General features: G+C 43.7%; 1 protein-coding gene across 4 annotated transcripts; it reads right to left on the reverse strand.

Annotated features, from left to right (window-relative positions):
• Positions 1 to 29862: 29862 nt before the first annotated feature.
• TGM1 (transglutaminase 1) lies at positions 29863 to 52952 on the reverse strand. 4 transcript variants are annotated; one of them, XM_044273218.1, is made up of 15 exons: positions 52913 to 52952; positions 49597 to 49834; positions 49277 to 49465; positions 47963 to 48181; positions 47708 to 47826; positions 44188 to 44295; positions 43890 to 44064; positions 42580 to 42718; positions 42165 to 42268; positions 41954 to 42042; positions 33933 to 34086; positions 33390 to 33674; positions 32784 to 32944; positions 31841 to 31977; positions 29863 to 31173 (listed from the first exon to the last, which is right to left on the reverse strand). In XM_044273218.1, exons 2-15 carry the CDS (start codon positions 49823 to 49825, stop codon positions 31035 to 31037), a joined length of 2247 nt encoding a protein of 748 aa, XP_044129153.1. In that variant the 5' UTR covers positions 49826 to 49834; positions 52913 to 52952; the 3' UTR covers positions 29863 to 31034. The 4 variants fall into 4 exon arrangements, with proteins under 4 accessions (XP_044129153.1, XP_044129136.1, XP_044129160.1 ...); XM_044273201.1 differs by lacking the exon at positions 52913 to 52952 and adding an exon at positions 50192 to 50316; XM_044273225.1 differs by lacking the exon at positions 52913 to 52952 and adding an exon at positions 50264 to 50283.
• Between the last annotated feature and the right edge of the window lie 19137 nt (positions 52953 to 72089).

Below are 72089 nucleotides of genomic sequence, written 5' to 3' on the forward strand. Positions count from 1 at the left end.
CACCAAATCAGAAACAATATGTCCTACCACAATCCGGGGGGTTCCAGTGCACATCGATGAATCCAGGAGGGAAAGCAAAAAAACATCCATCCCTGGGCTAGATGATGATGTGGTATTGAAGGACAAGGTGGGCAAAAACTGTCCCTGATATTGCCCTACAGGGGGGTGCTATTCTGGCCCTGATAGAATAACCACAGACCACCCGCCCTAATAAGAGCGACCCCGTCCGGAACCTTACCCTATATAAAAATGGTCCTAGTAAGCCCCTAGCCCCTAGGCCCCTGACTTCCAGGTGATCACTATATGGATCTATGTGTTTTTGACTCATTATAAAAGTATATTATAAGTATATCGCACCCCTCTGTGTATCACACCTATCGATAGCACACCTATACCAGTCCTTAAAAGGACTTTTGTGGCCCTATTAGCTAGCGTTTGGTGTCGCTAACAGCCTGTCCATGCTCCACACAGCAACCTCTCCCTAGACTGGCAAAACACTGAATGTAAAATGGCGGCCAGATCAGGTTTATTTATAAGGTAGGGGGTAGGTCCATGTGCGGAAACGTCTCAATTGGCTGTCCTGTACCACCTGATGGATGTGTCATGGGTTAAAGTTCTTCACAATGAAAAAGAATATGGCGGACGCGAATTTCTCCATATGTTCGCATGTTCGGTGAATCGCGAACACGCAAAGTTCGCTGCGAAACAACCGCCGGGCGAACCGCAGCGCCATCTCTATTTGGATTTTCCGAGTCCAGATGGCCATGTTTTCTTGTAATAACTTTATTTTTATCCGTACAAATACAAAAGGAAAAATTTTTTTTTTTTTACTATATAACACAAAATAACCATTACGATTTTTCTTGGACTAATTTGTCATTGTCAAGGCCCAATACACATAACCAGGGACATAAATTAAGATTAATATCATAAATCTTTAATTATAATTATTACATTATGCCAATAGATGTAGTTTGGGGCATCTCGAAAATATGTGAATCCAATCAGCATTGTGCAATCTACATGTTAAACATACATGATCCAATAAATAACTGCTGCCTCCTTCATGCCAATGCTGCGACCTGCCAACCATCACATTCTGTTCGGCTGCTGCTGCCTCCATCATACCACTGCTATCTGTTTACCATCACTTTCTGAAAGGCTGCTGCTGCCACCTCCATCATGCCACTAATGCGACCTGCCAACCATTACGTTCTGTACGGCTGATGCTGCCTCCATCATGCCAATGCTGCAACCTGCCAACCATTGTGTTCTGTACAGCTGCTGCTGCCACCTCCATCATGCCACAGCTATCAGTCTGGTTACCATCACCTTCTGAAAGGCTGCTGCTGCCATCTCCAACATGCCACTAATGCGACCTACCAACCATCACATTCTTTATCCCTGCTGCCAGGGGCGGATTAGCCATAGACCTTACAGGGAAATTTCCAGGAGCCGCCCAAGCTCCCATTTCTGCCTCTTGGGGGGTACATAATAAGCTCTCAGTGGTAATTAGTGCTGTAAGGCCTCATGCACACGACCGTTGTGTGCATCCGTGGCCGTTGTGCCGTTTTTCGTTTTTTTTTTCGCGGACCCATTGACTTTCAATGGGTCCGTGGAAAAATCGGAAAATGCACCGTTTTGCAGCCGAGACCATGATCCGTGTATCCTGTCCGTCAAAAAAATATGACCTGTCCTATTTTTTTGACGGACAACGGTTCACGGACCCATTCAAGTCAATGGGTCTGTGAAAGAACACGGATGCACACAAGATTGTCATCCGTGTCCGTGATCCGTGGCCGTAGGTTACTTTCATACAGACGGATCCGAAGATCCGTCTGCATAAAAGCTTTTTCAGATCTAAGTTTTCACTTCGTGAAAACTCATATCCGACAGTATATTCTAACACAGAGGCGTTCCCATGGTGATGGGGACGCTTCTAGTTAGAATATACTACAAACTGTGTACAAGACTGCCCCCTGCTGCCTGGCAGCACCCGATCTCTTACAGGGGGCCGTGATCAGCACAATTAACCCCTTCAGGTGCGGCACCTGAAGGGGTTAATTGTACTATCATATCCCCCTGTAAGAGATCAGGGCTGCCAGGCAGCAGGGGGCAGACCCCCCCCTCCCCAGTTTGAATATCAATGGTGGCCAGTGTGCGGCCCCCCCCCCTCCCTCCCTCTATTGTAATAATTTGTTGGTGGCACAGTGTGTGCCCCCCCGCCCCCCCTTCCTCCCTCTATTGTAATAATTCATTGGAGGCACAGTGTGCGCCCCCCATTGGCCCCCCTCCCTCTATAGCATTAACAACATTGGTGGCAGTGTGCGGCCTCCCATCTCCCCCCCCCCGATCATTGGTGGCAGCGGAGTTCCGATCGGAGTCCCAGTTTAATCGCTGGGGCTCCGATCGGTAACCATGGCAACCAGGACGCTACTGCAGTCCTGGTTGCCATGGTTACTTAGCAATAGTACAATAGTAGAAGATTCATACTTACCTGGCTGCTGGCTGCTGCGATGTTCGTGTCCGGCCGGGAGCTCCATCTACTGGTAAGTTGCAGGTCTGTCCGGCCGGACACAGACATCGCAGCAGCCAGCAGGTAAGTATGAATCTTCTACTATTGTACTATTGCTAAGTAACCATGGCAACCAGGGCTGCAGTAGCTTCCTGGTTGCCATGGTTACCAATCGGAGCCCCAGCGATTAAACTGGGACTCCGATCGGAACTCCGCTGCCACCAATGATCGGGGGGGAGGGGGGGGGCGCACACTGCCACCAATGTTGTTAATGCTATAGAGGGAGGGGGGGCCGATGGGGGGCGCACACTGTGCCACCAACAAATTATTACAATAGAGGGAGGAAGGGGGGGGCGCACACTGTGCCACCAACGAATTATTACAATAGAGGGAGAAAGGGGGGGGCGCACACTGTGCCACCAACGAATTATTACAATAGAGGGAGAAAGGGGGGGGGGGGCGCACACTGTGCCACCAACAAATTATTACAATAGAGGGAGGAAGGGGACGGGGGACGGGGGGCCGCACACTGTGCCACCAACAAATTATTACAATAGAGGGAGGAAGGGGGGGCGGGGGGCCGCACACTGTGCCACCAACCTATTATTACAATAGAGGGGGGGGGCCGCACTGGCCACCAATGATATTCAAACTGGGGAGGGGGGGGGTCTGCCCCCTGCTGCCTGGCAGCCCTGATCTCTTACAGGGGGATATGATAGTACAATTAACCCCTTCAGGTGCGGCACCTGAGTGGTTAATTGTGCTGATCACGGCCCCCTGTAAGAGATCGGGTGCTGCCAGGCAGCAGGGGGCAGTCTTGTACACAGTTTGTAGTATATTCTAACTAGAAGCGTCCCCATCACCATGGGAACGCCTCTGTGTTAGAATATACTGTCGGAAATGAGTTTTCACGATCTAACTCATATCCGACAGTATATTCTAACATAGAGGCGTTCCCACGGTGATGGGGACGCTTCAAGTTAAAATATACCATCGGATTGGAGAAAACTCCGATCCGATGGTATAAAAGGGACTCCAGACTTTACATTGAAAGTCAATGGGGACGGATCCGTTTGAAATGGCACCATATTGTGTCAACGTCAAACGGATCCGTCCCCATTGACTTGCATTGTAATTCAGGACGGATCCGTTTGGCTCTGCACGGCCAGGCGGACACCAAAACGACATTTTTTTCATGTCCGTGGATCCTCCAAAAATCAAGGAAGACCCACGGACGAAAAAACGATCACGGATCACGGACCTACGGACCCCGTTTTTGCGGACCGTGAAAAAATACTGTCGTGTGCATGAGGCCTAAGAATCAGATACTCATGTACCTGATCAGTGACATTCTCTCCTGAATGTAACTATTTCCCGCATCTCATCTCCTCACCCTGCTCCATATCTTAATCAGACAACTGCAGGAGGAGGACAGAAAATGGCCACTATTGATTGCCAACACAGAGGGACAGGTTTTGGGGCAATATATTGTTCTGCACTGTGGTATATGGTATTCTGTGCTATGGTATTTCTGACCCCCCTACATTTGTTGCCTCGTCTCCTGTGAATTTAGACCCTCCTACAACATGGGGCCAATTTAAGTATTTATTCCAAGGCCACTGTAGGCTTCCAATCATGCCCCCCTGCCTGCTGCTGCAACCTCCATCATGCCACTGCTGCAACCTGCCTACCATCACATTCTGTACGGCGGCTGTTACTGCCTCCTTCATGCAACTAATGCAACCTGCCAACCATCAGTGATGGTCAGTTCCCAGTGTTCGCCAGCGAACACATGCGGGCTGCCATCTTTAGTAAGGTAGACTCACCCGTCCGGCGAAGCACAGGTGAGCCCTTACCTGTGCCGGGAGCCTGTCTGAAATCAAATGCAGTCACCGGGAGCAGGCAGTTCCGAGAACAGCCGCCGGGGGCCTTCATCGAGCTGTTCTCGGAACTGCCTGCTCCCGGTGACTGCATTTGATTTCAGACCGGCACAGGCACAATTAAGGGCTCACCTGTACATCGCCGGATGGGTGAGTCTACCTTACTAAAGATGGCAGCCCGCATGTGTTCGCTGGCGAACACTGGGAACTGACCATCACTGTCAACCATCACGTAACTTACAGCTGCTGCTGCTGCCTCCATCATGCCACTACTGTAGCTGCCAATTAAAAGGGATAATTATTTTATGCTTGTTCACAGCAAGCCACTTTTTCTTCGGACAATCGACACTTGTGCGTGTGGTACGGGCAGGCATTCCAACCCTGTCAAGGCATAATTTTTGAACATTTGGTCCCCCAAGCTATTTGTTTAGCTATTATTAGTTTTTTTAAAGCCAATAACACCATATGTGTTTAACCCCTTCAGGACCCTGCCATTTTTCACCTTAACCACTTAAGGACCACAGGTTTATACCCCCCTAGTGACCAGGCTCTTTTTTACAAATCGGCACTCCACAACTTTAACGGTTTATTGCTCGGTCATGCAACTTGGCACCCAAATTAATTTTACCTCCTTTTCTTCTCACTAATAGAGCTTTCATTTGGTGGTATTTCATTTCTGCTGACATTTTTCCTTTTTTTTTATTAATCGAAATTGACCGAAATTTTTGCAAAAAAATGACATTTTTCACTTTCTTTTGTAATTTTTTTTAAATAAAACTACATTTCTATATAAATTTTTCTCTAAATTTATTGTTCTACATGTCTTTCATAAAAAAATGCAATAAGTGTATATTTATTGGTTTGCGCAAAAGTTATAGCATTTACTGTAAGAAAAAAATAAATAAATCATTTTCCGCTAACTTGTGCCAAAAAAAATATATTCTAGGAACTCGCCATGCCCCTCACAAACTCACTATGCCCATCAGCGAATACCTTAGGGTGTCTACCTTCCGAAATGGGGTCATTTGTGGGGTGTTTCTACTGTCTGGGCATTGTAGAACCTCAGGAAACATGACAGGTGCTCAGAAAGTCAGAGCTGCTTAAAAATGCAGAAATTCACTTTTTTTTGGGCACAAGTTAGTGGAAATTGATTTTTTGTTGTTTTTTCTCACAAAGTCTCATATTCTACTAACTTGGGACAAAAAGTTCAATCTTTCATGGACTCAATATGCCCCTCAGCGAATACCTTGGGGTGTCTTCTTTTCAAAATGGGGTCATTTGTGGGGTGTTTGTACTGCCCTGGCATTTGAGGGTCTCCGCAATCATTACATGTATGGCCAGCATTAGGAGTTTCTGCTATTCTCCTTATATTGAGCATACGGGTAATGAGATTTTTTTTTCCGTTCAGCCTCCGGGCTGAAAGAAAAAATGAACGGCACGGATTTCTTCATTCGCATCGATCAATGTGGATGAAAAAATCTCTGCCAAAAAATGTGCAAAAAAAAAAAGGAGGGGAAGGCGTCTGCCAGGACATAGGAGCTCCGCCCAACATCCAAACCCACTCAGCTCGTATGCCCTGGCAAACCCGATTTCTCCATTCACATCAATCGATGTGGATGAATAAATCATTGCTGGAATTTTTTATTTTTTTTATTTTTATACAAAGTGTTTGAACACCGCCCCTCAGCTCATAAGCCTCGGCAAACATATCTTTTTTACTGCAGAGGAGAAATCTCGTCTTGCAGCGCCGCATACACCGACTTTTGTGTAATCTGACAGCAGCGCAATGCTTCTGTCAGAATGCACATCAGTGCTGCAGCTGCTTGATCGCTTGGTCCACCTAGAAGGTAAAAAAACTAAACAAAACAAATTTTTTTTTTTATTAACATTAACTTTATATAACATTTGAACAGAACATTAACTTTTATAAACTTTATTGAACTTTTGAAACAGAACATTAACTTTTTTGCTTACCTGTGATTATTTTTATTTTTTTTACCTTTAGAGGACAAACCTCTCCTTCCCCATGGGACAATGTGCAAAGCGCCCAGAGATGTGGCGAAGTACATTATGCACTTTGTCCCAGGTGAAAGGAGAGGTTTGTGGCAGCTCTGTGTGAAAGGGCCCTAAGACCCCTGTGTGCCTGTCCTGTGTCACGCAATCCCTATACTAATAGTGTACCTGTGTGTGGAACTTGCGGAAACACTCCCCTATGCATAGGGCAGGCTGGTCAGGACAGTCAGGACAAAAAAAGGTGGTGTCACGCCTTATTCCACCCCTGCTACAGACACAACATCTTTTTCTTGGGGTACCAGGATAGACACTGGGGAAGTGTCTGCCATGTAGCCGGCTCACTACATCAGGGACTTGGGGCACGGACCCTCCTGGATACAGGATTTCCAAAATGATCTCTTCCTGGAATTTTAGGAAGGATCCTGTTCTCCCAGCCTTACTGTAGAGAACAAAACTATTATATACAGCCAATTGAATTAAATATACAGACACCTTCTTATACCAGCGTCTTTTGCGGCGGGAAACTAAATAGGGAGCCAACATCTGGTCATTGAAGTCCACCCCTCCCGTGTGAACGTTATAGTCGTGGACAGAGAGGGGTTTCACAATGACTCCAGTTGCCCTTTCAATTTGGACAGTCGTGTCTGTGTGAATGGTGGACAGAAGGTAAACGTCCCTCTTGTCCCTCCACTTCACCGCAAGCAGTTCTTGGTCACACAAGGCAGCCCTCTCCCCCCGTGCAAGTCGGGTACTAACGAGCCGTTGGGGGAAGCCCCGGCGACTAGGTCGCGCGTTGCCCCAGCATTGAATTCCGACTAGATGTAAGTGCCGAAAGAGGGCCACGCTTGAGTAAAAACTGTCCACGTATAAGTGGTACCCCTTGTGGAGTAAGGGTGACACCAAGTCCCAGACAATCTTGCCACTGCTCCCCAGGTAGTCAGGACATCCGACCGGCTCCAGTTTTGAGTCTTTTTCCTCATAGACCCTAAAACGATATGTATAGCCTGTGGCCCTTTCACAGAGCTTATACAGTTTGACCCTATACCGGGCGCGCTTGCTGGGGATGTACTGTTTGATGCCAAGGCACCCGGTAAAATGTACTAGGGACTCGTCTATGCAGATGTTTTGATTAGGGGTATACGCATCTGCAAATCTGGATGACAAATGGTCTATGAGGGGCCGAATTTTGTGGAGCCGGTCATAAGCAGGGTGGCCTCTTGGATGACAGATGTTATTGTCAGCGAAATGCATAAAGCACATGATGACCTCAAAACGTGCCCTGGACATTTCAGCAGAGAACATGGGCATGTAATGTATTGGGTCTTTAGACCAATATGACCGCAATGCATTTTTTTTAGTTAGACCCATGCTGAGGATAAGGCCCCAAAAAATGTTAAACTCAGAAACTGTGACTGGTTTCCACCGGTAAGGCTGGGCATAGAAGCTTTCCGGATTGGCGGTAATAAACTGTGTGGTGTAGCGGCTGGTTTCTGCCACAACTAGGTCATAGAGATCTGCGGTGAAGAACAGCTCAAAAAACTGAAGGGCCGATCCTAAATGAGCTGTCTCCACGCGAACTCCAGACTGGGCGGTGAAAGGGGGCAATACGGGTGCGGCGGAAGCAGGGGAGTGCCAATTAAGATTTGCCAGCACCTCTGGGAGACTAAGGGTTCTACAGGCCTGTGAACGCGGTGGCTGCGACAGGGGAGTTATTGCATGTGCCACCGTACCAGCTTGAACTGCCCTTCTGGTGCTCGCCACTTCACCAGGGAATACGGCAGTGCTGGTAGAAGGTCCAGGATGTGCTGCGCTGCTGGTGTATGCCTCACCATAAACAAGATCAGCGCTAGCACCACTCTGCTGCAAATGAGGCTCATCATGCGGGGTATGCAGAACCCTGACATGGGATCGGGTACGCCTGACCGTAGCAGGGACCTCTACCTCGTCATCTTTGCTAGCGGTTAGAGTGCCACTGCTGTCTACAGGTTCATATTCTGAACCACTGGATTCAGCGGGTGAGGCGTCCCCATCGCTTTCATCCATCATGGCCAGAATCCTGTAGGCCTCTTCAGCGGAATACCTCTTGTTTGACATTTTGGGCTCACTAAATTTAGGGGGTATTCCTCTGAGACTACCCAGGAAAAAGAGCAAACCTACCTAGTAAAAAGGAGTGCTTGCGAAGTAAAGCTGCGATCGCTAATAAAGATCCAAAAAGCTCAAAAGTGATCTTTATAGCGGCGCAGCAATTTTACGGTGTTTTTTGCAGTGATCAGAAAAAAAAAATGCTGTCACTGCAGTGGGGCGGACTGAACGCAAGTGTGCACACAAGATCAGGCCTGATCGGGCGAACACTGCGTTTTTTGTAGCGCCTAAGGTGACCCTAATGTACTTATATAGATCTGATTACGATCAGTCTTGATCACTTACAGATATTATATAGTACTAGTGCTGATTAGCGACAGCGATGACGCTAATCAGCGACTAATCAGTGACTGCGGTGCGGTGGGCTGGGCGCTAACTACCTAGCAAGTAGCTAACTACCTGGTGGTGATGAGGGACCCTTACAAGGGGGTGATCAATGACAGGGGGGTGATCAGGGAGTCTAATATGGGTGATCAGGTGCTAAATAAGGGGTTCATAAGTGACAGAGTAATGTGTAATGTGTATGTGCGGTGATTGGTGCTACTTACAGAGCTGCCTGTGTCCTCTGGTGGTCAATCCAAGCAAAAGGGACCACCAGAGGAGCAGGTAGTAGGTATATCAGACGCTATTTTCAAAATAGCATCTGACATACCTCTTTGATTTAAAAAATCCACAGCCTGCCAGCCAATGATCGCGGCCGGCAGGCTGCAGATGAACTTGTGAACTGCACGATCCTGTGAACGCGTGCTCCTGTGAGCGCGCGATCACAGGAAATCTCGGCTCACGCGAGATGACGCCGATCGGCGTTAGTGTGACCTGGGAGTGCTGCCACAATCACGCCTTTCGGCGTTAGCGAGACCAGAGGAGGTTAAGGACCAGGCCATTTTTTGCAAATCTGACATGTGTCACTTTATGTGGTGATAACTTTAAAACGCTTTTACTTATCCAAGCTATTTTGAGAATATTTTCTTGTCACATTTTGTATTTCGTGACAATGGTAAATTTGAGTCAAAATATTTCATTTTTATTTATAAGAAAAATACAAAATTTACCCAAAAATTCTAAAAATTCACAATTTTCTAAATTTCAATTTCTCTGCTTTTAAAACAGATATTGATACCTCCTAAAATAGTTATTACTTTACATTTCCCATATGTCTACCTTATGTTTGGATCATTTAATAAATTACATTTTTTGGGGACGTTAGAATACTTAGAAGTTTAGAAGCAAATCTTAAAAGTTTTAAGAAAATTTCCAAAACCCAATTTTTAAGGACCAGTTCCGGTCTGAAGTCACTTTGTGGGGCTTACATAATAGAAACCACCCATAAATGGCCCAATTTTAGAAACTACACCCTCAAGGTATTCAAAACTGATTTTACAAACTTTGTTAACCCTTTAGGTGTTCCACAAGAATTAAAGGAAAATAAATGAAGTTTCAGAATTTCACTTTTTTGGCAGATTTTCCATTTTAATCCATTTTTTCCAGTAACAAAGCAATGTTTAACAGCCAATCAAAACTTCATATTAATTGCCCTGATTCTGTAGTTTACAGAAACTGCTGTATGGGCACACGGCCGGGTGCAGAAGAAAAGGAACGCCATATGGTTTTTGAAGGGCAGATTTCACTGGGATAATTTTAAGTTGCCATGTCACATTTGAAGACCCCCTGATGCACCCCTAGAGTAGAAACTCCAAAAAAGTGACCCCCATTTTGAAAACTACTGGATAAGGTCGCAGTTTTGTTGGTATTTTAGGGTGATTTTTGGTTGCTTTATATTACATTTTTTGTGAGGTAAGGTAACAAAAAATTATTTTTGTTTTTATTTTTGTTTGTTACAGTGTTCACCTGACAGGTAAGATCATGTGTTATTTTTATAGAGCAGGTTGTTGTGAACGTAACAATACCAAATTTGTTTTTGTTGTTTGTTTCATTTTTGCATAATAAAGCATTTTTGAAAAAAAAATTTTTTTAGTGTCTCCATATTCTGAAAGCCATAGTTTTATTTTTTGGGCGTCTTATGTAGGGGCTTATTTTTTTCTGTATGAAATGATGGTTTGATTGGTACTATTTTAGGATGCATATGTCTTTTTGATTGCTTAGTATTACACTTTTTGTGATGTAAGGTGACAAAAAATGGCTTTAGACAAAAAATTAGGGGTTAACTGTATATCAGTTCACCACAAAAGTGGCATATAAATGAAAAAAAATCATCTAACAGGGTGAGGGCAACCTAGCTATGGATGGCAGTATCAAATATAATGCTGGCAAAAGCATACACAACAGTGGGCAACATGAGCATATATAATAACAAACCTGGCTGGAGGAACGGCCCAACGTCCGTTTCACAGTCGCGCTTTATAAAAAGCGTGGCGAACTGATATACATGTGTGTAGGGCCACACTTGTTAAACTTTTTGTTCTGGCGTACTGCATACACAGCAGTGTTATTTGCAATTATACTGATAACTGCATTATCCTTGGGTCTGGAGGTGTTTTTTCCTCACTTTTCGTGCATTCCTCGATTTAAATATATATATTTTTTTTTATCATGTATGTCATTTTATCTGTTATAATAAAGATGGATTGAGTTGTCATTTGCGTGTTGGTTTAATTTACATAGGAGTTGAAAGTACAATATTCCTATGCTAAAAAACCTAGAGCAAGGAGAGAGACATTTGTTAAACATATTGACGGTGGTACAGGTGGAGATATCAGTCCTTAGCAAGATGTTGTCTTCTGGGCGATCTACGGTGCTTAGGTGCTTGATCTAGCCATCCCTCACGATATGGCAAAGGGGGAATTGTAAGTGGCTGCGGCCAGTCTGGTAAGTCTACCGCTGGGAGGCCAAAGGTGTCGTGGAGGCCCGGCAAGTCAGACAGCGCTTTGAACGTAGCGGATTTCCCATCTTTTCTGGCAAACAATTGGAAGGGATATCCCCATCTGTAAATGATATCATTATCCCTCAGTAGGATGAGAGGTTTTAAAGCTTTCTGTAGAAGTAAGGTCCGTCTTGCAAGATCTGGTAGAATCTGGACATCAAGGACATCAGATGTGGTAGAGTCCATATTTCTTGCTGCTTTGAGAATAGCTTCTTTTCTCTTTGTAGAAATGGATCCTACAAATGCCATCTCGTGGACGGGAGGGATCACTCGGCTTAGGCCCTAGCGCTCAATGTATTCTGTCAATTTCGATCGGCTGAGCTGGACCTCTGTTCAATAGTTTACTGAAGAAATCTAGCACCCGGTGGTCAAGGTCTTGTGGGGGAATGGATTCGGGTAGCCCTCTAATGCGGAGGTTGTTCCAACGATTCCTATTTTCGATGTCATCGAGGTGGTTCATGATATCCTGGATTTAGTCGGAATGGGCTTGTATGATTTGGCGTTGAGCCTCCAGAGCTGAAACAACTTGTTCTTGGGATTCCTCCATCTCTACTACTCTATGACCCACATGGTTGAGATCTTGTTGGAGAGCTGCTATATCCTGCTTGTGTGAGGTTTCCAATCTGGTGAAAAGCGCGTCTACCTCAACTTTCGTTGGCAGAGCTTTTAAGTGGGTTTTCCAGACCCAATCGTCGTCACAGTTCGTAGCAGGGATCCCCGTGGTTGGTCTGGGCGTCGGCACCCGTGAATCTCCATGGCTAGGGGATGAACCAGGTAACTTAGTGGCATACCTGGAAAAGTCAGGCAATGAAGTGACAGATGATGAGGGGCTGGCCACCGCCTCTGCGTAAGAGCCTGGAGGAGTCGCATTGCCCTGGGCTCTCGGCTGGTTACCAGTAGGCTGCAAATGCGCAGGGCTGTGCGCCATGGAAGCCTCTCTTGATTTCACACAGTTGGCATTATCTGCAGCAGTGTCCGCTTGCTTATTAGCAGGTACAAAGAATCTGGAAAAGGATCCCGTATTCAGTTCCAGGGGTGCCATAAACCCCGTACCAGGAGCGTCTCTTGCAAATAGTTAATGGCGAGAAGACAGTAGGGAGCCCTGCAGCAGGTATCTCACTCAGCCATAGGTGTGCTCCACTACCTCAGAAGCAGCAGTATATCACAAAAATAGGCTGTTGTGTCCCTCTAGTCAGGATTAATCTCAGCCGCCAAAAGAGGGGGACAGTAACATGAAAAATTAGGCCAATGACCTCAAAATGTAGTGCTCACAAGAAATAAGGAGGTAGGGAGTGAGGAGAAAATCGGACTGGGAGCCGGTCACAAGTCACAGTCCAAGGGATGAGAAGGTGCCCGGATCCCTGAGAGCCCACTAAATGGAATGTCCCAGGTACTCACTATGTCCTGGTCTGCGTGACCACTATGAAAGGCTGCATGCGGCCAGGTGGAAGGCCGCGTGTAGTGCCGATCAAGGAGGCAAGATGGCGACTCCTCGGGCGGTGCATGCTCCGGTAATGCAGTCGGCGGGCCTGACAGAGACAGCGCTGTGTGGAAAGCAGTTGAGGAAATCACGCCGACTAATGCAGTCCTCTTTTATGGCCGTCCTGCCGCACGGAACGGCTCTGCAAACTGCGCCTGTACCTCTAGATGTAGTCGTGGCCTCGGCCCGCCTGCTAGGCCACAAGTAAGTGAAGCTGCAGCCCAGTCACACGGGGTCGGAACCGGGTCAGCTGGTAGTGGTCGGGTCCGGGATGGAGCCTGGATGCAGGTGAGGGGCCAGATGGTTCCAAATGGGCCGGAATGTGCAAAATTCAGGCTAGAGCCCAGGAGCGAAGGAGAAAGACCTGTTTATTTAAGTTTTACACAATAAATGCATTTTTGAAACAAAATAAATCTGAGAGCCATAGTTTTTATTTATTTTTTGGCCAAATGTCTTAGGTAGAGTCAAATTTTTTGCAGGATGACATTATGGTTTGATTGGTACTATTTTGGGGTGCGTATAACTTTTTGATTGTTTGGTATTATACTTTTTGTGATGTAAGTTGACAAAAAATGACATTTTTGACACTGTTTTTATTTTTATTTTTTTACGGTGTTCATCTGAGTGGTTAGGTCTTTGAGGGGAAAAATCATAAAAAAAAAAAAATGAAAAGAGATGTTTTCCTAAAAATTAAGAGTCCTAAGAGGCTAGTGGGAGTTATATACCAACTTTCAGGGCAATTGGAGCAACTTTTTTTTATAAATTGGCAAACTGGACCCTAAACAAATCTCGACTGGTTCTCTACTCTGTATGAAGATGAGAAATGGCATTAGCTATCTCTCATCTCCATACAGTGGAGGTAATTATTGCATGTAAATGCAGCTCTTACTGACACTGATGAAAAGGGTAAAACCTGCACAATCGACGTGCTACAGATTTTAAATTTCCTCACAGAACAAAAAAGCTACGTTTACATGAGATTTTTTACTGTTATACATTTTGCTGGTACTGTATAATGCTGCGTATGTAATCTGCAACGTGCGCAGGTAGCCTACGGTGAAGGATGAGGGATCTGTGCCCAGGCAGGATGTATATGGGGGCTGATGCTCATGTGAATTTTGGAAATGTTCTCCATTCTGCTATTGGCAACTGAAACTGATACCCCCTCCAGCCTGAGAATATATTGAATCTGATTTGTAAGGTATTCTTATTATTATTATTTTTTGAATATTCAATGCATTCTATTTCACAGACAATCAAGCTGGTAGAAGACAGAACTCCCTATCTGTGTGACTGGTTGCCTGAGGTGCTTATTCCTAGGCAACCACCCAAATTTATGTGAGGGCTGCCTAGCAAACATAAGACTTGCCAAAATATCTATAATGGACAAATACAATAGAAAACTTCACATTTCACTGGATGAAGATGTAAATAAGACTTAAAGGCTGTGCCATGGTTACAAAAGTCAGTACACATGTGTTAAAGGTTATGTACGGGGGCAACTCTTTTTGTATTGTTGCATTGTACTTATTTTGAGCTAAAAATTATTTTTGTATAGTGTCTTTATTAAAAATATGGAATCCTTTTTTGTGTACAGCTGCTTGTGGATTTTCTGTCTTTTCAGTCATCTGGGGAGCAGACAGACTCCTTATGTCTGCTCTCTTTTTTTTTTTTTTTTTTTTTTTTTTTAAATTTTATTGGGAAAACTACAAAACATTTACAATAAAAAATTTATTACAGTCTCTCAATTCTTAGTAACCCAAGTGATTATATGTGCGTATATTCCACTCATCTTTTCAAAATATTTAGAAAACCCTCCCCTCCCTCCCTCCCAGTTTGTGGTGCGTCAAAGTAGGACCTTTATATATAAAACAACTTGATCTCAGCTAACCAGACCTCCAACCACCCCATATCCTGGTCCATTGATATTCATTTTCCCTCCGTCTGTATAAAATTTTTTCGTAGTTCATTACCTTATCAATTAAATTTATCCATGTGTTTTTGTTTGGAGTGGATCGGGCAAACCAGGTGCGGCTGATCAAAACTCTAGCCAACATCAATACTCTACTCAAGAGAATCTTTTGATACTTATGATTTTTTAATTTGGAGAGATCATTGAGAATAAATACTTGTGGTTCAAAAGGAATTCGAATTTTTAGTTTACACATAATATAGTTATTGATACCGTTCCAGTAGTTTATAAGTTCTGGACAGGTCCATATCATATGGAGAAAGTCTGCTCCTACAGTGTCACATTTGGGACAGTTGGACGAGTCTCTTAACCCACATTTGTTCATCCACAATGGAGTAATATATAATCTGTGGCAGATATAAAATTGTATCAGGACATGGTTAAAGTTCTGGGATAGTGAAGATAGATTCCCAAAAATATTATCCCACCCTTCTATTTGTACATTCGGACAGTCCACCTCCCACGCTTTTTGTCCTGGAGAGTGTATGTCACTAAACCGTGCTTTAAGTAATAACTTATATATATTTGAAATTTTTATTCTGAAATGTGTACCTCCTACCCAATCATTCAGAAAGGATACATTATCTATATCCAACAGCCGCTTATCATCCAAGCTGGATAACACAGAACGCAATTGGAAATACCTAAACCATGAAAGATTTTTTAAATTTTGTATCATTTCTATATAGGATTTAATTTCTCTATCTTTAACTACCTGTGAAATATATAAAATTTTATTCTTCTGCCAAAATGTGTCAGCTGCAATTTCATCCAGCCTTTGTAAATACAAATTATGCCAAAGTGGCGTAAATGTAAGTGAACCCTTAACTTTCAACCATGTCCTAGTTGTAGCCCACACCTTAAGGAGTAGTTTTATAGTCTCTCTGTAGCCTTGCTCATAGCTCTTCAATAGGCCAGATTCCAACAAGGAAAAAATATTATTGTGGGCATGACTATTTACCAACTTCCCCAGTAGTGCGCTATGCTCTGATTCATAGCACCTCAATAGCTGGGCTGCAATAAAGTATCCCTTAAAGTAGGGGAGATTTAAACCCCCGCACTCCACTGATCTATACAAATACTCCAACTTAATTCGAACTCGCTTTCTTCCCCATATTAAATCATTAATTAGTCTCTCTATAAGTTTGAAATGTTTGTCTTGTATCCAAATAGGTGTATTCCTGAGCACATAGAGCAATTGTGGTAATATCACCATTTTGACTAGTGAAACTCGATCAGCTCTAGATAGGGGAAGTTTCAGCCAAATTCCTATTTTAGCTCTGATCTTTACTATTATGGGGATCAAATTAAGTTCTACAAAATTTTCGACCCGAGGCGATATCGTCAAACCCAAATATTGAAAAGTATCAACAATATCCAACTGTGTAACAGGAATCTCTTTCTGTGGTAGGGGGTCTATTGGAAGCAGACTAGTCTTGGTCCAGTTTATAAGAAGACCAGAAACCTCACCAAATAATTTAACCATTTGAATAATCCTAGGGAGAGTGGTTTCCGTATGATCTATAAAAAACAGAACATCGTCTGCATATAGTGAGATACGATCTTGTGTTCCTAGCGTACCAAATCCTTTGATCTGATCGTCCTGCCTAATGGCCATCGCAAGGGGTTCGATATATATATCAAATAATAAGGGAGATAGTGGGCAACCCTGACGGGTGCCTCTGTTTAACTCGATACTGCTACTCAAAATTCCATTAAGACTCAATTTAGCCCTTGGAGATCCATACAATAGCCTAAGAGTACGTATAAACCTCTCTCCAAAGCCCATCCTAGCAAGAACCTTCCAGAGGAAACGCCACTCCACCCTGTCAAAGGCCTTAGAGGCATCTAATGACAGGATGGAGCGGGCGGTCCCCCCAGGGGCCTGGATATTAGAAAAGAGCCGGTGTAGATTATAATGTGTACCCTTATTTTTAATGAAACCGCTCTGATCCGGATGGACTATGGAGGAGATGACCCCAGAGAGCCTTGTAGCAAGGACCCTCGCCAAAAGCTTTACATCTGCATTAAGCAGTGAAATTGGTCTGTAAGATTCTAAATCTAGAGGGTCCTTGCCTTTTTTTGGAATTAGTATCACTGTAGCCTCCATCATTGAATCTGGCAACCTCCCATCCTCCATTGATTTAGTAAAGACCTCCAGTAATCTAGGAAAAATACAGTCCCCATATTTGCTATAAAATTCATATGGAAGCCCATCTGAACCGGGAGTAGAATTAGATGAACATAATTTAATAGCTCCCTCAAGTTCCTTAATTGAGACCTCCAGTTCTAATGCTTTCTTTTGGTTCTCAGTAATAGTTGAAAAGTTAATCCTATCTAGGTAGAGATCTATCTTATCGTCTGTAATATTAGAATCAGCCTTATACATATCAAGAAAATAATCAAAAAAGGCCTTCTCCACCGGACCCTGACCAGTAACTGTTCTACCATCCCTCACTCGAACCTTCTCTATATGTTTTTTAGGTTGTTGATTGGAGATTACTCTGGAGAGTAGCCTACCGGGTCGCCCAGACTCTGTAAAATATTTTTGCCCTTTAAAGAAAAGATTCTGTTGAGCTTTATCCAGTAAAAAATTAGCATATATTTGTGTGGCTTTTTGCATATTTTCCCTATTTTTCTCCGTCTTATTTATATGGAAGGATTCTGTCGCTAAGATCACATGTTTCTCTAGATTTTTCTGTTTTTTTCCATATTCTCTTCTAAGATTCGTGATATTACTAACCATCAATCCCCTCATGTACGCCTTAAAGGTATCCCATACCACTTGAATTTTTGCTGAGCCGTCGTTGATATCCCAGAATCGGCCTATTTCATTTCGAATTATTTCATGTGTCTTTATGACTGATAGCCAGTAAGGGTTTAGTCTAAAGGGAGGTTTTGATATATATCTATCATGAGAGAAGCATAATTCAAGTACTGACGGGGAGTGATCAGATATTGACCTTGTTTCATATTTCATTCGTTTTATCAATTTCATATATTTGCTATTTATCAGTACTAGGTCAATTCTAGACAATGATTTACCTGCTTTACTAAAACATGAAAAAACCCTTTTCCCCTGTCCCAGATATTCCCAAGCGTCCTCAAATCCAGCCTCCAGGCAGAACCGTGCGAGGGGGGACCCCTGGACCGTACTGTCACCCCTAGCACTCATAGAGACCCTATCACGTAAAGGATCGATGACACAATTAAAATCACCAATAATCAATGTTGGACATTCTGGCCATTTATCCATGAATAATAGAAGAGAGTTAAGAACCAGAAGAGAAAAAGGCGGAGGGATATAGACAAAGGCCAAAATACATAACTCTCCCCCTAACCTGCAATATAGAAAAATAAATCTTCCCTGTTGGTCAACAGAGGATGCCTCACAAACGAAGTCAATAAGTCTATGTATCAACACCGTAACACCTCTCGAGTAGTTGGAGAGGGTAGAATGATACGTATGCACAGCCCATCCCCTGTCGACCACTCTAGTGGTCTCCTCAGTAAGATGGGTCTCGAGCAAACATACTATTGCTGGTAGATGGGCCTGAGTCAAGTCAAAAACCGCTTGTCTCTTACCTCTTTCCCCCAAACCACGTACATTCCAAGAAAAAATTCTAATCATCGTCATCAACAATAGTTCAATGGAAGATTAGGAGAGAGGGAAAAAGGAGAAAACAAGATGGAAAAAGAGAATAGTAAACTGAAAAAAAAGGGAACCACACCTACTTTGACGCACCACAACCCAACCCCCCCCCCCTCACCCCCCTCCCACAGGCAACCCACCACATATTGTAGTAGATTTCTTTCCTATGACCAACCCTCGACCCTCCCCCCAGTCAACCACCCCCACACCGCCATTTTGAAGCAAAGAAGACTACATTTAGGGGTATGAGCCCCTTATATTACTAATTATTCCCGTCAATTCATAACCCAATTGAGTCATCGATTGTTTCGCTCAATCCAGTCCGCGGCTTCTTCTGAGGTATCAAAAAAAAAAGTTTTATCTTCAAAAATAATCCGCAGTTTTGCCGGGAATATAAGAGAATATTTTATATCCCTCTCTCTTAGCTTCTTTTTAACAATCATGAATGTGCGTCTCTTTTCTTGTATTTCTTTCGAAAAGTCAGGAAAAAAGGCCAGTCTAATCCCGTTATACACAACCGGTGAGGATTCCCTCGCCCTTCTCAGGAGGACATCTCTGTCCCCTGAAGTCAGTGACTTAGCAAGGATTGTCCGAGGTTGTCTCCCTGGAATTGGTTTTCCTCCTGGGACCCGATGAGCTCTTTCAATCATGAAAAGAGGAGAAAATGACTCTTTACCAAAGTTCTCAAGAATTAGTTTCTGTACAAATTCGGTTGGATTTTTTCCTTCCTCACCCTCTGGAATCCCTATTATTCTCACGTTATATCTTCGTGACCTATCTTCAAGGTCCACTACCTTTTTCTTCAGGAGATTATTTTCCACTTTAAGTATAGAAACTTCCGTATTTATTTTTTTGGATTCCTTCTGTATAAGGGTGACAGAACTTTCAAGGGTGTTGAGTCTGTCTCGCATTTTGGTCAATTCATCTTTTATTAGTCCCACATCAACTTGAATAGATCCAAGTTGGGTTGTAACCACCTGTATTAAATCTCCGTTCTGTTTAACCGCTAGGAGTATTTCTTCCAGCGGGGACGAATTGTCATCAGGGATAACTTCCCCCATTATTCAATCCTCCTCCTCAGGGTATCTAGCGCCTTTTTGTATTTCTCGCTCAGTTACCTCTAATTCATAATTTTTTTTTTCAGAGAATTCCTTTTGTCCGCCCCTCGTATTGACCCTTGGGGATTTCAGAAACTGGTCAAGTTTTGTTGGTTCAGCCGTTCTAGACCCATGTTTCTGATCCTGATAGATCGGTCGAACGCCTTGGGGCTTTTGGGCCCATATCTTATTCCTCTTTATTTTTTAATTTTTTTTTTTTTTTTTTTTTTTTTAAATATATTTTTTTTAGATATTTATTTGATTTTTTTTCCCCCTTATTCCGCCTCCTTTCTCTCTTTTAAATATATACCTTTTTTTTTTCTTGCTCTCCTTCTTTCTCTTTTTTTTTTTTTGTTCCTTTTCTTTTTCTTTTTTTCCTTTTTTTTTTTTTTCCTTTTTTTTTTCCTTATCCCCCTTTTCCTTTTTTTTTTTTTTCCTTTTTTTTTTTTTTCAGTGCCTTCTTCTTAGTTCTTGTTTTTTTTCCCTTTTTTTTCCACTCTTCCCTTTTTTTTTTATTTTTTTATGTCCACTCTTCTTTATACTCTTTCTCCTCTTATTTCCTTTTTTTTTTTCTTTTCCCCCTTCTCCAGCTTATATTTTAGACTTTAAAGTTGGCTTTCTTGTGATCTTATGATCAAATGCAGCTTATAATCATATGCAATCATACACAACTTATTCAAAGTCCGTTCAAGGTTAGTTGGAGTCAGCAGTTATAGGGAGGTTAGTCACTAGAGGAGAGAAGCTTATAGCTTCTTCAAAAAACCATCAGATATGAGGGAACACAAAGTTACTCACTGACATCAGAACAAGGGGGGGTAGCGGATCAGGCAGGAACCGGAGGCACACTCCACGGAGGTAAAGGAGAGAAAACCTCCAGACGGCAAAACTGTTCACAGTGAAATGGAGAGCAGGAAAGGAGGCAGGAGCGGCAGCATCAAGCACGGCACAATCAAGAAAGAGCCGGAGGCAGCCTGAACCTAACAGCCGATATCAGCAGCGTGGCAGGCTTTGGGCAAAAGGCAGCAGCGCTGATCACACGGTCCCGGTCACAGAGAGGGTAGATGGAGGATTCGGCACACAGACGCCAACATACTCGAAGCGGCAGCGAGGTAGCAGAGCAGCGGGGAGAGCCGGGAGCGCGACGTCCACTACGTCATCACTTCAAGCAGCGTCGGCTTATGTCTGCTCTCTGACCTTATAATCACTCATTAACCCCTTCAAGACCAAGCTAGTTTTTACCTTCAGGACCAAGCCATTTTTTAGCAAATCTGACATATGTCACTTTATGTGGTAATAACTTTAAAACGCTTTTACCTATCCAGGCCATTCTTAGACTGTTTTCTCGTCACATATTGTACTTCATGACAGTGGTAAAATTGAGTCAAAATTTTTAATTTTATTTATAAAACAAATACCAAATTTACCAAAAATTTGTAAACATTTGCAAATTTCCAAATTTCAATTTCTCTACTTTTATAATAGACAGTAATACCTCCAAAACTAGTTTCTTACTTTACATTTCCCATATGTCTACTTCATGTTTGAATCATTTTTTGAATGCTGTTTTATTTTTTGGGGACGTTAGAAGGCTTAGAAGTTTAGAAGCAAATCTTGAAATTTTACAGAAAATTTCCAAAACCCACTTTTTAGGGACCAGTTCAGGTCTGAAGTCACTTTGTGAGGCTTACATAATAGAAACCACCCAAAAATGACCCCGTTTTAGAAACTACACCACTCAAGGTATTCAAAACTGATTTTTACTAACTTTGTTAACCCTTTAGTAGTTCCACAAGAATTGAAGGAAAATGGAGATGACATTTCAGGATTTCACTTTTTGGGCAGATTTTCCATTTTTTCCAGTAACAAAGCAAGGGTAAACGGCCAAACAAAACTCAATATTTATTACCCTGATTCTGTAGTTTACAGAAACACCCCATTTGTGATCGTAAACTGCTGTACAGGCACACAGCAGGGCACAGAAGGAAAGGAACGCCATATGGTTTTTAGAGGGCCATGTCACATTTGAAGACCCGCTGATGCACCCCTAGAGTAGAAACTCCAAAAAATGACCCCATTTTGGAAACGACGGGATAAGGTGGCAGTTTTGTTGGTACTATTTTAGGGTACATATGATTTTTGGTTGCTCTATATTATACTTTTTGTGAGGCAAGGTAACAAAAAATAGCTGCTTTGTCACCATTTTTATTTTTTGTTATTTACAATGTTCATCTGACAGGTTTGATCATGAGCTATTTTTATAGAGCAGGTTGTTACAGATGCGACAATACCAAATATGACTACATTTTTTGGTTGTTTGTTTCAGTTTCACATAATAAACAATGAAAGCCATTTTTTTTTCCGGCGAATGTCTTATGTAGGTTCTTATTTTTTGCGGGATGAGATGATGGTTTTATTGGTACAATTTTGGAGTGTGTATGACTTTTTGATCGCTTGGTAATACACTTTTTATGATGTAAGGTGACAAAAAATGGCTTGACACTGTTTTTTTTTTTTATGGTGTTCATCTGAGGGGTTAGGTCATGTGATATTGTTATATAGCAGATGATTACTGACGTGGTGATACTTAATATGTATACTTTTTATTTATTACACAATGACAGCATTTTTTAAACAAAAAAAATAATGTTTTAGTGTCTCCATATTCTGAGAGCCATAGTTTTTTTATATTTTGGGCGATTGTCTTAGGTAGGGTCTCATTTTTTGCGGGATGAGGTGACGGTTAGATTGATGCTATTTTGGTGGGGAAACACCTTTTTGATCGCTTGGTGTTGCACTTTTAGTGATGTAAGGTGACAAAAATATATTATTTTTTTTAGCAGTTTTTATTTTACTTTTTTGAAAGTGTTCACCTGAGGGGTTAGGACATGTGATATTTTTATAGAGCCAGTCTATACGGACGCAGCTATATGTAATATGTCTACTTTTCTTTTTTTCCCATTTTTTTTTTTACTTTATTTTGGAAAAAGGATGCTTTTTTTTTTACTTGAAACTTACTTTTTTTATTATTAAAAAATAAACACTTTTTTCACTTTGTTCCACTTTGGGACTTCACCTTTTCAGGGTTTAAACCCTGTTTCAATTCAGTACAATACATTCTGTATTGAACTGAATTGAACTGTCAGCCTCTCACACAGTGAGAGGCTGACAGTTGCCTAGGAGACCCAGCGCTCCGGCTGGATCTCCTGGGCTTTCGTAGGCTGGCAGCTCCAATGCCTTACACAGGTATCAGGGCTGCCATGGCAACCATCGACCCCCTGTCAGCGCAGCGCGGGGGGGGCGATGGAGTCAGAGGGAGCCCCGTACCTCTGTATACCCCGCACGTGCCGTGGTCAGTGCTGACCGCCGCACATGAAAGGGTTTATCCGCCAGCATTACCGCACACAGCGATGCTGGCGGATGCAGCAGGGGCCCGGCTATCAGTAACAGCCAGGTCTGTGCTGGGGATCGGACGGGTGCAGCTCCTGCACCCGCCCGATCCCATCACGTACATGCATGTGAGGATGCGGCAAGAAGCCACATTCGCTCACGTACATGTATGTAAGGATGTGGGAAGGGGTTAAAGCTCAATCCTTATCTTACTGATCAGAATGTGGTTTAAATAAGTGTTTATGACCTCTTAGTAGTTTAGAGATAAGGTTTATTACAAAGTAAAAGTACCAGTCACACAGTTAGGCCTCTTGCACATGAGCGTATTTTCTTTCCGTGTCCGTTCTGTTTTTTTTTGCAGACCATATACGTAACCATTCATTTCAATGTTACTTTGTGTGCATTCTGTTTCTGTATGTCTGTATTTCCGTTCCGCAAAAAAATAAAACATGTCCTATTATTGTCCGCATTACGGACAAGGACAGTACTGGTCTATTAGGGGCCAGCTGTTCCATTCCGCAAAATACAGAATGCACACGGACTTCATCCGCATTTTTGGCGGATCCGTTTTTTGAGGACCGTGTGCATGAGGCCTTAGAAAAACTGTTAACCCTTTGTGACAGAAAGGCTCAATATTTTTTATAAAGGCCAATTGAAAATAAAATTTTTAGCCAAAAATGAGTAAAATGCAATCATAAACAAAAATTGTCTCCAAAGGTGTACATAGCCTTTAAGGAGCAGTAGTTGTGTACTTTGCTGCCAGTTATAACCAACCCACTAACTGCTGGGATGGTCCCAGTATACTTGGCAGCTGAACCTCTGGACTCACCAGGAGTCTCAGGAACTAGAAAACACACAAAAACCACAGGCACAGAGACATAACGCAGGTCTCAAGAGTCCAGATAGCACAGAAAAACAGGTAGGCTGGAATAGAACTGAAACAGGCTGGAAGACTAAAAAACATGAACTAAACCAAAAGAGCAGGGTAACACAGACTGAATACAGCAGGAACACAAGCAGGATCAGATCAGACATGACAACGGACACAGATAAGATATACAGAGTGGCAATGAATGGACAGCGCAACAGAAGCCCATGTTGTTATTGATGCTGTTGCTCAGCCAAGGGGAAGGCTAGACAAACTGCCAGGGGCATAGCTATAGGGGGTGCAGAGGTAGCAGTTGTTACTGGGCCCAGGAGCCTGAGGGGATCCAAAGACCCTTGTGCTCTATAAGAAGACACCGACATGCTGGCCAACCTACACCTCTGGCTGGAGGGAAGGGGTTAGATAAAGAATTTGGCATGGGGGGGAGGTACCATTTCAATTTTTGCCTCAGGCACCACGAAGACAATGTACTTCCCTGCCCCTGGCCACAAAGCACTGAGGGAAGGGGGCTCAAGCTGAACTCTTGCACCAGGGCCCATGAGCCTTTACCTATGCCCCTGCAAACTGCCATACCAAGAAATGTCCCTAAATCGCTCCCACAAGCAGCTGATGCTGGTACATCCAGAAGAGTGGCACCCGTGAACATCATTGTAACAGTACTTCCCTCCTTATACCCTATCTTCTATGGTCATCCGAAAACAACAAAGTGCAAAAGAACTATGGGAGTCATTTATAAAGACTGGCTTTTTTTGCTGGTCTTTGCTTTCCCCCTGCAGTGCTGGAGGATTCACATGATTTATGATGAGGTGTGAACTTTACTGGAGTAGTTTTCACTCTTCTTTTATGACTGTTTCCCGACGTAAAAGATGTTGGTGGTCATTTACTAAGATCAGCCTTTACGCCGGTCTTAGATTCCACCCTACACTGCTGTAAGATGTGGCTAATTTATGACAAGGCGTGTGCCTAGATATAAATTTGGTGAATCAACGGCAGTCCGTGCTCATGGCGTAAAAAATACTCCAGTCCCTGACTGGATTATTTTTTACGCCCACATTTATGCCTGTTTTCAGTAATAAATGTCAGTAAATTTGTCGGGGGCCCATCCCAGCATGCCCACAACGCATGCCCACCCTGCACAACTGTTGAACACAACGTAAAACCAGCCATGCTACTTAATATTGTCACACAGATGGTCAAAAAAGTGACTTGCAACTGTTTTATGACTAAAATAGTCACAGGTCACTTGATAAATGACCCACTGCTTGTTTGCCAGGGCCAAAGTCCTGGGCTGACCCCCACCACTCTGAAGTGGCAAGGACAACACACAGACTGGAAACAGAACTGAAACACCAGACTGGAAAACTAAAACATGAAATGAACGAAACTGTTAGGTCCTATTTACAGTTCCATTTTAATTCCATTGGCCTGATCCGGCTGAGGATCAGAGCTCACTATATCCAGCATTGCCGCATATGCATGTGTACCTCCGGTCCCCATTGACTATAATAGGATCCGGCAGTGATCTGGCCGCTTTTCCAGCATACAGGGTTTCCGCAGGACAAATACTGCTGCGTCTAGCCAACATTTATGCCAGAACAACCCATCGGAAAAGGCTACCGGATTCAGAACGCTCCTGTGAACGTATCCTGACAAAGCAATCAGGGTAACACAGACTGGGGCAGATTTATCAAAACTGATGCAAAGGAAAACTGGCTTAGTTGCCCATAGCAACCAATCAGATTTCACCTTTTTTTCAGAGTTCTTTTGGAAAATGAAAGAATCTGGTTGGTTACTATGGGCAACTAAGCCAGTTTCCCATTGCAACAGTTTTGATAAATCTTTCCCACTAAATACAGCAGGAGAACAGGCAGGATCAAGTCAGACACGACAACGGACACAGATCAGACATACAGCGGGTCATTTTACGATTATTTTTACATCAGCTCTTGGCGTAAACATAGTCGCGAGATCCTTTTTTGAACGTCCGTGTGACAATATTTTGTCGCACAGGCATTTTTGCCCATCCTCGCCACTCTCTCACCACTTGGGAGTGACGGCAAGTGGAGGTGGCCGACATTGGCCCTGACACATTTATTATCTATGTTTCCAGGTGTAAAGGTCAGAAGCTGGAGTCGTTTTTACTCCAGGTGTACCGACTTCCAGGGACTGCCAGCTTCAGAGGACATTACATAGAGGAGGTATAAGAAAAAAGGCTTTACAGGCTGATATAATGTGATATCAGAAGACATTACAGGGAGGGGGTATAAGAAAAGAGAACTAAAACTCCCAGCATGTTTAGGCTGATATTATGTGATATCAAAGGACAATTCAGAGAGGGAGTATAAGAGGAAAGGACTACAACGTCCAAGGTTTCTCAGGCTCACCACTTCTCCACTGCTGAACTCCACCAATGCCTGCAGTGATCATGAATGGTGATATTGTAGTGTCCCACTAGGTAGGAGTGGGCACTACACAAGGGTCAATTGGGTAGCGTGTTACTTCTACTCACAAGGGACAGTGATGTTACATTTGACTGTGCACTTTAATGCATTTTCTATGTGTTTTCCCCCTGTATTATGCTTTGCAGGCCTATTAGGGTGTAGTTAGGCATCCCAGACACTAGAGGGAGATAGGGAGCCCCTAGTATAAATGTCCAGGCCCAGACAGGGAGGAGGGAGTCTTAGTCAGGAGTCTGTGGAGACAGAAGTGAGAAGGCACCAGCCAGAGATATGCTGAGAGCCTCCTCCTGACATGCAGCTTGATAGCCCTGGCTGCTAGCTGCACCAGGAGGCTAGTGAAGAACCCTAGCCTGCCTGTGGATCAAGTGAGCCTCAGTTAGCTCAGAAGATTACCCCAGTAGAAGGGATGGACCTCCTGGGAGTAACCTGCAGTTTCCCTACCAAGCGAGGATAATATAACCAAGTACAGATAAGTAACCTGATGGGCAGAAGTACTATAAAGTGAAGAGCAAGGGTTTATACTGGAGGAAGGATTTATATACCAAGGATTAAAGCCAGCAATTAGGCATCCGGGCCTTGGGATCCAGCCAGCTAGAATAGCTGAGGGGATAGAGCAGCACTGCACTGCAAAGCATTAACTGTTTGCCCTCCAAGTATCTTGCATGATTAATACCTGCCATCATTGAAAGTAAACCTGCTTGTGAAGTATTGTTCAAGGGACTGCATCATCATTGACAACTGTAATTGTCTGTACAAAGTTTGGACTGTCTTCCAAGTAAAGCAACGTTTGGTTCACCATACAATCTGTGTACCTCAATTACTACTCCTACAAACCGGTGTGCCACCGTTACAGGCACTGGCCTCACGATCCTTAAAGGGACCTTACCTAAGGCACTCAAAACACCAATAACATTCAGGGCACCTCACATACCATCAGGCCTGGTCCCTATCTACAGAGTGTGCCCCAGAGGAACTAGTGTCTGCCTCTCTTTCACTGTCGCATGCCTGCCCAGGGTTCTCCTCAGAAAGGTGAGTAACCCTCGATTGCCCATACCGTGACCTCATTGTCGCTATACCCTGCAGGTCTGGTGTGCTGCAATATCATCACAGGTCCTTACCACTTTTCTTCTCCACTGCCGAGCTCCTGCCCCTCCTGCACTGATCACATGACAGAGACATCATCACAGGTCCTTACCACTTCTCATCTCCACTCCTGAGATATGGCCCCTCCTGCACTGATCACATGATGGTGATGTCATCACAGGCCCTCCAGCTGTTGCACTGTAGCAGATTATAGTGCCCGCCTGGTGGTACCCAACCCCCCATCCCCCTTTGGAATCCCAGACATTTTTGGTAATTTATAGCCAGACGATTTTTTAAAGGACATATCCAGGAAAAAAGATGTATTGTCATCCTACATTAACCCCTGCATACAGATACACACAGAAAGCAAGAGGCAATTAACCCCTGCCATACTGAACAAGGAAGAGATAAAAACATGATGGTACTATTCACACCTACAAGAATCCGCTGCAAAGATACACAAAGTACTGGGACCAGCGAATTACCATACCAAGAAACGGCCCTAAATCTGTCCCACAAGCAGCCGCCGATGGTAGGCTCAGAACAGTGGCACCTGTGAACACAATTATAACAACATGAAATTTCTGTTACATCATTTATTCGGGGAATGCAGCAACCCCCTCGCCTTCCAGTAGCCCATAGTTCACCTTTACTTGGCACTATGTTTTTTGTAAACACCCCGATCCCCGATTATTATTTTTTTTACGATAGGTATGCTTTAAATATTAGATCTCTACCCTAGACTGTATACTGAAGCAGGGTGTATAAAAACTGCTGTGCCAGCTGTCATAATAGTTTAGTGCTCTCATTAAGGGCTCTTTCACACTTGCGTTTTTTTCTTCCGGCATAGAGTTCCGTCGTCGGGGCTCTATGCCGGAAGAATCCTGATCAGTTTTATCCTAATGCATTCTGAATGGAGAGAAATCCGTTCAGGATGCATCAGGATGTCTTCAGTTCCGGACCGGAAAGTTTTTTGGCCGGAGAAAATACTGCAGCATGCTGCGCTTTTTGCTCCGGCCAAAAATCCTGAAGACTTGCCGCAAGGCCGGATCTGGAATGAATGCCCATTGAAAGGCATTGATCCGGATCCGGCCTTAAGCTAAACGTCGTTTCGGCGCATTGCCGGATCCGACGTTTAGCTTTTTCTGAATGGTTACCATGGCTGCCAGGACGCTAAAGTCCTGGCAGCCATGGTAAAGTGTAGTGGGGAGAGGGGGAGCAGTATACTTACCGTCCGTGCGGCTCCCGGGGTGCTTCAGAGTGACGTCAGGGCGCCCCAAGCGCATGGATCACGTGATCGCATGGCACGTCATCCATGCGCATGGGGCGCTCTGACGTCATTCTGGAGCGCCCCGGGAGCCGCACGGACGGTAAGTATGCTGCTCCCTCGCTCCCCACTACTACTATGGCAACCAGGACTTTAATAGCGTCCTGGCTGCCATAGTAACACTGAAAGCATTTTGAAGACGGATCCGTCTTCAAATGCTTTCAGTACACTTGCGTTTTTCCGGATCCGGCGTGTAATTCCGGCAAATGGAGTACACTCCGGATCCGGACAACGCAAGTGTGAAAGAGGCCTAAGAGAAACAAAATAAGAGTATTGCAGGTTTGATACCTTTAAATGGCTAACAAAAATAGTAGTAATGATGTTACATAGCGAGCTTTCATCAGGCGTACTGCAAGAATATATGAAGAAACAGCAATATATATACAATAAGAACAGAGGCATGGGGGGAATGAATGGACATTTGAAAAAAAAACAGAGCAACATATTAAAGATCTTGAGAATGAGTCCTTAATTATCTTACAGATAAGGGGTGTGAAAGTTTTATGGTCTCTAAATTGATGTTATCTCAGAGACCTGGTGCCCCGACTATGTCTATAGAAGACTCTTTAGATTATGCAGTGTGTCATAAATCCCGGGGACAAATTCAGTCCAGTATTCAAAGTGTCAAGCAGTGTTATAAATTTGTATTCCCAAATTCTTCTGGCTTTTTTGAATTTGAAGTTACCTTTTAATATGAGAACTTTCATGTGTTCTACATTGTGTCCTGGAAATGCTTAGCCACAGGAAAGTGTAGCTTCTTCTGTTTAATGAGAGCACTAAACTATTTTTCTATTGGCTAACACGGTACCAGACTTTTTCTTTCAGCTGTCATAATGAAACCTTTATATGTTATATTCAGTGACCACATAGCAAATTAGACATCACTCTGTTGGAACAGAGTAATGTAAATAGGATTTCTATTTGAAGCTGTTGGCCTTGGCAGCAGAGGTAGCCAGTTAGAGACAGATCTCTCATCACAAGCCATACAGCATCCTTTTTCTCTCCTCAAAAATTCCGGTCAGTACAATGTATGCTATACTTTCAATCAACCATAGAATTAATTCACAAAACAAACCATACAAAACACATAGAGATTAATATAAAATATTTATTGAAACAAAAATATATTTAACAAATAAAAGTGCACAGTTAAATCCAGTGCTTTTTCTCATCACAGTCTGTCTATGCAGTCACATATCAGTCACGTACTGTACGTGGATACAGACTGGTAAAACAATGTGGTACTCCCTATAATACATATATGGCATATACAGGTGTAGAGACTGTCTCTCTTAGTTGGCATACCATAATTACCAGATAACTATACTGTTAGTACAGTACAATGTATATATCAGGACTGCAGGTAAACCTAGCACAATAGCTTTCTCCAATTGCCTAGTACAGCTCTGCTACATCTGTACCTTGTGGGAGTATAACTTAATGATAGAATATTAGAACAGTATTGCCTTCATATTATAAAAAAATTAATGTTTCTCTAGAGGACATACATTATGTATGTCAAGTAACCAGCTTCTTGGTCAAGGTATTTGTCAATGGCAAAAAATGGGTGTAATACAGGATGGGCAAAGGAGTATGCAGAATGATTATAACCTCGCCCTTTTGGTATAAACAACTTTTAGTTTCTTCATTGAAATAATAAATATAATAAGTATGTCAGAACTATACATTAATTGTTAGTTTCTACAGGTATGTACAGATTTCAGAATGATGGGTAAAGGCTCACAGTTTGACGATATTGCATATCCTATTATATAATTTAATATATTACCCCAAAGTATGACAAATAGATACAAAAATAATTTGCAGTGAGTGTACATTTCAATTGTAATAACATTTGTTTCCTCTGCTATACGTGTCCTTATTCATCTGTGAATACCACATAACTAGAAAGGGACACATTTTTCCAAAAAATACTATTGTGAGTGACTAGATTTCTTTTTAGTGAGCTATATGTAAGACATCTTATTGGTTGGGTTCCTAAATCAGATTACAGAGATCGCTTACAGCGTTTTCTGCTAGGATTCTGGTAGGTGTCCACTGTCACAAATGTAATACCACACGTCACATTAGTCCTTTTGGATATCTCGATATACTAGAAAGATTGATTAACGAAAACAGAAATATTCAGTAGTTTTTTTCAGTCCGAGGAGGATATAGAGTTCCCATGGTATTAATTAATACTGACAAATTAATACGGGTTGGCTCCGAATAAAACTGGATTTGGCTCAAAATAAGGTCTTCATTGTACCATTATTTCAGTGACTCCATGTACTTGACTCATCTCATCACTCTCAAAGCTTGCCATTAGCTGACGCTTGCCAGAACGTCGAGGTGTAAATCGTTCTGTGATGGAAATAGTCTTCAATGGCCCAATATCTCTGTAGAAGAAAGTACGAGTATATAGTGTCAGACTCAGCATACATCATATAACATGGTAGATGGAGGAAGAGCAGGTTTGGAAAATAACCTGCTCATTATGTTATTATTTGAAAATATCTTGTTGGTGACCTGGAGGATGAGCTTGATAGACTTGATGAACTGTATCAATTTAGTCTCAGTTTAGCTCTCTATAAAGCACTTGGATCTATCACTATGAAAATGCAGTGTAACCTGCCAGTAACATGTTATACAGCAGGAGGAGCTGAGCAGATGACTATATAGTTTTATGGGAAAAGCTCAAACACCATGTTTAATGTGGCAAGTTCCCTTTAAGAGGTTTACCTACTGATATGTTTCCTTGTAAGGAAGGAGCAGCCAATGTCATGTACTTTGGCAGTTTATGTGTGGTCTAACGACCCTGCCAGTAAAAAAAAAATCTAAAAAAAAATCCCTTTTTCTCAAATGTACAGAATGCTTTCCATTTTTTAGATGAATGATGTTGTGAACCCTGTCAACTGTAGCTGTGTAGAACCACATTTCCATCAGTTGGATGTAAGGCCTTATTGACTCATACCTGGCTTTAACTCTGTTGTGTACCAGTGATGTGTAGAACACTAACTCATGTACACAAAAATGAGAATAAAATAAATTGAGTGATTTACTTACCCAACTTGTACAACCTTTGGCCTTTGCAGTCCAGGCCCTTCCACGTGGAAGCGGCCATTGTGCAAAGTTGTTTGGAGAGGGTTCTGGAATATGATTTCTGCCACAATTTGTTGACCAACAGTTGCTTCACCACGGACCTGTAACAGTTATTTCACAGTATGAGCTAATACAATACTGCTATCTTTACTGTTTTTACCTTATACATAGGGACATAGTTACATAGGTTGAAAAAAAGACCCAGGTCTATCAAGTGCAACCTTTCTGTATGAATTATACAGATTACTTTTTAGATTAATTATGCCTCAATGCCATTTGCTAAGCATCCATTAGATAATCATAGAGCCCTATTTTAAATGCTGACTACCATTCCCAGTTCTTGGGGTAGGGCATTCCATAGTTTGGCCACTCCAACTGTAAAAGTGCACATATACTGATTTGTTCCTGCTCTTCTGCACTTCTAGGTGCTTCATAATATACACTGTGACTATTACCCACTCTGCAGAATTTTTCTCAATTCTACTAATAGAACTACTTTCAGGAGCTAGAACAATGACAATTGCTCTGACCACCACATTGTGGCTGTAGGGAAATTAAGACACACCTGGCAGTATTAGAATGGGGTCCCTTGGGTCTACCATTGGAGATGCGCCTGAGAGCACCTTCAGTCCACACAGAGCTTGTGCACATCAGCTCCTGATTGCATGGTAATCTTTCATGTTATCATTGCACACCCAGAACATATCATTGCTAAAATCTAATAATTTATTTATGAATCATCCCATAATAAATAGACCCTAGCAGTGATTGGCTCCAAACAGGGTTACCTTCTGTTGGATCATTGATGGCCTAGGCTGATCTTGTGTCCTAGGCTAGCCCTTGCTATAGTTATTATAAAGTTTCATTTATACACATGACAAATACATAAGTATAGAAGCTTTGATACCTTGATAATGAGATCTGGGGTCCGTATCCTGAATGTGTGCTGGTTGGCTAATTTCTGGCTAGATTCTTTGACAATTCCAGAAACGGTTAACATCATGGCTGACTGATCCACAAGTTGTGTACGATATTCACTGTAAGCCACTGTCATTCCCACTGTCTTGGCTATACAACAGAAATTGGAGAAGGGATTAAAATCTATTTCTCAAGTATAACAAGACAGCAGACAAGCAATGTAGAATGATAGCATTTTTAAGGTGGCAGGAGGCCCCTCATTTACTGATCCCATGTTTTCTGCTCAGGTTGCACATATAGAATGTCCACCTCTGAACACAAGCAAACTGAAGCCTAACCAACAACTTCCCATGTTATAACCTGCTGGATCTTGTCAGTACGACATGGGTTGTTGCAGTTACACCCAAAGTTTCAAAAGTTTAATATCCTAATAATTACTTAACACTGTATACATAATACTGCAAGCACATGCATATATATATATATATATATATATATATATATACACAGTATATATTGACAGAATTTATATTTGCACGAATATATTTAGGAATATGCAAAAAATATAATAAAAAAATGACAGGGTGCCACTTACCTTCTCCTGGGTTCAGCAATACATTACAATCTTCTTTCTTGAATGACTCTTTGCAGACTCCGTTGTAATACATAACAGCAATGGCCATGGATAAAGACACAGTGCGACGGCTTCCGCTACCATTCTTCAATAAGATACGAACATGAATGTCACTGCCCATGGATACACCATCTTGTGACTCAACGCTAAGAGAGACATCTCCTATATCTGCTGCCTCCACATCTGCCAGTGGTTTATCACCATACTGTGCAGCTGTGCGCACTGCCTTACGCTCCTCTGCGGATCCTGGTGGTGAAAAGGTGTAAGTTAGGAGAGATTCCTCATGAAAAATAGCGAGCGCTTATTATATAAAATCTGGTTGTTGCAATAATATGACATTTATCCCATATGTTATGAATACAGGTGAAATAATAAAGTAACTGTTCTAACTGGAAAACACTACATAACTCAAACTGTATGATTTATCTAAACTACTCTGTATTTATTCTACTCCAAGTATTCTCAGTCCAGCCTCTATTAATGCTGAAGATGTCATCTGGTTACCTTCTGGATGTTTGTACAGATAAGTGATGTCCTCTCTTGCATTGGATCCCACTGCTTTGGTGCTGATACAATGTCCAACTGCGCGTTCCTCCACATGGACCTGCTTAAATTTCCCATTTTCCATTCTTTGGTAAAAGACCTTATCACTGTTCACCTGCATTGCACACAATAAACAGCTCAGTCTATGTTCACTTCTACAAGCTGCTCATTCAAGGAAAATTCAATTTGCAATATTTCACTGATGAATTCAACATTAAATATTGACTAACTTTCAACTCCTTTGCTTTACTTGTACTAAATTTTAAAGGGGTTATCCAAAGTCTAAAACATGAAAACATGTCCCCCAATGCCCAGGCCCCTCATATAGATTATCCTTACCCTGCTCCCTAGCACCCATGTTGCTCCTGATCCCCGCATGGGTGCCGCTGCATCTCCAGCCTCCCTAGAGTCATTTACGATGCTAGGGAGGCTTGTCCACGTCGTGGCCTGCTATTGGTTGCTCCCCCTGTCGTCAGATGTTTCGATCAGCGCAACGGGAAGATGCAGCAGCGGCCGTGCCGGGGTTAGGAGCAATGCAGGGGCCAGGGAACGGGGTAAGTATGATCTATATGAGGGGCCTGGGGATTGGGGGGCATGTTTTATACTTTGGATAAACCCTTTAATTGTGCCGTGTTTCCTTCACATTTGTTTTGCAGATTTTCATTTATCTGGAGACAGTGGATTGTGGGATTACAGGTGACAGTTGCACAGTTAGAACAGATCAAGTGAAGATGATGTATCCCTGGATTATTCATTTTATTTAATTTCACAAAATTTCTTAATCAAATATAAAACAAACAATAAACTTAACCCCTTAAGGACTGGGCCTATTCTCGTTTTTGCATTTCTGATTTTTCCTCCCCACATTCCAATAGTAATAACTTTTTAAAGAGTAACTAAACTTTTATTCAACTTTTTTTTTTTAATGTTCCAAATTACCTAAAAATATTTTTTCTAATATACTTTATTATGGTAATTGATTTTGACTTTTTACTGATTACTAAATCTTACATGCAGGACTTTTAGTTTAGCGAAGCCAGCACAGCCAGGAGCCCGCTCAGCCAGTCCTGGCATAGCACATTGTTACAGGGTACTGATGTGCTACAGTATGCCAGTATATATCCAACCTCAGGGGTCACAAGCAGGAGCAGCCATGTGTGCTCCTGTCCATACACTGTTCGTTGTGGCCCCATTGATACAGTGCAGAGTTCGTACTCCACTGACAAGTCAGCGATGTGTGAATATAGTGAATTTAAAGTGCTGTTGAAATCAGAGCTTTAGGTGGAAATTTATTTGGTAAAAAGTCAAAATCAATTGGTATATTAGAAATATTATTTTTAGGGCATTTGGGACATTTAAAAAAAAAATTATTGAATAAAAGTTTAGTCACTTTTTAAATTTTCTGTTTTTGCGGGAAAAACGAGATTTTTGTATAACTTACCAGTAAAATCTCTTTCTCGCTCTTTCCTTGGGGGACACAGAAGACCTTGGGTATAGCTCATCTCCATAGGAGGCGTGACACTAAGTGAAAACTGTTAAGCCCCTCCTCCACAGCTATACCCTCAGCCTGGAGAGAGAGGCTGCCAGTTGCGTGTCCAAGTAGTGAAAAAAGGCAAAGTCCAAAAGTGGAACCAACAAGCCAACTACCCAACGGGTAAAACAACTCGGAAACCGTGTAGAGAAAAACAAAGAATGGGTGGGTGCTGTGTCCCCCAAGGAAAGAGCGAGAAAGAGATTTTACTGGTAAGTTATACAAAAATCTCGTTTTCTCGCCCAGTTTCCTTGGGGGACACAGAAGACCTTGGGACGTTCAAAAGCAGTCCAAAAGGGGGAGGGACCACAGCACCAAGGCGAAGCACCCGAAGGCATCAAGAAACCGCCGCCCGCAGACCAGGCGGCCCAAGGCAGCACCTGCCGAAGCCAGAGTAGGCACCCTGTAGAACGCTGTAAGGCAGACCAGTGACCGCCTCGCACAGACGCATGGCCGAAGCCAAATGCCTCCGGCCCAGGAGGCACCGACAACTCTGGTGAAATGAACGGAGACACCAAAAGCAGAACCCTGCCCTTGGTGCGGTAACCACAGCAATAACCACAGTGAGAAAGCGGAGGAAAGCCACCCCGGAGGCCACCAACCCGTTGCGCGGACCTCCTAGAAAACCAAGTGACCCAACGTCGACAAGAGCCGGAGATCTCCAAGTAAAAACCGCAAGGCCCAAACAACTCCCAAATCTGAAGAAGAGTCCGTTCCCGGGGGTGGAAAGGGGAGGACGAAAGCCTCGTCAAAATGAAAGACAAACACCACCTTCAGAAGGAAGGAAGAGACGGGATGGAGAACAGCCCTGTCCTGAGGAAAGAGAAGGCCCGGAACAAGAAGGGCCGCCACCCAGGCACCCGCCAGAGACACGACGGCTACGGAAACATAACCGTACAGGACAGAAGGAGTAGAGAGAGCTTCTGTAACGGCTCCAAGGGAAAGACTGGAGTGCCAAGAGCCCAGTATGCAATGCCCAGGGCGGTACCCAGGGGCAGTACAAGGGAACCCCAAAGCCGCTCCATGGAAGAGGGTCCTGACAGGCCCAGAGGGCCGGGGAACGCTGAAAGGGGAAGGACAGCGCCGACACTTGACACTTCAAGCAACAGAGTCCCAGTCCCAGATCTAGGTCGGACTGGAGAAAGACAGAACCATTAGGAGCGAACACTAGCGAGCACGCAAGAGTCGCCTGGGCAAGCGGGTGAAAACCCAATGCGAACAGGCGCAGACCCGAAACACGGGCAGTACGGTCGGCAAAAACTGGTCCCGTCGGCCCCCGAGCAACGTTGTCCTGTAACCACCCGGAGTGGGGGAGCAGAAGGACAGACGGAAAGGAACCGAAGGGTCCGCCCAGTAACCGCCAGGACAAGACAGGCTAAAGTCCATGTCGATGTAGCCACCACAGGAAGACGTCCTACAGTCCCGGTGTGGGAGATCTAATGACAATCTCGACCGAATGGGGGTTCCTCCCAAGTTACAGCCAGAGTGAACAAGGGAGACAGTACGAGGCCAAGAGGAACATCAGAACCATCCACATGAACAACCAAGCTCTCCCCAGATGGGAGGGCAGTGAAGGAACCGCCACTGAAGCGCGGCCGGGGCAAAAGCCACACCGGAGGGAGCCGAGCCGAACCGAGCGGGAGCCAAGCAGAGCCGGCGAGAAAAGGCAGTCGAGACAGAGGCCGGCATAACACCCTCCAACCGAAAGGAGGAGTGGGCAACAGGGAAGCCATAGGACAGCTCAAAGGCAGAACCCCGCTCACTGAGACGCCCGGTTCACTGCCACGCAGAAGGCGAGTACCCTGAAGAACCCAAGGTGGAGGTCCTACGGACCTGGGTAAGCGAGCACCCAAGAGAAGCTGGGTGACCATCCCGAGAAAAGCGGCCCGAACCCGGTAGCGGACCAGCCTGAAGCGCGGAGGGGGCGCCAAAAGAAAAGACTCATACTGCACGACACCCGAAGAGGAGGAAACAGTAGCAGGCGAGGGAACAGCAGCCCCGCCAGAGCCAACGCCGAAAACGAGTGGCACTGCAAACGGCACTCTCGACCCAGTGACCACTTGCGCCGGGAAGCGAGTGCACGGGAGAACGAAAGGGCACCTATCAAAGAACCACGAACACTCCCCAGGTGGAAAGGCCAACGGACATGGTGGATGCCGACCAACGGGACCACAATATACAGGCCAAACCAGAGAAACGAGCACCACCCAGCTCGGCGAAGTAGAGAGCAGTAGAGCCCATCTACTATATCTAAGGAATACACCTTTGAATACAATGGCATTCTTTTAATGCTTGTATGACAGCACCCAAGGGTTACACAGGTGGACAGAATGATCTCTTTAGAGAAGAGCGCAAGGCCCGTGACAAGCACCACATCCCAAGAGAAAAAGAGGGAATGTCGCAGGAGGAAGTGAGGCATACGTACGAGCAGCCCCGCAAGCAGTGAGAAGGCCAACCCACCTATGGGAGGAGAAGGCATACACGGCCCAAACAACGGACAGAGTGCACCAGAAATACCGCTCACCGCAAAAAAATAGACACCCAGTGAAGGGGATCAGCCACAGAGTCCAACAGTATCAACGGAAGTGCAAAGTGCAACCTGAAAGGGAGTTATGCACAAGACATCAGTATGGCATGCGATGGAAATGCAGGCAGGCCCCCCAGAAAAGGGGGAAACGTATCTGGCAACACTGCAGCTGGTAAGAATGCAAAGGCCCGTCCCAAAGGGGGGATGCCCAAGGCCAGTAACAACTTCAGAGAAGTAGAACATACCATAGTCTGCCCAGAAGGTGACCAATCACATGGCCGCACAGTACCCAGCGGGAACGCAGGAGGGAGGTCCGCCCAGTGAAAGGGGGACATGCACGGGGTTATCCAACCATTAAGCGAGTGCGCAATAACCCACCTAACACCGAATACTGTGAGAGTGCAACTACTCCACAATGAAGGAGAACATGCAAGAATCCCGCACAGCATATCACGGACAGCCATGGGTCACGTGAGGGTGCAAATTTTTCGCCCATGGATGAGGAGGGCCGTGTATGGCCCGCAACACATCCGGCGAAAGAGCAGTATTCCACCCAGAAAGGGGCGGGGTAATGCACACGGCCGTCACCGCATCCAGCAAAAATGCAAGCACCCCGCCAAGGATGCGGGACATGCACATGGCCAGCAACGCACTGGCGAGAAAACAACCACAGTCAGCGGTGTTGTGCGTATGCCGCCTGAGGAAAGGATACATGCTCATTGCTGGCAGCGATTCCAGTGAGTGCAGCACACCACCCAAGGAAGGGGTCGTGCACATGGCCGGCAGCGAATCCAATGATAGTGCAGCAATCCACCTATGGAAGGAGTTCATGCACATGGCCGGCAGCAAATCCAGAGAGAGTGCAGCATTCCGCCTATGGACGGAGGTCATGCGTATGGCCGGCAACGAATCCGGAAAGTGCAGCATTCCGCCTATGGAAGGAGGTCATGCCCATGGCCGGTTCATGCATATGGCCGGCAGCGAATCCAGCGAGAGTGCAGCGTTCTGCCTATGGACGGAGGTCATGCATATGGCCGGCAGCGAATCCAGAGAGAGAGAGCGCAGCAGTCCTCCTTTGGACGGAGGTCATGCGTATGACCAGCAGCGAAGCCAGAGAGAGTGCAACATTCCACCTATGGAAGGAGGTCATGCATAAGGCCGTAGCGAACCCAGCGAGAGTGCAGCATTCCGCCTATGGAAGGAGGTCATGCATAAGGCCGTAGCGAACCCAGCGAGAGTGCAGCGTTCCGCCTATGGAAGGAGGTCATGCATATGGCCGTAGCGAACCCAGCGAGAGTGCAGCGTTCCGCCTATGGAAGGAGGTCATGCATATGGCCGTAGCGAATCCAGCGAGAGTGCAGCGTTCCGCCTATGGAAGGAGGTCATGCATATGGCCGTAGCGAATCCAGCGAGAGTGCAGCGTTCCGCCTATGGAAGGGGGTCACGCATATGGCCGTAGCAAATCCAGCGAGAGTGCAGCGTTCCGCCTATGGAAGGGGGTCGTGCACATGGTCAGCATCGTATGCGGTAAAAGGGCAGTATTCCACCTACAGAAAGGGGGTCATGCACAAGGCCAGCCCGCAGCCAGAGAGAGTGCAGTATGCCGCCTATAATGGGGGGTCATGCACATGGCCAGCACCGCGACTGGAGAGGGCGACTAATTCTGCCTATAGAAAAAGGCGGCCTGCACCTGGCCAGCGCCGTACCCCAGGAGAGGGCAAGGGTCCGCCTAGAAAGGGAAACATGTATACCTGGCCAGTGCCACGGAGCGCAACATGCCACCTATAGAATAGGGGCAGGCATACGGCCAGCGCTCTAAGGTCAGGCTGCAGTATCCTGCGCAGCCAACATAAAATACAGATATTTCATATATATGATATATATTCACACTTCATTATTAATATTATTATATTTTTTATTTTATTTAAATTTTTTTTTTTTTTTTTTTTTCTATTTATTATTGTAAAACACAGCCTCTTTTAGGCAGGAAGGGGCCACCATATAAGAGCACAGCCTCACTGAGAGGCTAGCCATCCCAGGGTCTCCTCCAGATGGCAGCCGTCAGCGTCCAAGAGGTTAATACAGATCGGACCTGAGGGCGGTGCAGCGATCCCCTGGGGGCGGGGGGACCTCCGGCGGGAAGAATTCGCGCCTGCGAATGCCCGCCCCCTCCAATCGAGGCCGGAATATTGCGGCCTAGTAGGCCGCGAAGCCGGGGCCTAAAGTTTGCGGTGCCCGGAGGTACCGGCCGGGATCTGGAGGGAGCGAAGCGGCGCATGCACAATACCGGCCGCGGGAGCCCACCCCGCGGGCCGGAGAATCAGGGGGCCCGGAAGAAGGAGCCCGGGATAGAACCTTTCTGCGGCGCCCGACCGACCGGAAGACAGCCTCTCCGAGCACCTGCGGTCGGCCGGGGTCCGCTGAACACCGCAGTCATGCCGGCCGCGGGAGCCCACCCCGCGGACCGGAAACAAGGGCCCTACGCCGCAGCAGTCAGGAGAGGGCCCAGGCCCTGAGCCGTCTCAAGGAGGGATGCCTGCGCACCGGTAAGGCGATAGGGGGGGGATGGGGGACCCTGCAAGGAGAGAGGCAGCTCCCTGGGCGGCATGATAGGGACGCCAGCATAACCCCTCAGTGGATGCACCTATAGTGGAGGGGAGGAGAGGGAACTAATAAAACAAACTAGGGTGGCCAGACCAGTATGGGGGTCAGTCAAGCAGGAGACCGGGGTGGGGGGGAGGGGGTCGTAGGGCTGGAGAAGCCACTCTCTCACCACAGCCGTCTTCACCCTCGGTCCGTTCCAGCAGGGTCGCCCCTTCAGCTACTGGCACCGTAGTGGCAGGACGCTGGAAGAGGGACTTGGCGTGCGGGCGACCCTTACGCTGGCGGGATGCAGGGGAGCTGGGCTGCCCTGGTCCACCTTGCCTTCTGTGGGGGAGGCAGCAGTGCGGATACCGGCACTGGCGCAGCTCAACCCCGGGAGAAACAGAGAGGTCTAGTGCGTCTCTGTTGTCCCGTATTCTGGAACAAAAGAAAATAAAAAAGTAAAAAAAAAAAAATTTTTAAAAAACAACAAAGGAGAAAACAGCCCTGCAGTAGCAGGGAGTGTCTTGCCTCCTTGGACACTAAGCAAAAACTGGCAGCCTCTCTCTCCAGGCTGAGGGTATAGCTGTGGAGGAGGGGCTTAACAGTTTTCACTTAGTGTCACGCCTCCTATGGAGATGAGCTATACCCAAGGTCTTCTGTGTCCCCCAAGGAAACTGGGCGAGAAAGATGTATTTTTTAATGGCACCCTTTAATTTAGCATGTCTTTTAAAATGGCGAAAAAATTATTTGTGGGACATAATTGAAAAAAGTAACCAAGGATTTGGGGGTTTTGATATTACACTATGACAAGGATATTCTGTGGGTCAATGTGATTACAGCAATACAAAATTAGTATAGTTTTATTTTGTTTTATTACTTTAAAAAAAATAAAAACCTTTGGTAAAAATGTTTATTTTCTTTGCATTGCCATTTTCTGACAGCCATAAGTTTTTTATATTTCCATCTACATTGCTGTATGAGGGCGTGTTTTTTTGCATGACAACCTGTAGTTTTTATTAGTACCATTTTTGGGGTACATATAACTGTTATTAAATTTTTGGGGGGGGACGACGACAAGGTGAAGAGGCCACGGTCCTGAAAGGGACTGAGCAGCACATAGGTCAGGTGACTGATGAACGTGATGCCACTGATCTAGGAAGAGGCTGCAGCTCATACCAGAGTGCTGCGTCACCAAGCAGCTATCGATGACCTGTGCTGAAGATAGGTCATCAACATTCTACTCCCGAAAACCCATTTAATAGTAAACAGTATCACAAAATTGCATTGAGTTATTAATGAAAACTACAGGTCATATACAGTATATTCACATATAATTACCTCTGCAAAAATGAAAGGAGTGTCGTATTTGATATTGACTAAACCATTCTTGATGGCAAGGACAGGAGAAGGACCACAGCAGTATATACCTAAAAATGAGAGACATACGCACAAGTAATAAGTTTGAGGTGTATAGCAGGGCTGAGATTAGAAATCTTTCTGTAATACAAGCAAACAGATCAAAGAGAAAGACTACATGACTGTCAATTACCATTGCTGGTCTCTTGAGGTGTGGCATCAATGGCTTGCCATCCACTGTATCCTGATGGCAGGTCAGGGCGGGTCATCCAGCAGTCATTCCAACAGTGATAATTCCTTGATAGATACATGTCAATGTTAGTACACGTACTCCTAAAGGGATAATCTGCTTGCTTTCCACAGATAATAGGCAATAATGGTTTGGGTATATATAGTACAACCTATGCAAAAGACTACACATTTGTCTAGACCAGATTTTCTGTTACAGATTGTCCTCTTCTTCTTGATGTTCATCGCATTTTTTCAGTGCAATTTTGGGTGGAATTTTCAGAAATTTCACTGTATGCTTATGCAAAAGACACTCTAGACACTATGACGCTAAGACACTATGCATGTATCATAAAGTATATAATTATTTGGATGCTCACCAGACAGAATCACTGTTTTTATCCTCCAATGGCTTCATGTTTTCATCAAAGTAGACATCAAATGTTAGATTTCCATCAGTGTCATGAGCTGAGGCAAAATTGGTAATCGTACGTCCTGCGATTCCAAGACAACGGAGCACTGAAAGAAGACAAGAGCAGATAAGACTCTGCTTGCAGGCATGTTATACGTGGCAAAATACTGGCGAGACGCCATCTCATCACCCCTTTAAAGGGGTATTCCCATCTCAGACAATGGGGGCATATCGCTAGGTCCTACCACTGGGACCCGCACCTACAACGAGAACGAAGCGTGAGCGCTGTGGCTGGAGGACCCCGGATTTCCCGGGGTCCATCCACCACCAAGCGCTGCTGCCATAGACGTGAATGGGAGCGCACTGCGCATGCGCGGCCCATGCTCCTATTCATTTCTATGGGGCAGACGGCAATAGCAATGCGCCCTCCGTTCATTTCCTGGCTCCGTTCTCATTGTAGGTGCGGTTGCGATATGCCCCCATTGTCTGAGATGGGAAACCCCCCCCTAAACAGGACCTTTCACTGGTCTTGACATTACAATACACAAACATAGAAGAGGATTCTTTACGGTAAGAGCAGTGAGACTATGGAACTCTCTACCTGAGGAGGAAGTGATGGTGAGTTCACTAAAAGAGTTCAAGAGGGGCCTGGATGTATTTCTGGAGTGTAATAATATTACATGTTATAGCTACTAGAGAGGGGTCGTTGATCCAGGGAGGTATCCGATTGCCTGATTGGAGTCGGGAAGGAATTTTTTCTTCTACCTCACAGTTTTTTTTTCCCTTCCTCTGGATCAACTTACAGGATAACAGGCAGAACTGTATGGACAGATGTCTTTTTTTCAGCCTTATAAACTATGTTACTATGTTACAGTATTAGTACCTAGCACTGTAGGGCATGTTAAGGAGACGTTCTCGTTCTTATTTTGTTTTCCTATGGGCTGCTCCGTTTCCCCGCTGTGCCCCCCGTTCTGGTTTCCCGCCCTGTATGGTAATCCATACCATTGGTACAGGGAGGAGGAGATGGCTGTGTTTCTCAGGGGGTGTCTTATTCTCCCTAAAGGTGAGCTGTCCAATCGCAGCGGAGCGCGTCACAGCCAGGGAGAAAAGAAAGTAGCCCATAGAAAAAAATAGGTATGGGGACATCTTCTCAACATGTCCTACAGTGCCAGGTACTAATACTGTAATGTCAAGACCGGGGAAAGGTCCTCTTTAAGGCTCTGATCTTTGAAAATAAGTTTGGTTTCCATCTAGAATAATCATCTTAGTTGTATCTACCTGTTGTTGTAACAGCAGCGAATACCCAGCACTGGCCGTATTTTACAGGGGTTCCAGTCTGGTGATACCGGAGCAGAATATCCACACTGCCTACCCAAGCAACAGGATTTACACCATCAGCATATTCACCAGACCAGCTTCCAGCAACAACACCATTATCATCCATGGAATTCACCTGCAAGGTGGACGGAGAAAGGTTTATGTCAAGGGTTAGAAAGCAAACATAGCTTTTTCTCATTCCTGTTTCTATTACTGTATGCATCTAGGACAATATAATAAAATTAATTAAAATTCTTACCATAGCAGATATAACTCGGGTAACAGTTATGGGATCGCCTCTTGATGCAGGTGAGATACCTCCACGATCCAGTATGTACAGTACAGCTTGCAGAACCCCCTTATCAAACTGTAGGTTAAAAAGAATGCTATGTAATTATAGGTATTACTTAATTACAGGAAACTTTTTACCAATATATGTTCTTGGTGTTCTCACAGCATGCTTATTTTCCAAATGACTCAAATGCAGTCTCAAGTATAAATCATAATCACTTTCTTTGCAAGAGTTTTACAGAGCTGTATAAATGGAGAAAAATGAGGCTAGAATAAAGCATACATGCCATAGAAATCACATATGCCATGTAAAACCTGCATGAGCCAAAAAAAAACTCAGCTATCAAACAGAAAGTTTGTGTGATATCTGAACAGTGCAGATTTACCATAGTGAAAAACACAAAGCCATGGAGTTTTCCCATGTTATACTGTTATCCTAGAAAGACTAGGGCTACTTTCACACTCGCTTTTGGTGCGGATCAGTCATGGATCTGCACAGACGGATCCGTTCAGATAATACAACCGTCTGCATACGTTCAGAACGGATCAGTTTGTATTATCTTTAACATTGCCAAAACGGATCCGTCTTGAACACCATTGAAAGTCATCGGAATCTGTTTTCTATTGTGTCCGTTTGCCTCCGCATCGTCAGGCGGACACCAGCGTTTTGGTGTCCGCCTCCAGAGCGGAATGGAAGCGGAACGGAGGCAAACTGATGCATTCTGAGCAGATCCTTATCCATTCAGAATGCATTAGGGCAAAACTGATCCGTTTTAGACCGCTTGTGAGAGCTCTGAAACGGATCTCACAAAGGGAAAGCCAAAACGCCAGTGTGAAAGTAGTCTAATATAGACTTTCTCTTTATGATTGTAGGGGTCCAGTATTTGAAAATGATCCTGAGGGTACAGGAGAACAAACAGTAATCGAGGCACAAAACTACACCAGCACTGTGTCTCCTTCAGTGCCTTTGCTCTCCACGGCAGTGCCCCGGACACCTGCTAGGTGGAGACCTACATTGATGCCCCATTCCAGAGAATGAGGGCATCAGCAGTTGCCTGCATAGTGGGTCACTGGGAGAACTACTGCACAGGCAACAATTAGAAGATTTTCATGGAGTTTTTTTTTGAGCCAAAGAAAGTGAATTCAGCAGGACGAGGCGTTCAAGTCCTTCCGTAATATTTCCCATTCATTTTGAATCCACTCCTGACTTCGCTGTCACAGTTCAAATTAATCATAGAAATCAACTGCAAACTGAAAAACACCCTATTAAAATATAACCTTTAATTCAATAATTAAAACTCCAAAAAATCACTTCTAATTTAAGCTGCAGTAATGTGTAAAGCTTGAGGTTATAGTCAGTCACCAATTGTTGGTGATTGTTCCAAGTTCAAGTTATACCAACTCTCCTTAAATTCACCCTAAACTTCCCTGAAAAAAATGCCCCCACATGATTTTTTTATGATTCAATGCAGGATACTACAGGTAGATAGTCAAACATCCTGCACCATAGATGATGGCATCCAGAGGTGTCACATGCTTGAACATCAGGCTGCCAGCATCTATGGTGCAGGATTTAACATCCTGCATGTTATCATAACTCACTAACATCATCTCCATGATGAACTCTTAAGGTATAAACATAGGGGGAACACATTGGGAGGTGTATGTCTTTAGGGCTTTATAGCAGATCAGCAGTGGAAAGCCATCGCTGAGAGAGGACACTCTTTATATTGTCAGTTGCCCCACAGTCAGGCAGGAGAAGTAAAGGATGATTGTAGGGACAATTCTCTTAACACAAACTTATAGTTATCACCTATGTAAATCTCCCTGTCACCAAGTTAAGACACAAGTACTAGATGAATATTTGGGATAAGTCCCCCCAACAAATTGTAAGTGACTGGCTATATCCTTCAACTGTGCATATTAAGCTCTCTGTAACTTGATCGGTTATCAGTAATAACTGTGAATTGTCGAGTTTCAATAATTGAATTAAAGGCTATATGTCAATGGTGCGTTTTCAGTTGAAGTGATAGTTCACATCTGTCTTTGGATAAAAAAAAAATGCACCAAAAAATGTCACATAAAACTGCATGTTCGATTCCTAAGGCTGGAGTCACACATGCAGTTTTTGCAACAGTTGTTTGAGCCAAACACAGGAAAGGAAAAATAAGAGAAGGATCAGCCTTTCCTTTATTTTTTCCTTCTTTTTGGATCCACTCCTAGTTAAAAAAAAAAAAACATGTGTGAGCCCAACACGTGATCACTGGCCTCAGAGGTCCTGGGCCATATACGTTTGCAGTCTTGTTACATGTTGTTTTTGTTAAACTTAATTAAACATGTTACTTATTTTGTCCCCCAAAGGGACTTAAAGCTGTGATTTCTTGATCGCTTACATAATACCTTGTAATACATAGTATGCATGGCCTAAGAAACAAATGCTTATAGCTGATGTGTAGGCATTTGTTAGTAACCCAGTGACACACACCCCAGAGGGGCACCAATGGTTTGACAAAAGGAGGCCCCTTCCTCTGTCAAACATCTTTGATGGCACATTCGCTATTGGTAGTAGTTTTTATCACGCACAGACCTGTCACTTACCAGTAGGAGGAGCGCCGGCCGGCCACAGACAGCGCAGGTAAGTATAAGCTAAGTAACCATGGCAGCCAGGACTGCAGTAGCGCCCTGGCTGCCATGGTAACCGATCGGAGCCCCAGCGATTAAACTGGGACTCTGATCGGAAATGCCGCTCCGCTGCCACCAATGATGGGGGGGAGGGGGGTTGTTAGCCTGTGGCCACTGCCACCAATGCTTTTAATACTGGGGAGGGGGGCTGCACTGGCCACCAATGCTTTTAATACTGGGGAGGGGGGCCGCACTGGCCACCAATGCTTTTAATACTGGGGAGGGAGGGGGGGCCGCACTGGCCACCAATGCTTTTAATACTGGGGAGGGAGGGGGGGGCTGCACTGGCCACCAATGCTTTTAATACTGGGGAGGGAGGGGGGGCCCCACTGGCCACCAATGCTTTTAATACTGGGGAGGGAGGGAGGGAGGGGGGGGCTGCACTGGCCACCAATGCTTTTAATACTGGGGAGGGAGGGGGATCTGGCCCCTGTTGCCTGGCAGCACCCGATCAGGGGGCTGAGATCTGCACAATTAACCCCTCAGGTGCGGCACCTGAGGGGTTAATTGTGCGGACCACAGCCCCCTGTAAGAGATCGGGTGTTGCCAGACAGCAGGGGGCAGTTATGTACACAGTTCTTAGTATATTCTAACTTGAAGCGTCCCCTTTACCATGGGAACGCCTCTGTGTTAGAATATACTGTCGGATCTGAGTTTTCACGATCGTGAAAACTCAGATCTGAAAAAGCTGTTATGCAGACGGATCCGCACTGAACGGATTCCATCGTTTGCATGTATAGGTGCGGATCCGTCTGTGCAGATACCAGACGGATCCGCACCTAGCGCAAGTATGAAAGTAGCCTTACCTGTCCATAATTCCAGGAACGTTCTCCAATTTGATGTTCTGTGCCATAGTAAATTCTTCCAATTTCATTGAGAACATATTCTTGCCTCCATGCTTCATTGTCCATAAATACAGCATCCACTATAAGCAAAGGAAAAAGTTATTAATGTAGGAAAACAAAATTCTTGGCATTCTACAGTAGATAAAGGGAAATGGGAGTGGAATGCAATCGAATGAATAGCAGGAACAGTGAAAAGATGCAATGGTTCATACTCACTGCGACACCAAGGGTTGAACAGGATGTAGACATTCAGGTTAGAGTCATTGTAGGTTCCTGCGCCACTTCTAACACTGAGCTGATATTTTCCCACAGCAGCCTGTGCAGAGGTGTTCACCCATAGTATAACTTTTTGTCCGCTATCTTCAGACACTTGACATCCCCAGCCACCCTCATCAAATTCATTGACAAATGGTACAGTGATCGGTTGGGAATTTGCTGAAAGAGAATGACAACCAGCGTCAATCGGTTACGTGTCGCACATAGTTCCATACCATGTTATCATAAGATATAGTAGGATGTATTTTACTCAGGATTGAAAAGGAGTTAAAGGAGGATATTAAAAGTCCCGGGCAAGCCCCTAACTGGTGTAAAAAAAAAAAGATACTTTTACCACTTTTTTCTCTGGTGCCGTTCTCTGTGACGCTGGTCCGGTCTGTCTGCTGCTGCTCTTTTACAGACTGCAGCAATCACATGCAGGTATGTAAACAAGCAGCGGCAGGAGGTGGTGCAGGGAATGGCACCGGAGAAAGAGGTATCCCTACACATTAAAGGTGATCAAATTGGACAATTTCAGCCAATTAACGATCAATTAACGGCAAACAATTCTTTATACTGATCAATGAGAGATCATCTGAATAGAAGGTCATATGAGCAGCTGACTCTTTGCTGGCTGACATTGGGTGAGTAACCATCCTTTTGCACTGGAGTGCTGCTTTCTTCGTTTTCTTTGTGGACTGGTGAGAGCTTAGATCTATCTATGTTCCTGGAGGCATGCACCCTTTTTTTTTGGGGGGGGGGGGGGGGGGGGGAATTTTTCATCTCAGTGCTACTTCATTTTTTTCTTCTTTTCGTACTTCCATGCATGTGTATTACCATCTTTACTCAACCTAGGAGGTTATCATTTGAGATTCATCACAGCACAGCATAATTTTCATTCCTCATCATGAGCCGTCATTTTAAGGACAAGGAAGTTATGAGCAAGTCCTTTATTATCAATAGCAGTAATTATCCACATATCTTCATACTGAGAACTCCTTAAAACTTGGGCAGAAGTGGTGTGACTCAGTAAGCGATCATAAACCCAAAACCAAGCATAGCCTATGAAACACATACTTCGTATGTAAGAATTTATAACGTAGTGATTTCTATGTATAAAATAATTTAAGCAGGTAAACTCCTAGTGACTCAGTACACCTTGTTAATCCTATTAAACGGTTATATGGGTATAATGGGGCTTTTACTCAAACAGTACATTTAATAGCTTGCTCTGTTGTATTATGTCTTTAATATCCAAACCTGCAAAAAACTCACCTAAATGCATAATGATGCAGAATTGGTCACTCTTAGGATTAAAAGGACGTTGGGTGGTGACACAGATCTGGAAGGGTTGTCCTCTCCTTACAATTAGTTCATCACATTCAAACTCATCAGTGTGATGGGACTTGCGATTTTCCGAGTTCCGAGAATTAAGTAAGTCAACACTTTGAATTTGTAATGTGCCTGAAAATTCAAACATTGGCAGACCTCAGTAAAGGTGGTTCAGGAGCTTAGTGGTGTAAATTAGAATTTATTCACCATTACAGGCAAGGTTAAATTAATAGATGAAAATATAAGTAGAGGTTAGTTCTTACCTGTGGGCATTGGCAGATCATCATTGTTGCGTCCTGGTTCAGTGTTTCTATCTGGAATTCTGTCGCCTTCTCCAGAGTAGTCTCCATTTGTATTTCTGTCAGAGGGTCTGCCTGGTCCTGGTCCTGGTCCTCCAGGTCCTCTCACATAATCCTCAACATCTTCCCCTCTGGAGCAACAAGAACAGCATCGTTGCCACCAGGACTTCTTCCGTTCCACATACCGTGACATGTTTTATATCTGAAAGGGTAGATCAATCATGTTATAAAATGCATTAGACTACTCTCATCATCTGTGTAGAAAGTGTACTTAATAGCTCACACACATATACAGTATGTAAGTTTGCTGGTTGGATGCTGATGAGTGGCCGCTTGAATGAAGCCAACTCATTCTAATGTCCTAATCATATTCCTGTGACTGCACGTTAAAACAAGCCATCTCATAAATTCTCACATTGTAGGACTCCAAGCGCTGCAATAAATGCAGACATTGAAGAATTATAAAGAAGAGGAAGTCATCGCTTTAGAGAAAAGTATTCTGTCCAAATAGATACTTGTCACAGCAGAAAAAATCTCGTGTCCCAACTAGAATCCATACTTTGTAATAGCTTTCTCCTCTTCTAAACAGCCATGTATATGATAAGTAGTCTTGTCTCGGAAGCAGTCTTACTGTATGTAGCAGAGGAAGGCTCAAGCATTTAGCAGACCCATGAGCAGGCCCCCATCCTGTTACTGTGAACTTCAAACCTCCCCTTTCGTAACCTCCTCCCTGCTCATCAGTTTTTAACCCCATAGTATCACTTACTGACCCACTTGATCATACAGCCAAAATAAGAAATGAAACGAAAAAGGAAGCTCTGCCAACAAGTAACCACACCCTGGTTGTGAAGCTCACTTAACATATCTCCCCACGCTCAGCTGTGTCCTTCCCGTGACACAGACACACAAAGTGCACCGTACTGTTACTTCTGTCTGCTAGTGCAAAAATCCCCTTCAAGTCAGTATATATTCCGGGAAACTCATACTACACATTCAGCAAAATGCTGAAATACAATAAATATGACTTTTAAACACAGGCTACACACAAACACAGAGGAGGTCATCTCTATGGACTTTGCTACATGTCAGCCCTGTCTGCTAAATAATGTGGGAAGATGAGGAACAATAATCATGGCAAATCAATGACATCTCTGATGAAAAACAGAACTTGTGAGCTGTTCTTTTGAATATCCTCTGCCTATACAACTAATTCAATTAATGACCATCTGAAAATCATTTTTTTTTTAAATAATTCAGTGTTTCATTTTTCCAAAGATGTGATTTTCATATGACTTCATATGCTAAATTTCAAGATTGGATAATATTTAGGGGTTGCACACATTGATCACTTTTATTACTACTCTCACACCTGTACCTAGGAGGTTGGTCTAAAAACGACTGCAGTTTCAGGATCCCTTTTTTCCATTACAAAATGAAACACCCTAATGCATACATATTATATATATACAGGGACTGCAATAAAAAATGGTCATAAATTTGGTCTTCTCAAAAAAGGTCAGTATACATGGAAAATAAAAACTTGGTCTATATTAGCATTAGTCTTAAAATACACATACCTGTAAGTTACATATATATATATTGAATTTCCATATACTATATATATAGAGAGAGAGGGTAACGGGTGGTAATATATCTCCTTATAGTGAGCGCCTAAACGGTATGAGGAGTCTTATAGGCCAGGCAACACTTCTCTGGGAATTCTGGGAAGAGGATATGCAAATGAACTCTTAACAAGATCTGTCTCCAAGGCTCACAGATGTAAGGTAGCCATCCTATAAATCAATGTTCATTTTCTTCTGGGATTCTTCACTTTCTTCTGGGATTCGTGTCCCCACCTATCTCTTGGTTGAACTTGATGGCGTTATGTCTTTTTTCAACCGTATTAACTATGTAACTATGTAATGTTCAACCTTTTAAACAGGCTGTGAGACATAATTTAGGATTATAGCTAAGCCAGCACCTCATCTGCAGACAGTTGTTACATGGTGATTGCCCCCTGGCTTAACTGTGTGAGAGGCCTTGGTCAGGATTCAGGGGATACTATATCTTCTTATGGAGGGCGCCTAGTTGTACTAAAATAATTCTATAAAGCGAGTCTACAGATCTGCTATATAAAAACGTATAAAGCAGGCTCTGCTGCACTATGGATTCACCCATGTTAACAATCACACCGCCATATAGCATGGTCCCTGAAATTTATTTGGAGACTGACTTGCGGTTTTCCCCAATTTCTGACTAATAATTACATATAGATGTAGTATTAGCATGTATTGTATTACTCCCTCAATTTTATTTCAGCTGGTAAAATGCTGGTATGAGTGACATATTCTTAAAATAACAAATGGCATTCCATACATTTTGCTCTAAGTCAACTACATAAAAATCAGCTCAACCAGTCTACACTGCCCTAAATGCATACCTTTCTGTGTAAATGACTGCTGTGATGCTTTGGTAGCTAGGTTAGACTATATCAGTTTCCAGCCACAGTTCCATTCTGTGAATAGTTAAACTATGAAAATTATGAAAATGGATGTGCCATCAGGATTCCTCATGCCCCTGATCGAAATTTGCTTCTATCAACCAGAGGAGAGAGCTGTTGCTAAGAGTGTCTCCCACTCTGGAGTACCCATGGAATACTTCCTGTGTGACCACCCCACTGCTTCTCTTGGGACAAAAGGGTTCATTTCCAGTCTTCACACTATTCCTAAGGAGGAATTGTAAGTTTTTCATGTTTCCCAGAGAGAATACTGATAGATAAGATACATCGAGATTATGTTTTTTTCCAGGAAATGTCATACATTATTGCCAGGGAACACTCCATGATGTTTCATCTAGTTGCTACAGTCTATCAGTCATTACCCTCAGTCCCTGTACATAGTGAAGAACAGCATAAGCTACATAGTTACTATTGAGTTTCTCCCTATTTGTAATTTATTCCAACCATCCTATTCTTACATATCTACAATGTTTATAAAAGGAATCTCCTGCTTGTTTCCATTCTAAAATCCATCTGTCAGTTCACACTTTCTGAAATTATGTATTTTCTACATTGTGGCTCAACTCACGTCTGTGAAGTATACTTGCAGTTTTACCTTTATGCTACACTATGTATCTATCTATCTATCTATCTATCCATCCAATAAACTTGCTTCTATCATCTCATAATGTGACAGCAACTAGCATGCATAAAAGTCTACAATACACACTTGATATTGTAATAATCTACTTTTCTAAAGTATGAAATAAATGTGGCACTGACCTTGTAAGCTGCTGTGTGAATAATTACAGATCTTCTCAGTGTTCTTTATAAATCAAGGGGTGGAACTAAAAAAAAAAAAAAGATCCACACCTCATAAGAAGGCCCTTCCCATATGAGTGCCATGCTAAACAACTGGAATCCTCGGAATGTGCAACTTGTAACACTGTCAGTGCTCATCACCTCACACCCATAGGAGGGCCTCTCATACAGTACACACCTCACATTATTACATGCCTCAACCTCTTTACCTCTCATTGTGTGACACTCGCGTGCCCACATCCGCTAATTGTATGAAAGGCAAATTATTCCATTGCTAACTAATAGCAAACAATGTAACATACCTGGTAATCCACCTGTGTAGGCAGTGTAGCCAATATTTACTAAGCAATTGTCACTAATACAGCAACTCATGTAATCTGTCTGTTCCAATTGTCTATCTATCTGCAGTATCCATCTATCAATCTATCTATCTATCTATCTATCTATCTATCTATCTATCTATCTATCTGCAGTATCTATCTATCTATCTATCTACAGTATCTATCTATCTCTCATATCTATTATAAATGTATCTATCTCAGTTTTTTTAGAACATACAGTGTTCCTTTATAGTTTGTGAACCCTTAAGAATTTTCTATATTGCTTCATAAATTTGATCCAAAGCTACATCAGCTTTTCCCCACAAGTCCTATAAGCAGATAAAGATAAACAAATCAAACCAATGAGCCAAAAAAATTAGACTTGGTCATTTATTTACTGAGTTATATTTCCCTGATGTCGCTTTCATGTACTCTCAACTCGCACTCAAATCGGTAATGGTTTATTAAAGGGAAAAAGAAAATGGCTGTCTCACAGATGATTTGCATATGCTTTACTAAATCAATACATATATATTACAAAAACAATATTACTATTTCTCAAATGAAAATGACAATAAAAATATTTATTAAAACATAATCTCTGTCCCTTTAAACATTTAAAATGCGGAGCTCTCACATAAAAATGGATAGACAGTCAAGTCCATAAATATTGGGACATCGACACAATTCTAACACTTTTGGCTCTATAAACCACCACAATGAATTTGAAATGAAACACACAAGATTTGCTTTAACTGCAGACTGGCAGCTTTAATTTGAGGGTATTTACATCCAAATCAGGTGAACTGTGTAGGAATTACAACAGTTTGCATATGTGCCTCCCACCTTTTAAAGGACCAAAAGTAATGGGACAGAATAATAATCATAAATCAAACTTTCACTTTCTAATACTTGGTTGCAAATCCTTTGCAGTCAATTACAGCCTGAAGTCTGGAATGCATAGACATCACCAGACACTGGGTTTCATCCCTGGTGATGCTCTGCCAGGCCTCTACTGCAACTGTCTTCAGTTCCTGCTTGTTCTTGGGGCATTTTCCCTTCAGTTTTGTCTTCAGCAAGTGAAATGCATGCTCAATCGGATTCAGGTCAGGTGATTGACTTGGCCATTGCATAACAATCCACTTCTTTCCCTTAAAAAACTCTTTGGTTGCTTTTGCAGTATGCCTAGGGTCATTGTCCATCTGCACTGTGAAGCGCCTGTCCAATGAGTTCTGAAGCATTTGACTGAATATGAGCAGATAATATTGCCTGAAACACTTCAGAATTCATCCTGCAACTTTTTTTTAACAGTCACATCATCAATAAATACAAGAGAACCAGTTCCATTGGCAGCGATACATGCCCACGCCATGACACTACCGCAACCATGCTTCACTGATGAGGTGGTATGCCTAGGATCATGAGCAGTTCCTTTCCTTCTCCATACTCTTCTCTTCCCATCACTCTGGTACAAGTTGATCTTGGTCTAATCTGTCCATAGGATGTTGTTCCAGAACTGTGAAGGCTTTTTTAGATGTCGTTTGGCAAACTCTAATCTGGCCTTTCCTTTTTTTGAGGCTCACCAATGGTTTACATCTTGTGGTGAACCCTCTGTATTCACTCTGGTGAAGTCTTCTCTTGATTGTTGACTTTGACACACATACACCTACCTACTGGAGAGTGTTCTTGATCTGGCCAACTATTGTGTTTTCTTCACCAGGGAAATAATTCTTCGGTCATCCACCACAGTTGTTTTCCGTGGTCTTCCGCATCTTTTGGTGTTGCTGAGCTCACCGGTGCGTTCCTTCTTTTTAAGAATATTCCAAACAGTTGTTTTGGCCACGCCTAATGTTTTTGCTATCTCTCTGATGGGTTTGTTGTGTTTTTTCAGCCTAATGATGGCTTGCCTCACTGATAGTGACAGCTCTTTGGATCTCATCTTGAGAGTTGACAGCAACAGATTCCAAATGCAAATAGCACACTTGAAATGAACTCTGGACCTTTTATCTGCTCATTGTAATTGGGATAATGAGGGAATAACACACACCTGGCCATGGAACAGCTGAGAAGCCAATTGTCCCATTACTTTTGGTTCCTTAACAAGTGGGAGGCACATATGCAAACTGTTGTAATTCCTACACCGTTCACCTGATTTGGATGTAAATACCCTCAAATTAAAGCTCACAGTCTGCAGTTAAATCACATCTTGTTTGTTTCATTTAAAATTCATTGTGGTGTTGTATAGAGCCAAAAATGTTAGAATTGTGTCGGTGTCCCAATATTTATGGACCTGACTGTATGACAAAAAGGTACGGCTTTGTGATGCTTATAGTTCATTGTGTAGGTGTACATAGTATATGCTTAGTATATGATTTTTTATAGTGTGGACGTGCCTAGGGCTCAATGAAAAAGGCGCACAATAGAGTAGTACGTTCAGAATTATGTTAGTAGTATGAACGGTGTGCAAATAGAGGCTCACCTGTGCTACTGTAGGCACAACTCCATTGTAGGCTTTTTGAACAAGATCTTGTCGATGGGTGTGCTGCCGCAGGTCATGGTTCCTTTGGAAAGGGATGTCCAGTCCCTCCAAAAAGGTGCTTTGAGAGAAAGACTCAAATTCCTGCTCTGGCGCTTCAAAACCCAGTGTAGACAGTCTTGAGTATAAAATCTTCTTTATTTCATTAAAATGCGCACAGAATAAAAACAACGTGTTTCGGAGAGGCTATAGTCCCCTTCATCAGGTTGGCATTAGTAATCATATATATGGTACAAGTGGGGGTATATATACAGTAAAAAAAAACTCCAAAAAAACGCATCTGTGGGAGGTCACTGTCTACACTGGGTTTTGAAGCGCCAGAGCAGGAATTCAAGTCTTTCTCCTTATTTATAATGAAGCATGGCATCCACATAAGATCTGATTAATGTTCAATATACTAGCGCTCACTCGCTTGAACTGGGACTTTTAGTACTATTGGAGACTCACTTTGGTACGGGCTGTTCTTGAGATGTCCTGTTGTTTAATGTACTATACCCAGTAAGGTAACTCCTCTATACATTGTCTTATATATATTATATATATTATTAACTTGGTATATTTCCTTATGTTGGTAGTGGTTCGGGAGGTTATAACTCACAAATCCTGCAGCGCTGTGATCCACCCTCTATGTCTCATTTGGCCGCCCCTCTGCTATGTGCCGGCTTGAATAACTTTTTCACGCATGTGTAGTTGTAGTGCAGGGTCACCAAAACCAACTTGGATGCTCTTGTATAGATTATCTTCAAATATTAATGTACCCTTTCCGTATATAACAGGCCGTTCCTACCGGACGCATTTCGGAACAGGACGTTCCTTCTTCAGTGCTACCACTATCAGTTTTTGTAAAGAGAAGCGTTGTTACATAAAAAATTTAATATCCTAATAATTACTTAACACTGTATACATAATATTGCAAGCACATGCATAAATACACTCACCTAAAGAATTATTAGGAACACCATACTAATACAGTGTTGGACCCCCTTTTGCCTTCAGAACTGCCTTAATTCTACATGGCATTGATTCAACAAGGTGCTGATAGCATTCTTTAGAAATGTTGGCCCATATTGATAGGATAGCATCTTGCAGTTGATGGAGATTTGAGGGATGCACATCCAGGGCACGAAGCTCCCGTTCCACCACATCCCAAAGATGCTCTATTGGGTTGAGATCTGGTGACTGTGGGGGCCATTTTAGTACAGTGAACCCAATGTCATGTTCAAGAAACCAATTTGAAATGATTCGAGCTTTGTGACATGGTGCATTATCCTGCTGGAAGTAGCCATCAGAGGATGGGTACATGGTGGTCATGAAGGGATGGACATGGTCAGAAACAATGCTCAGGTAGTCCGTGGCATTTAAACGATGGCCAATTGGCACTAAGGGGCCTAAAGTGTGCCCAGAAAACATCCCCCACACCATTACACCACCACCAGCCTGCACAGTGGTAACAAGGCATGATGGATACATGTTCTCATTCTGTTTACGCCAAATTCGGACTCTACCATTTGAATGTCTCAACAGAAATCGAGACTCATCAGACCAGGCAACATTTTTCCAGTCTTCAACAGTCCAATTTTGGTGAGCTTGTGCAAATTGTAGCCTCTTTTTCCTATTTGTAGTGGAGATGAGTGGTACCCGGTGGGGTCTTCTGCTGTTGTAGCCCATCTGCCTCAAGGTTGTGCGTGTTGTGGCTTCACAAATGCTTTGCTGCATACCTCGGTTGTAACAAGTGGTTATTTCAGTCAACGTTGCTCTGCTATCAGCTTGAATCAGTCGGCCCATTCTCCTCTGACCTCTAGCATCAACAAGGCATTTTCGCCCACAGGACTGCCGCATACTGGATGTTTTTCCCTTTTTACACTATTCTTTGTAAACCCTAGAAATGGATGTGCGTTAAAATCCCAGTAACTGAGCAGATTGGGAAATACTCAGACTGGCCCGTCTGGCACCAACAACCATGCCACGCTCAAAATTGCTTAAATCACCTTTCTTTCCCATTCTAACATTCAGTTTGGAGTTCAGGAGATTGTCTTGACCAGGACCACAACCCTAAATGCATTGAAGCAACTGCCATGTGATTGGTTGACTAGATAATCGCATTAATGAGAAATAGAACAGGTGTTCCTAATAATTCTTTAGGTGAGTGTATATGGTCTGTGTGCATATGTATGTACGTGTGTGTGTGTGTGTATATATATATATATATATATATATATACAGTACAGACCAAAAGTTTGGACACACCTTCTCATTCAAAGAGTTTTCTTTATTTTCATGACTATGAAAATTGTAGATTCACACTGAAGGCATCAAAACTATGAATTAGTCATATTTAGGACCTAACCTGGGTAAGGTATTTTAACAACTGTATTAACTAATGCCTAACTAGGCAGTAAGACCTATCTTGACCCAGGTATAATTTAAAACTTCACTTTTATTACTATATGTACTAAAACCTAAAAGTCATAGATAGGTGAATATATTGCTTATCTTTATTAATTGTTCCTACAAATCAAATTAAAATTACAGTCCCCACTTCAGCAGGAAATTAGGATACTGGACGGTGAGGAGAACGTGGGAGAGTGCACTAACTCCCACCCTCTCACTAAGTATACAAGCTACTACAGTGTCGCCGTTTGTAGGGTTGTTACTAGCTCTATACTGCTGTCAGTTTGGCAGTGTAAAGCAGTGGGGACCTAAAAAGGCCTCACCCCACTGTCAGGAAAATGCAAGTTGCACCCATACACACAGCAGATCAGCTAGAGGCTGACAAGCTGAAAGCACTAAAACTGTTAGTGATCACTGATAGAAAACGTATATGACATCATTATTTGAATGATCACACTATTGAAATCTAGTCCATCTGGACTAACCACAGCTTGTTCACTGTGAAGAAGGAGACTGACATTAAAAACTACAACTGCCCCCCGACATGTTTCGCCAGTATTCTGGCTTCTTCAGGGGAAATGGGCAGCCAATTAATAAAGATAAGCAATATATTCCCCTATCTACTGACTTTTAGGTTTTAGTACATATAGTAATAAAAGTGAAGTTTTAAATTATACCTGGGTCAAGATAGGTCTTACTGCCTAGTTAGGCATTAGTTAATAAAACTATGAATTAACACATGTGGAATTATATACATAACAAAAAAGTGTGAAACAACAGAAAATATGTCATATTCTAGGTTCTTCAAAGTAGCCACCTTTTGCTTTGATTACTGCTTTGCACACTCTTGGCATTCTCTTGATGAGCTTCAAGAGGTAGTCACCTGAAATGGTTTTCACTTCACAGGTGTGCCCTGTCAGGTTTAATAAGTGGGATTTCTTGCCTTATAAATGGGGTTGGGACCATCAGTTGCATTGTGGAGAAGTCAGGTGGATACACAGCTGATAGTCCTAGTGAATAGACTGTTAGAATTTGTATTATGGCAAGAAAAAAGCTGCTAAGTAAAGAAAAACGAGTGGCCATCATTACTTTAAGAAATGAAGGTCAGTCAGTCCGAAAAATTGGGAAAACTTTGAAAGTGTCCCCAAGTACAGTCACAAAAACCATCAAGCGCTACAAAGAAACTGGCTCACATGCGGACCGCCCCAGGAAAGGAAGACCAAGAGTCACCTCTGCTGCGGAGGATAAGTTCATCCGAGTCACCAGCCTCAGAAATCGCAGGTTAACAGCAGCTCAGATTAGAGACCAGGTCAATGCCACACAGAGTTCTAGCAGCAGACACATCTCTAGAACAACTGTTAAGAGGAGACTGTGTGAATCAGGTCTTCATGGTAGAATATCTACTAGGAAACCACTGCTAAGGACAGGCAACAAGCAGAAGAGACTTGTTTGGGCTAAAGAACACAAGGAATGGACATTAGACCAGTGGAAATCTGTGCTTTGGGCTGATGAGTCCAAATTTGAGATCTTTGGTTCCAACCACCGTGTCTTTGTGCGACGCAGAAAAGGTGAACGGATGGACTCTACATGCCTGGTTCCCACCGTGAAGCATGGAGGAGGAGGTGTGATGATGTGGGGGTGCTTTGCTGGTGACAGTGTTGGGGAGTTATTCAAAATTGAAGGCATACTGAACCAGCATGGCTACCACAGCAAGGTTTGCGTTTAGTTGGACCATCATTTATTTTTCAACAGGACAATGACCCCAAACACACCTCCAGGCTGTGTAAGGGCTATTTGACCATGAATGAGAGTTATGGGGTGCTGCGCCAGATGACCTGGCCTCCACAGTCACCGGACCTGAACCCATTCGAGATGGTTTGGGGTGAGCTGGACCGCAGAGTGAAGGCAAAAGGGCCAACAAGTGCTAAGCATCTCTGGGAACTCCTTCAAGACTGTTGGAAGACCATTTCAGGTGACTACCTCTTGAAGCTCATCAAGAGAATGCCAAGAGTGTGCAAAGCAGTAATCAAAGCAAAAGGTGGCTACTTTGAAGAACCTAGAATATGACATATTTTCTGTTGTTTCACACTTTTTTGTTATGTATATAATTCCACATGTGTTAATTCATAGTTTTGATGCCTTCAGTGTGAATCTACAATTTTCATAGTCATGAAAATAAAGAAAACTCTTTGAATGAGAAGGTGTGTCCAAACTTTTGGTCTGTACTGTATATCTCATATATAAATAAATATATATATGCCTGAGGAAAATCCCATTGAGAGGATTGAAACGTCGCATGCTTGGTGAATAAAGTCTTTTTTTACTTTCTTACAACCTGGATGTGCTGCGGAATTTTTTAATTTAATATATATATATATATATATATATATAAAAATATATAAATGAGTTTCTGTCTGTCTAGACGTCTGTCTGTCTGTCTGGATGTTCTTCATGCACGACCAAACAACTGTACCGTTCTTCACCAAATTTGGCACACAGGTACATCAGGAGTCCGGGAAGGTTTTGGACCAGTTCTCAGCTCTCTAGGACGTACCGTTACTGAGATATTCCCAAAAATGATCTGCATTAGCCAATAGAAGCAGCAAGCCTTTCAATTAAATCCGAACTGCCATTTACACGGTCACATGTCCCTTATCAGCCAATAGAAGCTTGTAGGTCCTACTCCAGGTTTCCATAACAACTGATCAGAGGTTTTAGCATTTCGCAGGTCCTTAAATATTCAGTCATATGACGTATGACGGTACAACTACACTGCTCCATGCATGGGGGCAGGGGCCACTATTTAAAGGACGGGCTCTCTGGAGTTCACTGCTAAAGGGGCGGGCACTGTGGAGGTCACTGTTAAAGGGGCGGGCACTGTGAAGGTCAATGTTAAAGGGGCGGGCACTATGGAGGTCACTGTTAAAGGAGCGGGCACTAGGAAAGTCACTGTTAAAGGGGCGGGTACTGCAAAGGTCACTGTTAAAGGGTCGGCCACTATGAAGGTCACTGTTAAAGGGGTGGTCAATGTTGAAGGGGCGGGCATTGTGAAGGTCACTGTTAAAGGAGCGGACACTGTGGAGGTCACTATTAAAGGGGCGGGCACTGTAGATGTCACTGTTAAAGGGGCGGGCACTGTGGAGGTCACTGTTAGGGGGCGCGCACTGTGGAGGTCACTGTTAAAGGGGCGGGCACTGTGGAGGTCACTGTTAAATGGGCGGGACCTGTGGAGGTCACTGTTAAAGGGGCGGGCACTGTGGAAGTGACTGTTAAAGGGGCGGGCACTATTAAAGTGAAGGACAATGTGGAGGTCACTGTTAAATAGGCGGACACTGTGGAGGTCACTGTTCAAGGGGTGGGCACTGTTAAATGGGCAGGCATTGTGGAGGTCACTGTTAAAGGGGCGGGCACTGTGAAGTTCACTGTTAAAGGGGCAGGTTCTGTGGAGGTCACTGATAAATGGGCAGGCACTGTGGAGGTAACTGTTAAAGGGGCGGGTACTGTGAAGGTCACTGTTAAAGGGTCAGCCACTATGAATGTCACTGTTAAAGGGGTGGTCAATGTTAAAGGGGCGGGCACTGTGGAGATCACTGTTAAAGGGGCGGGCACTGTAGAGGTCACTGTTAAAGGGGCAGGTTCTGTAGAGGTCACTGATAAATGGGCAGGCACTGTGGAGGTCACTGTTAAAGGGGCGGGTACTGTGTAGGTCACTGTTAAAAGGTCGGCCACTATGAATGTCACTGTTAAAGGGGTGGTCAATGTTAAAGGGACGGGCACTGTGGAAGTCACTGTTAAAGGGGCGGGCACTGTGGAGGTCACTGTTAAATGGGCGGGACCTGTGGAGGTCACTGTTAAAGGGGCGAGCACTGTGGAGGTCACTGTTAAAGGGGCGGGCACTGTGAAAGTCACTGTTAAAGGGACGGGCACTGTGGAAGTCACTGTTAAAGGGGCGGGCACTGTTAAAGTGAACGACAATGTGGAGGTCACTGTTAAATAGGCGGACACTGTGGAGGTCACTGTTAAAAGGGTGGGCACTGTTAAAGGGGCAGGCATTGTGGAGGTCACTGTTAAAGGTGCGGGCCCTTTGGAGGTCACTGTTAAAGGGGTGGACACTGAGGAGGTATCTGTTAAAGGGGGGCACTATGGAAGTCACTGTTAAAGGGGTGGGTACTGTGGAGGTCACTGTTAAAGGGGTGGTCAATGTTAAAGGAGCGGGAACTTTGGAGGTAACTGTGAAAGGGGCGGGCACTGTGAAGGTCACTGTTAAAGGGGCAGCCACTATGAAGGTCACTGTTAAAGAGGTGGTCACTGTTAAAGGGGTGGGCACTGTGGAGGCCACTGTTAAAGGGGTGGGCACTGTAGAGGTTACTGTTAAACAGGCGGGCACTGTAGAGGTTACTGTTAAAGGGGCAGGAACTGTGGAAGTCACTGTTAAAGCGGCAGGCACTGTGCAGGTCACTGTTAAAGATGTGGTCACTGTTAAAGAGGCGGGCACTGTGGAGGTCACTGTTAAAGTGGCAGGCACTGTGGAGGTCAATGTTAAAGGGGCGGCCATTGTTGATATCTTTTTATGACACACGGAAACATAAAATGAAATAGATGAAATATACCCGTGCAAAGCCGGGTCCTTCTGCTAATATATTTCTACACACGCATACCCCCAATATGTCATTGTGTCCATCCTGTTCCCAGGCATGCCTGCAGAAATAGCTGGTAGCCATAAGCCAGCTGTCCCATTCTGAGCAAACAACTGTGCAAAGAAAATCTATTCTGATCCTTGCATAGATTATGGACCTCTGCTGTGTTTTTGCATCATATTCACCCTGCACCTGTCTGAATACATCCCTGCAGGACAGCTCAGTGACCCATGGGAACCCCCATTCTGTTTGTACAACAGTAGGCCTCCTAATATAGAGTAGGGACCCTCACTCCAAACCTTCTGAATACATCCTTTCATGTCATATCCCTTGCTGACCCATGAGAATCAGATGGAAGAAACACACTCAGTGGGGTTAAAGGGGTTATCAGAAGTCTAAAAGATCCCCCCCAAAGCCCGGGCCCCTTATATCCATTATACCTACCTTCACGCGCTTTGCTCCGGATCCCTGCATGGCCACCTCTGCATCTCCCCTTCACGCAAATCAAAACATTGGGGGGAACCTTTAAACTTCGGATACACCCCTTTAACCCCTTCTCTATCAGCACTAGAGCGATAGGCAAACATGGCTGGCAGGTCTCTGCTGTTTGAAACAGCAGAGACCTGCAGCTAATTACAGCAACCGGCAATAATGCAGATCACCTTAAAGGGTTTCTGTCATCAGAAATTCTGTTATGTAGCTGACTGACATTAGCGATGTGCTAATGTCAGCAGTACATAACAGTGTGATTTATAATTGTGTCTCTGCCACCGTTCTCCTAAAAAATACACTTTTACAATATGTTAATGAACCTCTAGGTGCTATGAGGGTATTGATTCCGCACCTAGAGGCTCGGTCTACGAACCATTTAGCACGCCCACGTCCTCTATTTAGCACGCCCAGGTCCTCTTGAGTGACGTCCGACTTCTCCTGATCGGCGAAGAAATCCTGCGCCTGCGCCGTCCCATTTTGTATTCGCAGCAGGCGCAATGAGTGAAGGACGCCATACGCACCTCTAACTTCTGCCAGTGACACCAGGCGAACCTGTGTCTGGTGCTGGCCTCCAAGTTTTGCACTACATGTCTGTTGTCTTTTCACTACAACTTCAGTAGACTCAGCCTGGATTGATGGTCCCCTGATGATCTGGCGACGGCCAGTGAAACGCGTAGGGATAAACAGGTCCGACATTGGGGTCTCCCTTCATCTCTACTGACGAAGCTGGGCAGTCATTAGGCTGCGTAGGGGAATTGGTAGGGATACCCAGGTAGGTGAGTTCTTTTGGTCCACTGGGGTCACCCTCAATAGGGTGATTGTGGTGCTCCTTTCATAGGTATAAGCCCAGGCCAAGTAGGGCGAGATAGGGTCAGAGACCCAGCACTTTGATCCTTGAGACCCTAATGGGGCACTACTTGTGACCCTGTGGTAAGACTGTTCCTTTTTTACTGTTTTTACTGAGCACTGGTAATTAAGGCATATTCGTGCAGCACATATTTTTTGTATATTATTGTACTTACGGGCTATTATTTTATATTTATGGTTGATTAAAAGCTAATCTTTAACAAGGTCACCCATTTCTGTTGTTATATATTTTGTTTATAGGGTTGCCCTACACTTATCATTATTGACCCATTAATTTTGTTAGTTTTTTTTATATCATTCCTGAATGCAGCTGATAAGATCTTCAGCTGAATCTCTGTGGGAATGGAGTTCATTAAGAGAGTACAGAGAGGATGGCTAGGACAGACTGTGGTAATGAAGACTGCATACAAGTACTGCTGCTCATGTGCCACATCCCCACCTCCTTTCTGTACTTAATGTCTCCTCATGAACTCCCACATTCCTACATAGACTCAGCTGAAGATCTTATTAGCTGTATTCAGGACCACAATCCTTGACACATGGGAGAGGAGGCTGAGGCAGTTCTTCAGCTCAGTGTTGTGAAGTATCTTGTCTTGCTGTGTGATTAGGACAGGTTTTGTGTGTACTAATAGGACGACAGCCATTTTATTTCCCCTGATGATTGCTCTCCAGACAAAACAAGCCACAACTAGAGATGAGCGAATAAAAAAAAAAAATTGATTTGGCCGGTTCGACCCGAATTTATTCACGGTGAATCGCGGTCAAAAACTGCTTTTTCCTGGCTGCAGAGAGCCTTTATAGTGGTGTAGAATACTGTGCCTTGCAGTAACACGCATAGGGAGTCTGCTGTAGTAGGGAAATAATACTGTGAGTCAGTATGACATGCAGGTGACAGGCGTAGCTCTTAGAATCACTGCACACTTCACTTATTTGGGCAGTCATGAGGCCAAAACTGACCAAATAACTCAAGTATGAACTCAGCCTTACAGGTTGATGTTAGCGTCAAGAAGAAGCGCACTACTTTTACACAGTCGTCAGCAGATTCCACATAGATGTCTACAGAACCTGTTCTATTAAACGCTTATATAAGTAGAGCCCCCCCGACAGAGTGGAGAGAGTGTCAGCAGTAAGTTAGTGTTGATGTCACTGATTATTTTGCCCTTCCTCTGATCTGTCAAAACAATAACCCCCAAAAATCAGATCCTGTCTGTGGAGCATCCGCCTTCACTCGGTCAGCATTTGGATAGTAATCCATCAGTATTGCTAATGCCCAAAAAACAGGAGTGGATCCAAAACAGAGATGACCCGTGAATTGAATATTTGCATGTCTTGGACCCACTGCTGCTGTTGGCTACGAAATCACAAACCAATTCTGATGGGACCATACAGGCCTTACAGCTGCTACACAGACAGGATCCGTTGTGCATCTCATTTGTCCTTCCTTCTGACCGATCAGAAGTAGGGTCAATAAAATGATGATGTCAGACAGGCTGACAGGCAAAATAGTGGTCCAGTCATGAAGTAGGGAAGGTGGAAACAGCAAGAGAAGTTCACAGAGTGGCCCTATGGCATAGTGGTGAGGTCAAAGCAGCATGAGGAGGCCACAGAGTGGCACACTGACAGTGTGGAGGTGGTGGCAGCATCAGGAGGCCACAGAGTGGTAAGGTGACAGAGTGTGGAGGTAGAAACAGCATGAGGAGGCCACAGAGTGGCAAGGTGACATAGTGTGGAGGTGGCAGCAGCATGAGGAGACCACAGAGTGACCCGGTGACAGAGTGTGGAGGTGTCAGCAGCATCAGGAGGCCACAGAGTGGCAAGGTGACATAGTGTGGAGGTGGCAGCAGCATGAGGAGACCACAGAGTGACCCGGTGACAGAGTGTGGAGGTGTCAGCAGCATCAGGAGGCCACAGAGTGGCAAGGTGACATAGTGTGGAGGTGGCAGCAGCATGAGGAGACCACAGAGTGGCAAAGTGATTTAGTGTGGAGGTGGCAGCAGCATCAGGAGGCCACAGAGTGGCAAGGTGACATAGTGTGGAGGTGGTAGCAGCATGAGGAGACCACAGAGTGGGAAGGTGACAGAGTGTGGAAGTGGCAGCAGCATCAGGAGACCACAGAGTGACACGCTGACAGAGTGGGCAGGTGGGTGGCAATAACTGTACCCGCTGATGATTGTGGGTGTAAGAAGGAGCACTTGGCATCAGGAGGGTGGCAACATCAGAATAGTAGCTGAGGCAGGTAACCAGAAGAAACCGGTCTCTTTTGTCAAAGTGTTGGTGTGGCACCATGGATGATCTAGTCTGATGCATCAGGCATTGGTGGGGGGAAATCCTGGCTGATCCACACCTGATTCATCTTGACAAAGGTCAGTCTCTCCACATTTTGGGTAGACAGGCGAGTTCTCCTTGGGGTAACTATGGCCCCGCCGCACTAAACACCCGCTTTGATGCGACACTACTGGCCCGGGCAGGACAGCTTTTCCAGGGCAAACTCTGCCAGTTGTGGCAGCCCAGAGGTCCAGTGGATCTTCAATGTGGGGTGGCAGGGTGCTGCCCTTCTGCTACAAAATACTGATTAAGGAGTTTAATATGTCTGCTTCCACAAAATACAGATTGGGGGGTGCGCAAAGGCCAGCACTGTATATCGCACCCCTGTTTCTACAAAATACTGATTAAGGGGTTCTATATACCTACTTCCACAAAATATAGATTGAGGGGTGCGATATACCTGCTTCCACAACATACTGATTAAGGGGTTTGATATACCTGCTTCTACAAAATACTGATTAAGGGGTGCAATATACCTGCTTCCACAAAATATTGATTGAGGCCTGCGATACAGCGGCTTCCACAAAATACTGATTGAGGGGTGCGATATACAGTGCTGCCCATAATTATTCTTACCCCTGGCAAATTTTGACTTAAAGTTACTTTTATTCAACCAGCAAGTAATGTTTTGACGGGAAATGACATAGGTGTCTCTCAAAAGATAATAAGACAATGTACAAGAGGCATTATTGGGGGGGGGGGGGGGGGGAACATTTCTCAGCTTTTATTTACATTTGAGCAAAAAGTGTCCAGTCCAAAATTATTCATACCCTTCTCAATAATCAATAGAAAAGCCTTTTTTGGCTATTACAGCAATCAAACGCTTCCTATAATTGCAGATCAGCTTTTTGCATGTCTCCACAGGGATTTTTGCCCATTCATCTTTAGGAATTCTTTAGGAATGAGCTCCAAATCTTTCAGGTGCGAGGGTCTTCTTGCCATCACCCTGATATTTAGCTCCCTCCACAGATTCTCAATTGGATTCAAGTCTGGACTCTGGCTGGGCCACTCCAAAATGTTAATGTTGTTGTCTGCTAACCATTTCTTCACGACTTTTGCTGTGTGTTTTGGGTCATTGTCATGCTGAAATGTCCACTGGTGCCCGATGCGAAGTTTCTCTGCAGACTGCCTGATGTTGTTGTTGAGAATCCTCATGAATTACTCTTTTTCATGGTGCCATTTACTGTGATTAGGTTCCCTGGTCCATTGGCTGACCCCCCCCCCCCCCCCCAAAGCATTAGGTTCCCACCACCATGTTTGAGAGTGGGGATGGTGTTCTTTGGGTTGAAGGCTTCTCCTTTTTTACGCAAAATGAAGGAAACATCATTGTGACCGAACAATAAAATTTTGGTTTCATCTGACCATAACACAGAAGACTAGAAGTCTTCTTCTTTGTCCAGATGAGCTTTTGCAAAGGCCAAGCAAGCTTTTGTGTGCCTTATGTGGAGAAGTGGCATCCTCCTTGGTCTGCATCCGTGAAACCCAGGAGTGTGCAGTGTCCGTTGGATTGTCTGCCTTGAGACATTGCAACCAACAGAGCCCAGATTCACCAGGATGGCCTTGGTGGTGATCCTTGTATTCTTTTTCACTTCTCTAACTATCCTCCTGGCCAGCACAGGTGTCACTTTTGGCTTCCGACCACATCCTCTAAGATTTTCCACAGTGCGGAACATCTTGTATTTTTTAATAATACTTTGCACTGTAGCCACTGGAACTTGAAAACAATTAGAAATGGGCTTGTAGCCGTTTCCTGACTTGTGAGCAGCCACAGTGCGCAGCCGCAGGTCCTCACTGAGCTTCTTTGTCTTAGCCATGACTGTCCACAAACCAACTGCAGAGAGCTGCTGTTTTTCACCTGTTGAGTTGATTAAAACAGCTGTTCCCAATTAACCAGGGTATTTAGGATGCTTTAGAACAGCTTGGACTATTTGGAATGGTATAGAACTTTTGATTTTCCAACAGACTATGACAGTTTGTGAAGGGTATGAATAATTTTGGACTGGACACTTTTTGTTCAAATGTAAATAAAAGCTGAGAAATGTTTCCCCCCCCCACCCCCCCAACCCCCCAATAATGCCTCTTGTACATTGTCTTATTATCTTTTGAGAGACACCTATGTCATTTCCCATCAAAAAATTACTTGCTGGTTGAATAAAAGTAACTTTAAGTCAAGATTTTCCAGGGGTATGAATAATTATGTGTAGCACTATACCTGTTTCTACAAAATACTGATTAAGGGGTTCTATATACCTGCTTCCACAAAATACTGATTAAAGGGTTTGATATACCTGCTTCCTCAAAATACAGATTGAGGGGTGCGATATAACTGCTTCCACCAAATATTGATTCAGGTGTTCTATATACCTGCTTCCACAAAATACGGATTGAGGGGTGGGATATCAGTACTGGAGACCATATCTCCAGAAGGATATTGATACTTTGGAGAGAGTTCAGAGAAGAGCTACTAAACTGGTACATAGATTGCAGGATAAAACTTACCAGGAAAGATTAAAGGACCTTAACATGTATAGCTTGGAAGAAAGACGAGACAGAGGGGATATGATAGAAACTTTTAAATACATAAAGGGAATCAACAAGGTAAAAGAGGAGAGAATATTTAAAAGAAGAAAAACTGCTACAAGAGGACATAGTTTTAAATTAGTGGGGCAAAGGTTTAAAAGTAATATCAGGAAGTATTACTTTACTGAGAGAGTAGTGGATGCATGGAATAGCCTTCCTGCAGAAGTGGTAGCTGCAAATACAGTGAAGGAGTTTAAGCATGCATGGGATAGGCATAAGGCCATCCTTCATATAAGATAGGGCCAGGGGTTATCCATAGTACTTAGTATATTGGGCAGACTAGATGGGCCAAATGGTTCTTATCTGCCGACACATTCTATGTTTCTATGTTTCTATATACCTGCTTCTACAAAATACTGATTAAGGGGTTCTATATACCTGCTTCCACAAAATACAGATTGAGGGGTGCAATATACCTGCTTCCACCAAATATTGTTTGAGACCTGCGATACACCAGCTTCCACAAAATACTGATTGAGGGTGCAATATACCTGCTATTTATTTATTGTGAAGCTGGAAAAATTATTATTGGGGTGGAATTGGGAAAAAAAAAATCATAGTTTAAGAGCTTTACTTTTTAGAGCATTCAGCAAAATTTCCACATTACCTTGCCAAGTTTTACTAATTGTTTTCCCATAAAACAATACATCAATTTGCTCATCTCCTCTTCATCTATAACAGGGATGCTCAGCCTGCGGCCCTCCAGCTGTTGCAAAACTACAACCCCCAGCATGCCCTAATAGCTGTAGGTTGTAGTTTTGCAACAGCTGGAGGGCCACAGGTTGAGCATCCCTGATCTATAACATGCTGCCTTCAGCTCAGACACCAGGTTCAACGTGACACGTTCCCCTGCTACCTTCAGGTTTGTCACTCTATGTCGCTCTCCTCATCGTATGGCTCCACCTTCCCATGCTCTTCTCCCCACTTTCTTCTTCTTCTTGTGGCATGCTCCACTGCTTCAGATGTGTTCTACCTCTACTGAACCTAATGGACATCTGGCCCACTAGCAGAAATAATTTCGAGGGCCAAACCTCAATTTATACAAAACATATATAAGCCCATTGCATTCTAAACCTTGCTGTTATCATTGCCCACACAAAACATATCATCTTAGCTCATATCATATCAAGGGCTAATAGGTTATTTGTCAATAGGTATATTAAAAATAGACCCTATAGGCAAGTTATTAGTTCCAAGGTCAACATCAAATAGAATTATGTTCTGCTGGACTTTTGGAGCTCATCACTGACAGAGCCTAAACCCTCAAGATTATCCTCTTTTAGTGTGTTGAGCTACTTTAACCCTGGTTGTAGATAATAATTATAAGCCAAAAGATCTTTATTCAAATATTTTAAAGGCTAATGCCCGAATAAACATGCTTGTTCACTTTGTTAAAAGTCATCTTTTAAAGAAAATCTGTCATCGTAATCAACCCTATTAAACCAGGCATACTGCCTGGTAGGGTTGATTGTGTTAAATAAAATGAGTCCTCTATTGCTTCAATCTGTTGCAAAACTTCTACTCTTAGTCTTATGCAGAGGAAGTGCTTGGAGCACCTAGGGTCTAGCTTAGTTCCTTGGAGCACTGCTTCACCTTCTCAACTCCACTTGATGGCCTCATTGAGACTTCACCAGCACATGTGCAGTTGATCGAAGGAGGCTCTTTCCATTCTGAGATCTGCAGTGTGCAAGCCCTAATGCCATAAGCGGCGCTTGCACAGTGCATTTGTAAGTGAAGCTTCACTGGTGCAAGCGCTATATTTTATTTCAAATTGCATCTGAACATTGAGGATGCTTTGTTGTATCAATCATTCCATGAGGGGGAGAGGTGACAGGGGAGAAGAAAAGTTGAAGCGAATGCTCTAAAGGGCATAAGAAGAAAAGTAAAAAATTTGTTGAAACTGTACATCAGATAGATGCATAGAAGGCTTATTTTATTAACCATGATCAACCCTACCAGGCTGTATGCAGGCAGTGCAGGGCTTTATTAAGACCGGCTTCTAAAATTTCAGACTTAATAAATGTGCCCCAATATCTCCTTAAGCAGTTCCCTTTAAAATAAAGGAAGTAACTGAAAAGAAATAAGCAGCAAATACTTATTTGAGGGAGGAGAACAAGAAGGTTCTTGTTTCTAGAGTTCTAGAGAACTGTTTCTCAGACGTCATGCAATAAGGTTGCTAAGCAAAAGTTTCATAGTAAACAGAAAGAGGAAAGCTGACGTAACCACCTTATAGTATTACTAATAGGAAGAAGAGGTGATCTGGGAAGAACTGAATTAATTCTAAAGTTCTGTTTCATACAGAGAATTACACAGCAGGGTAGTAGAAATGATTTCTATGAGTCATGGGAGTGACGGATAATTCTGCATTTCCTGTTGCCTTATTCTTGCGATCAGGCACATGACGTCTTCTTCACAAGTTAATGTGATATTTGAGAAGGGTTTGCTGAGGTTACATGTGTCACTACATAAAGAGACATTCAGCATTCTTTCAGCACAACTACCCTAAAGCTCTGTGTCTGTGTATACAGCAGTATGACGTCTGCTATGACACTAACATGTACAGCTTGCCATGATGCATTGCAAAGGCTGGATTTCTTTATTGCACTCACATCTCTGTGTGAATATTAAATGTTTCTTATGTATAAGGGACCAATTATTAAATCCAGGAGGGGACATTTATCAATAATGGCGTAGTTTGTGCCAAAAAAATACTAACATTAGAAATCAAAAGGTGCAATCCACTTTAAAAATGTGACTTTTTTTAAATATAAACTTGATTATTTCTCTTGATTTGCAGCATTTTAATGCCAATAGCACTAAAATGCGACGTTTTAAAACCGATATACGGCATTTCAGCCAACCCTGCCAGAGCACACTTTTAGAACATATTTGGGACTTTTGAAGAATATTGAGACATTTCGAGTGGTAAATTGCGACTTTTGTCTCAGTTTTTGTTATTTTTTATTTTTGTTAAATGTCAATTTACTGAC

The sequence above is a fragment of the Bufo gargarizans genome, chromosome 1, assembly GCF_014858855.1.
Source record: "Bufo gargarizans isolate SCDJY-AF-19 chromosome 1, ASM1485885v1, whole genome shotgun sequence".
In the NCBI taxonomy this organism is placed as follows: Eukaryota; Metazoa; Chordata; class Amphibia; order Anura; family Bufonidae; genus Bufo; species Bufo gargarizans.

Coding starts and splice junctions, on each gene's coding strand:
- TGM1 (XM_044273218.1), bottom strand. CDS start 49,825: ATGTCACGGTATGTGGAACGGAAGAAGTCCTGGTGGCAACGATGCTGT. Junction 49,466..49,596: donor TGATCTGCCAATGCCCACAG/GTAAGAACTAAC, acceptor TTGAATTTTCAG/GCACATTACAAATTCAAAGT. Junction 42,719..43,889: donor CGCTGCTGTTACAACAACAG/GTAGATACAACT, acceptor GTCTTCTTTCAG/TGCTCCGTTGTCTTGGAATC.